Source organism: Haplochromis burtoni, unplaced genomic scaffold (genome assembly GCF_018398535.1).
Source record: "Haplochromis burtoni strain Fernald_Lab_line unplaced genomic scaffold, NCSU_Asbu1 Contig_133, whole genome shotgun sequence".
NCBI lineage: Eukaryota > Metazoa > Chordata > Actinopteri > Cichliformes > Cichlidae > Haplochromis > Haplochromis burtoni.
This window is the reverse complement of record NW_024582494.1, coordinates 629,551-683,849: the sequence shown is the minus strand read 5'-3', so window position 1 is coordinate 683,849 and position 54,299 is coordinate 629,551. Positions and strand designations below refer to the sequence as shown.

Below are 54,299 nucleotides of genomic sequence, written 5' to 3'. Positions count from 1 at the left end.
TATATCGTGATAAATATTTTTGGTCATATCGCCCTGCTCTATTTAGTACTGTGGTCAATGCTAGGTGATGTTGTTTCGGAGCTAGAGGAGACCATGCTCATAGAAGAGGTTAGTACCCGGCAGAGTTCTTGGACGGGTTGCCATTACAGTTAACTAATCAAGAAGCGGTATTATTTGTGATACAATCCAATTATAAATGCTGCAACAGAGACAAACGCCAAAAAACACAATCGAGAGCTGAAGTTCAGTGATGTGAATTAGCTGACGTGATGGTGGGCAGCAGCTAGCACCTACAGCCACCTTCACACACACTTATTACTCAAAAGGTCCAATTCCTGCTAACTTACAATCCATCCAACCATCCATTGTCTTAACTGCTTATCCTACTCGGGGACATGTTGGGGCTGCAGCCTGTTGCTGTTGTCATCAGGCAAAACACAAGTTTAACAAAACATGCTCCATAGAAAAGTGAGGAAGGGAAAATCATCGATAGAGACCGAGACAGTCTATTCAATTTGATTTATCCAGCGCCACAACAACAGTCGCCTCAAGGTGCTTTATACTGTAAGGTAGACCCTACAATAATACATAGAGAGAAAAACCCAACAATCATATGACCCCCTATGAGCAGCACTTTGGCGACAGTGGGAAGGAAAAACTCCCTTTTAACAGGAAGAAACCTCCGTCAGAACCAGGCTCAGGGAGGGGCGGGGCCATCTGCTGTGATTGGTTGGGGTGAGAGAAGGAAGACAGGATAAAGACATGCTGTGGAAGAGAGACAGAGGTTAATGAGAGGTATGATTCAGCAGAGAGGGCTGTAGTGAGTGACGGAGGCGACTGAAGTCTAATGAGCTACACTGTAAATGTTTTTTATTTTTTCTCTATATGGGATTAACTACAAAATAAAGAAATTCTAGGCCGTGCAAGGCCTTATAAGTTACTTTGTAACACGGGACATACTGTACAGATGGTTTATGTACAATATATATATATAAATACCTTTAATGCATGAGGAAAACACCTTAAAAGTGAACACTTAGTAAATGCCACTGTCTTCAACTACAGTTTCTGAAAGCTGGACATATATACACCACTTTCCAGATTAGTGGGGATAAGCAGCTCTCCTTGTATTTTATGGACCATTTCACTGGAATTAATAAAATTTAAATATTAAAACGCAGCTCAAGAAATGTAAAAGATCAGTCCTACAGGGAAGGAATAAAACAATAGGAAAATCATGAGATTTATTAGCTTAAAAATATATTCCTAACTTTCCGGTGTGTTTTTGTGTGCTAATAGAAAGCGTTACACAGACAGAGTTGAAATATTTGGCCATGATTTCAGAGCATAAAAGACCTTTGTTTGGATATTAAGAGCATTGCATGGTGTGTTCAGTGTTTTATTGCCCTCCTCCACTGCTAAATAAGGTTACTGTAAAATAAATGTCATAGAAAATATTAGCAGCTATAAAAGTATTACTAAAAAAAACCCAGAAAGATTAAATGCACACACTCACAGAGTGAATTTTATTGGACCAAGTCGTGACTCTCTAAACTATAAGTGTCATTTTTTCCTATTTATGAGACCTTTGGGGGTCGACTCAAAGCAAAGAGACTCCTGAGAACACGTCTACCTCACCGATGCAGGTGTGCTGACAGGACGCTCCTGTTCACCACCGCAGCTCTAATCAGGTCGAACCCATCCGTCCCACCAGTCAGTGTGAATAAATGTCAGCCCAATCATATCTGCCTAGATCCTATGTTTAATTCACAAATCACAGACATGAAATATTCACACAATGATGAGAATGAAAGGAGACCAGTTCACAAGTTTGAGCAGATCAGCAGTGGGTGCACAAAGGCTCGTGAGTGGGCTTCTTGAAACATTTTTTTATTAATTTAGAGAACGGATAAGAGGATGAGAGATAAGTCGAAGAACATACAGCAGCTCACCTTGAAAGACCTCAGAGAGAGAGCTGGTGGTGAAGTGAGGAGTGGTCAGACAAATGATGAGGAAAGAAAAGCAGGAAGGTGGCAGCGCTAATATCTGTGACTCAAGTCTGCAAGTTCACACAGAGCAGAGGTGTGTAGCTAACAGGGGGGGGACATCTGCAGGTAAGAAATCTGAAGGAGGTGAAAGAAGGGAGAAGCAAACAGATGAGATGGAAGGTGTGCGAGTGCATGTGAGGAGCAGTATGGAGATGTCAGCACTCTTAAAGCCAGAAGGCAGCACTTTCCTCCCATCACAGTCATTCTGTCAAGCCCACTGGGACAGAACAGAACCTGTGCCAGCCAGTCAGCCGGCCCAGGGTGACGGCCATATATTTTACATGCCCTGCCCACACGACACTTGCTCAGATCCAAGGTGGAAAAGAGCTGAGAGTCAGCATAAAGAAGGAAAAAGGCAAAAACTTTCTCCCGGACGGTAAAAGGAAAGGACCCTGAAAGTCAGAGTCCGGACGTAAAACAATGCTTTTCAGTCAACAGGGGAATAAAAACTAGCGGCCCCCACCCAACGCCGTGAGAGTAGAATATCAGGGTGAAATGTTCAGCAAATCTGGTCTGCCTTTAAAGAATGAGAGGAGTTTTAACTAGTGAGCAAAGTGCTGATTCAAACTGTGAAGCTGAAATAACTTTGCCCAGCAGGGTGCACACGGCTCTGCTCCCCGGAGACAAAAGAAGCCCCGCGCCGGAGTCCTCAGCACAGAAGAAGAGTCGAAGCAAAACCTCGGACATCTGCTGAAGTGACGCTACGCTGTCCTGATCTGACTACCGAGCTAACAGGGAGCTGGGTGTGGGGTCTTAAGCCTCCCAAATACCTGGGGCAGAAGAAAGGACAGCTTCTGTGCACAGCGTGCATCATGAGCCATCGGCAGAGTCACTCCAGTAAGTGAACTGGTCTCCCTTTCTCTTTCCAGAGGAGTTAACAGAATCGTGTGGGGGAGTTTCTGTCAGTGCTTCGAGCTGAAGCAGAGCAAATAAATCCCAGAGTCAGATACAGAAGGCTGATAAGTTATGGGCTTGATGAATATTTGATGGCTGATCTTCAACGAGGAATCGAAGCCAGCCACGTCACTCTTACTTGTTAACGTTGAAGACCTACAGCGACTTTGCTGCATCTCCTCTGACACACAAGTCATTTCTACCTTCCTGCTGCAGAAGGGATGTTTATGCTCACTGGGCTGTGGTGCTACATGAGGTACAGTCCAAATGAATCATGCTTAGTGTAACATACAGGTGATTCAGGTTCACGCGAAGAAGTCGTTTCAGGAGTGAAATTAAAACGATGCAGCAAAGACACGCGAGCGACTTTGTCTCCTTATTCGGCCGATTTTAAACGAGGGCCAAACAACGTAATAAAGCAGCCACCCTGGAGAGCAACAGAGAGTAAATGATGTCAAAGCTAATAACAGTGACACAGTGAGACACTAACGTGCTCCATGCTGTCGATCCTGACAGGCGAGGAAGACGGGCTTAAACCCACCTGGGTTCCCTCTTTTCTTTCCATCTCTCGATGTCATTACTCGAGGACTGTGGCACTCAGCGTTACTACGCTGTGTTTTTATCTGAACGGGTAAGCTGAGAGTAGCCACAGACCATTACTTCACATTAATTTCTTCCTTTTTCTGTAAATTCCTCTTCATCCAAACTGAACGCTGTGTACAAACTCAACTCTTCCAGGTAAAAATCTTACGGTTTGCCTGCATATTTAGTCTGTATACAGGAGGAGAAAGCAATCCATGGCTCTCGATTGTCATGTTTGCCTTGCATGAAGGTGCCTTGGCTCGTCAATGTGCAAGCAAAACCACAGAAGAAGTCTAAAAGCTGCAGTGCAGCGAGATACCAATGGAGTATTTAAGAAAAACAAAACGTTTTTATGAAATATGTAACTATGCATTACAGCACGATGTCTGTCTGTACTTTAGACAGATGAAGCTGTACTTTGCCTCACTGATATGCAGCCGCCAGCACAGTGTAGACACCGGAGCGAGTCTTTTTATTGGTTCTATTTTAAGCCAAGACAATTAAATAGCTCTCTTTTTGGGGTATCACTTACATTTTAATCTGAAAGCTCCAACTGGTCTCCAAAGCACCGAACCTCTCTGCTCAGCAATCACCATCAGATACCCAAACTTGGATTCCTGATTACAGTTAGCGAGGCACGGTAAATTATTCAGCAGTTGTCACTGTAACAGGAGACAATATGGATGGAAGAAGCCAAGGAGGCTGTGGAGCATCCAATGGCTGACACAGATTTATACTTTGATAAGTTAACGATACGGTGCAGGACAGGCCAAAACCCAAACTGCACGATAGCTGCACAGAGCCGACCACAGTGTGCAGATGGATTTCAAATATACGAGCAAATTCAATTCACGATGAAACCAACGTCTATTTTTATTCTGACCAACGTTGAAATGACCCCAGTTCTGCCATTTGTGTAGGACGTATGCACCTGTGCCATCCTATTGTCCTACCTGATGCCCTGCAGGGCACTCAGAGAGCAGCAACAACAACAGCCCATTTCAGCAGGATAATTCAATCCGTAGTTCCTGAAGGTGGCCTGCACAGGGCTATGAGCAGAGAATGAATTCTGTCTTTCAAGAGGACAGTCAGAGTAATTTCATGGTACAGCGGGCCATAGCATGTTTTTTTTTTCAAGCATATCCAGGTGAGCAGGTCACGTGGTTACTGATCTAAGGTTACCTTCTTAAAACTGCAAAAACTACGCTGCCTTGATAAACATTTTTACAACATTTCCAACAGATGAAACAATCAGACGATGATGGGAACGATGCAGCAGCGTCTGTGTTTTCAGTGTGGGTCGTCCGACCCTTCGATCTTCACCCCCATTTATTCCCAAACCTACAGGAGCATTTGCTGCTGCTCTCTGGCAGAAACACTGAATAGTGCTTTGGCAGGCTGGGGCTGAGCTCCAGGAGGACAGAGCAGAGAAAGTTTTGCCACAAATGGCAAACGGATCGTCTGCGGACTTTTGAACTTGGAGCCTGGAGCGACACGACGACACACGGCAGTCTTACGAAGGCGCCCCGCTGAACACTTGAGCTGTGATTACTTAAATGATCGCTGCCTGCCTGCTGTTTTTCAGTCGCAGTCATTACAGAGCTGCGTGCCCGCAGATCTCTGCCCGTCATACGACACCAACCTGATTCAGGTGCGCAGTACGTGCGTCCGCTGCGTCCAGACAGCTGCAGCTACAAACTTTAGGATGTGCTCGGCTCTCCTCCTCCTCCTGCGCCTCCGCTTGTTCCTCCTTCTTCTGCTGCTGCTGAGAGTCGCTTTGCTCCGAGACACGACTGGAGGCAGGCAGCGACTCTTAAAGCTCCCCACCCACTCCGGCCTCCCGCAGGGCGAGCAGCCAATCACAAATGTGGTCTCGGCACAATAATACAAAGACGATTCATACGCGAGACAACTTTGTCGTAAAGAAACACTTGAATGTGTCACGAGGAGAACATGAGAGCAAAGACCTGATCGTTCAAACACAGCTTAGACCGACGCGGGCGGACGTGCAGGTGTGAAGGTCATTCTTTGTATGGAAACTGATAAATATCAGTAATAAGTCGGTGTTTATGTGCGCCTGTCAAATCACAAACCTCTCTGCTGCTTCCGCTGAAGGACCAATAGAAATGCTCAGCTGAGTATGGAAGTTATCAAGTGCCAAACTTTGTTTAAACTACTTGACTGAGATCGAAAGCAAAAATCAATTTATAGCCACATGAGTCCTTTATTTTTTAATTTCATGCTCCAGTACAAAAGTGATTCAGGCTCTTTCTGGTACCTTAAAGTCATCGGCAGCGTCCGGGGAGGATGAACACACAGCACAGTCAGTGCAGTTCACTAAAGACTCGGGATTCCTCCCACAGGAAGACAAATCACGCCTCACTTTTGTTTTCTGAAGCATTTTAACAGCACGATTCAGCCACGATGGTTTCATTTCATTCTGTCACACTAATCCTTCCTCAGGTTCTTATCCTAACCAAAGCCAGTCTGATCCTCGTGCTCTTCCAGTTTCAGGTTTCCAGGTGGGGGAGCCACCTGCTGCCAGGAGCTGCCGATGCCAGGCACCATGCCCACGTCCACAGGAGAGCAGGCCATGGCAGGTGGGAAGTTGGGGCGAAGAGGCAGCATATGTTACTTTACCATCTAGAGATGGATTTCTTTTCTGGTCCTGAGAGTTTATTTCTTTGCATCTTGGCAAACATGTAACCAACAAAAGGGCTAAATGTGAAAATGTGCCAGTTTGTAAAGGAGTGATAAACCAACCAAAGCTGAGGCTTAATGACTTTTTAAAAAATCCTCTGATTAATATCAGCGATTTCTGTGCAGATGCCACCAGAACACAGGAAGGCCGCGTTACGGAAACACGGTTCATCCGTGATGCTGGGAACATGCGGGCTGACACAGAGCAGTGTTCAAGCCTTTCAACAGCTCACCTATTACTGCTGTGCTAATTTTAATTAAAGCAATTTTCTCTTGGAACAAAATGACAGCTTCACATTAGGGGCTGTAAAACGTCCGTGTATGTTCGAGCGCGTGTTTGTCCCCCGTGGAGTGGCTGTGTGGGTGAGAGCGAGCACATTATGAATGTGGAGTGTGTCATTTTCCTAGGTGTGTTTGCTGAAATGTGTGTGTGGGAGTGGGGACCTTTGATTGGCGCTAGAGAGCCCATATGTGTCATCCTAACTAGACTCTGACAGGGAAGCTGAATAAATGTTTCTGTCCCATCTTTTTACATTTCGTGCCCAAAACTTGTTCACTTTTAACGCATGCAAAAAAAAAAATCTGCAGGCTAAGAAGTTATATAGAAGTTTTATATATATATATATATATATATATATATAAATATATATAGCAGGAAATTCTTGATGCTCTCGGTTAAATAAAACATATCCTTGCAGGATTTAAGGGACCCTTGCAGTGCCTCTGTGTGCGAGGGAAGTGCAATCATTTCTACTTCTCTACTTCTGTCTGTGAATGTCATTTAGGGTCCGTGTGGGTGGAGGGGCAGGCGGCCATGACTAATCAATACGCCTGATAATGAGATCTGAGCGGTGTCGTTGCGGCGGCCCCTTGGGCGAGTAACGCCTCCTGTACCGTAAAGAGCATCGTTGTCTCCTTTTCCTCCGACAGAGCACACAGCTCATTAACCTTTGGAGCCGCACACACCGACCAGACGCCGTTTACAACTCCCCGGATGCTGTTCGCATTTATGGTTTGGCAAATAAAGCTTTTTCTTGCGTTGGAGGATATGTTGCTGTTTCTTAAATGGTCTGAAAAAGATGACGTGTCTGCTTTTTTGGGCTGCAGCTCGCAGGTTTTATCAGCTTTGTGCTGTATGGAAAGTTAGTGTTGAGCTGGAGCGTTCGGCTGCATGTGATGCGCAGCATATTCATCAGTTTAGAGTCGAAAAGCCTTTTTTGTAGACGTAGCGTGACGGGTTACAGTGACGTGTTGGGCTGTAGGAGACTGAGGTGTGATCACGACTGGCAGAAATGAAAATTAACGTGATATTTAGGATTTCATCACACTTTGTAGAGACAGGTGTGGCTGCAAACAAACTGAGCAGCTGTGATGACACAGTGTTCTCGTGTGTGTGTGTGTGTTTGGGAAATTTCACCCAAACCGTGAAAGAGTTCTCCTCATCCCTGCAGACAGGTGTCACTCAGGGCTCATGAGTGTAACATGCATGAAAAGCGGCTGCTTTGAAAGTGAAAGTGGGAGAGAGAGCAGGCTGTCTGAAAGTCACAAAAACCTCTGGGAATCAGACTGTTTTGTAGCCACTGACCTTCAGAGCCGTGTCACTTCCCCTGTGGGGTGCTGTTGTGTGTGTGTGTGTGTGTGTGTGTGTGTGTGTGTGTGTGTGTGTGTGTGTGTGTGTGTGTGTGTGTGTGTGTGCGCGTTAGTGTGTGTGTTTGGCTGATTGATCACCGCAGAGGAACCTTGATGACATCACAGATACAGCGGTGCATTTGCAGCCATGTGCCAGTTCCTCCAAAAAAGATATTTAGAAGCAGCGTTACGAGGTGTTGAATGTGGGATTCAACTAAACGCACAAACATTAATTGAAATTCGGTGAAGACTCTTCAGTGGATGAAGAACATTTCTGTATCAGCACATTTTCCCCTTTCTTCACCATCTCTGGACACATATTAGAAAAAAGCTGAGGTTATGCATCGATTTACATCTAGGCATCAGTGTGGACCTTCAAACAGAATCCAGACACTCTGAACTAAATCATATCAAGTTTACTGGGTTTGCTGATATGTGCAAATATTCAACTCTGAGTCAACAAGGCTCAGGAGTTTTTAAATGTGTGTGTGCATACAGTAGGCGTTTGTCTTTGTGTGTCCTCTGCTGAAAGCAGAGACTCTTTCCCCGGTGGTTTCCTTCAAGCTCCAGGGGAGGTGATTGGTGGACGGGGTTTAATCGTCCCCTTTCAGTCCTGGTTAGGGGGCAACATTCATCATACAGCCTCACAACTTCACCCTGGATTGTCCCAGTGCCATGCACTGTGTAAAACACACACACACACACACAACACACACACACACACACACACACAACACACACACACACATACACACACACACACACACACACATCAATCCCCAACCAGCTGAACTACACTTCACGGTCCATTTGATTCTCTATTTTCCTTTAATTACTCAAAGTGTTTAAGGCTGTGCCAGGATTTCAGTGTCTGTGTTGTGACTCGATAATGAAGCAGCTCACATGTAAACATGGCGGCTTCACTGTACAGTTATTTGTATCATTTTATTCACTTCTTCTGTTTTTGATTCAATCAATAATCTGAATTTTGAGCCACAAAATGCTTTAAATTTGTTTTTGGGGTTTTTTCCGTGGCTCAGGGGGTTGGGAAGCGTATCTGTAACCGGAAGGTCGCCGGTTCGATCCCCGGGCTCTCTGTCCTGGTCGTTGTGTCCTTGGGCAAGACACTTTCACCTACCGCCTACTGGTGTTGGCCAGAGGGGCCGATGGCGCGATATGGCAGCCTCGCTTCTGTCAGTCTGCCCCAGGGCAGCTGTGGCTACAACTGTAGCTGCCTCCACCAGTGTGTGAATGTGAGAGTGAATGAATAGTGGAATTGTAAAGCGCTTTGGGTGCCTTGAAAAGCGCTATATAAATCCAATCCATTATTATTACTATTTTCTTCACCTGCTGTCGGTCGTGGCTGTTCCACAGACCTGTGAACATCCAGTGCATCACATACAGTACATACAGCTTTCATGCCAACATATCAGATCTGGATCAATACCTAAGGAAGCCCATCACTCTCCTGTTACCCTGATGGCAAAATGGGATCTTAATGAGACGTTAGCGCAGCCCCTGACCTCGGTAAGAGCATTGTAAGGCCTTATTTTGAGAGAGCTGCGTGGTTAAATGCACGGCCTTAGCTATTCATAAGAGCTTTAATTATGCATGGATGTTCAATAGCAGTAAACAATCCCCGTGCAGAGTGAGAAAGCAAGTCCCCAGTAAAAGACTTTTTAACTGCTTGACGCGATTCGGAGCCCGAGGACATTTATTTCTGCCAGACTTAAATGATTGATGACCATTTGATATCAGCTCTGGAAATTAAGTGTAAAGCTGTAAAGGTCTGATCACGCAGCAGCAGCGCACAGTGACTGGAGGAGTTTGTCAGAGCAGGCTGCCAAAATCATTTTGTACCGTTACTCACGGTGTAATTTTACTTCTCTGAGAACAAGAGAGGGGGAGCAGGAGCGGTGGGAGGGGGACTGAATGAAATTAAAATGAGAGGACACTTGGTTCAGATAACATAGTGTGATGGAGCCAGTTGACTGATGATGCACCGTTTCAAATTCTCTCCACACGATTAACATCACCGGAGGATTCATTCTGGCCACATTTAAAGTGATTGATCATTGCTATAAATTAATGAAACAAATAATAAATATATTAGTAACGAGTGAGGGATAAGCCTTGCCAGAAAGGCAACCAGCCATGTTGCTGCAATGCATCAATTTCAAATTCGCTATTTGCATTTTTTTTACATGCTATGTAAGGATATTGCAAACACACACACACACACACACACACACACACACACACACACACACACACACACACACACACACACACACACACACACGAATCTTGTCAGCACCTAGTTTATTTTCCTGTGGAGACTCATGGAGTTGATGCGTCCTGCTTAACCCTTCACTACTCAACTTAAAAGCCAATGAGTCCAAACCATCAGACAGCAAAGGCCAGGAATCAGCCTCCTCTCATCCATGAGGTAAGATGAAATATTAACGATGGTGCAGAATTTCTCTGATATCAGTAAAGAGATCAGGTTTTGATCAGTGCTGAGCAGGATTCCCTCAGCAGAAGAAAGAGAGCTTGTAGCCTTTAAAAGACGTGCTCAGGTTTTTGCTGCAGTCTCTATGCAGAGCTCTACCGACTGCAAGAAACCTCAACTTCACTCACTGCAATGACATCATCTCAGCAAAAAAAAAGCTATTACTTGAAGTCAGCTAGCTAATGAAAGGGGAAATGTTCATGTAATTACCATTCTTAAAGTTGATGCCGTAGCCGAGGACGTTAATGATCATTTATTAATACATTTTGTTCATTTCGTGGAAAAGGAATTGTCAAATTTCTTTGTGAGTCATACAAACCATTCATACTTTTTTAAACTTACTTACAAATCAAGTTCAGTCCATTTTTGCGACTCTTTGTCAAAAACATTTCCAAGCACTTCTCAGCTGCCCACCTCTGTGACTCATCCGTGACACCAGCGACTCAGGAGGGCGCTCTGCTGTTCACACAGGAAGAGAAAAGCCCACGCGCCGTTTAGAAAGTTCTCTTTCAATGTGACACCTTCAGGTGATTTATAGAGAGCCAGAGAGGAAAGAATGCTGGTATCAATCTCACCCACCTCTGCTACAGGAATGTCGTCAGGATCTTAAAACAGGGAAAAGCCCAGAGGAGAAACCGTTACTGCCTCAGTGAGGTGCATAGGGTGGCTTTTTGGCAGTGTACACATATACTGTATACTGTTGCTATAGAAACAGTTTTCAGCAGCATAAGTAAAAAAAGAAAATGTTTTTTGACACTGATGAAGCAGTCGTATCCCAGACAGGACGGATGTCGCTCTGCCAGGTTTGAAAATCGATCAACCTTGGTTTAGCTCCTGCTCTTTGAACTGTGACAAATGTGAACTGTGACAAAGTCGCTTAGCTCTGCGTCTTATCTATCTAATAATCTCCTCTTCTTCACCCCTCTTGTGTCATCTGTCTGTCGCACTCCTTATCTCTCCTCCTCTCTCCTCCCCATCCTCCTCATGCCTTCAGCAGCGGCAGCCGAAACCTCGTCAAATCTCTCTTCTTTTTAATCTGATGGTGAGATCATAAATGTATAGATTATCAATTATTTGAACACTTGAAATCAGATTAGAATGATTACAAAAAAGCTGGGATAGAATGGAAATAAAAGCAGAATAAATTTATCTGGAAATCTCATAGGTCCACATTTTAATCACAACAGAACACAAAAACATATCAAATGTTTAAGCTTTGGGAACTTTAGGTAAAAGAGTCACTTTTTAAAATAATTGGATGGCACTGTGTGAGCACTGTGTGTTTAGCACTGTGTGTGTAGCACTGTGTGTAGCACTGTGTGTTTAGCACTGTGTGTTTAGCACTGTGTGTGTAGCACTGTGTGTTTAGCACTGTGTGTAGCACTGTGTGTAGCACTGTGTGTTTAGCACTGTGTGTGTAGCACTGTGTGTAGCACTGTGTGTAGCACTGTGTGTGTAGCACTGTGTGTAGCACTGTGTGTTTAGCACTGTGTGTGTAGCACTGCACTGTGTGTAGCACTGTGTGTTTAGCACTGTGTGTGTAGCACTGTGTGTAGCACTGTGTGTTTAGCACTGTGTGTTTAGCACTGTGTGTGTAGCACTGTGTGTAGCACTGTGTGTTTAGCACTGTGTGTGTAGCACTGTGTGTGTAGCACTGTGTGTAGCACTGTGTGTTTAGCACTGTGTGTGTAGCACTGTGTGTGTAGCACTGTGTGTAGCACTGTGTGTTTAGCACTGTGTGTGTAGCACTGTGTGTGTAGCACTGTGTGTAGCACTGTGTGTGTAGCACTGTGTGTTTAGCACTGTGTGTTTAGCACTGTGTGTGTAGCACTGTGTGTAGCACTGTGTGTTTAGCACTGTGTGTTTAGCACTGTGTGTGTAGCACTGTGTGTAGCACTGTGTGTTTAGCACTGTGTGTAGCACTGTGTGTGTAGCACTGTGTGTAGCACTGTGTGTAGCACTGTGTGTAGCACTGTGTGTGTAGCACTGTGTGTAGCACTGTGTGTTTAGCACTGTGTGTAGCACTGTGTGTAGCACTGTGTGTATAGCACTGTGTGTAGCACTATGTGTAGCACTGTGTGGTAGCACTGTGTGTAGCACTGTGTGTAGCACTGTGTGTAGCACTGTGTGTAGCACTGTGTGTTTAGCACTGTGTGTAGCACTGTGTGTAGCACTGTGTGTATGTGTGTAGCACTGTGTGTGTAGCACTGTGTGTAGCACTGTGTGTAGCACTGTGTGTATTAGCACTGTGTGTAGCACTATGTGTGTAGCACTGTGTGTAGCACTGTGTGTAGCACTGTGTGTAGCACTGTGTGTGTAGCACTGTGTGTAGCACTGTGTGTTTAGCACTGTGTGTAGCACTATGTGTGTAGCACTGTGTGTATAGCACTGTGTGTAGCACTCTGTGTGTAGCACTGTGTGTTTAGCACTGTGTGTAGCACTATGTGTGTAGCACTGTGTGTAGCACTGTGTGTTTAGCACTGTGTGTGTAGCACTGTGTGTGTAGCACTGTGTGTGTAGCACTGTGTGTAGCACTGTGTGTGTAGCACTGTGTGTAGCACTGTGTGTTTAGCACTGTGTGTAGCACTATGTGTGTAGCACTGTGTGTAGCACTATGTGTGTAGCACTGTGTGTGTAGCACTATGTGTGTAGCACTGTGTGTTAGCACTGTGTGTAGCACTGTGTGTGTAGCACTGTGTGTTTAGCACTGTGTGTGTAGCACTGTGTGGTAGCACTGTGTGTGTAGCACTGTGTGTGTAGCACTGTGTGTTTAGCACTGTGTGTAGCACTGTGTGTGTAGCACTGTGTGTTTAGCACTGTGTGTTTAGCACTGTGTGTAGCACTGTGTGTAGCACTGTGTGTGTAGCACTGTGTGTATCACTATGTGTGTAGCACTGTGTGTAGCACTGTGTGTGTGTAGCACTGTGTGTGTGTAGCACTGTGTGTAGCACTGTGTGTGTAGCACTGTGTGTGTAGCACTGTGTGTGTAGCACTGTGTGTTTAGCACTGTGTGTGTAGCACTGTGTGTGTAGCACTGTGTGTTTAGCACTGTGTGTGTAGCACTGTGTGTAGCACTGTGTGTAGCACTGTGTGTTTAGCACTGTGTGTGTAGCACTGTGTGTGTAGCACTGTGTGTAGCACTGTGTGTGTAGCACTGTGTGTGTAGCACTGTGTAGCACTGTGTGTGTAGCACTGTGTGTTAGCACTGTGTGTGTAGCACTGTGTGTTTAGCACTGTGTGTGTAGCACTGTGTGTGTAGCACTGTGTGTAGCACTGTGTGTGTAGCACTGTGTGTGTAGCACTGTGTGTGTAGCACTGTGTGTGTAGCACTGTGTGTTTAGCACTGTGTGTGTAGCACTGTGTGTGTAGCACTGTGTGTTTAGCACTGTGTGTGTAGCACTGCGTTTCTTAACAACAGTCCATAAATGTCTGTGAACTGTGGAGACCAGCTGCTGCTGTCCTGGGTCTTTATCGTTGTATTTCTTTAAACTGAACTGCAGGCCGAGACTCTTCTCCTGCGAGGCCATGCTGTTGTAGCACATGCACTATGCGGTTTAACATTGTCTTGCTGAAATATGCAAGGCCTTCCATGAAACAGACGTCATCTGCAAAGGAGCATCCAGACCTGAAACTGATGGTTTCCAGATGTGCGAGCCACCAGTTCCACAGGCAATGCTGCGCTCCCATCAGAGATGCAGGCTTCTGAGCTGAGTGCTCACATTAGGCCCAAAGGTCGTCTTTAGTTTGAAGGATACCGATTTCCACTTTGCCTCAATCCATTTTAAAAAAGCTGCGATGTTCCTGCATCATGTTCATATCTGACAGAGCCTTACACTTTTCACAGTCTTCATAATTTTACATTGGTCACAATTTTTAGAGCCATTTGCTTCCAGCTCACAGTTTTTATACAATGGTCAGTTTACTCACTTTGATCATTTGATATGTTTTCTATATCCCGCTGGGAATAAGATGTAGACTGTATAAAGTGTTATGTAAACCCAACTTTCACTGGGTTTGTATGAGCTGAGAGGAGCACGCGAGTGGATGCTACGTCACCGCTACGCGGTAATAATTCAGCACTGGATTTGTTTAACATTATTCTGATGCTTTTACGTTAAAGTGTCACATTTAAATATGTGAATGAACCTCTTTAAACAAACTGTAGTTAACTGCTGGATCTGATGTAGCCTACAACCTGAGAAAAGACAGTAAAATATACTTGGATTAAAGACCTTCTATGTGCTCGGGAGAATTACTTCACGGGAGAATTAGCCTTTATCTTCAGGCACACAGCACCTGCTCGAGGAGGAGAGTTTGCTCCACTTGTTTTATGAGAAAATTCAGAGATGTGGAGCCACAGAGGAAAGTTACATGCTTGATTAACCTTAAATATTCCTTACAGCTTTTCAGCTGAAGCCTCTTTTTTTAAATGTCCCTGCAGGTATATTTTTAAAGGTCACCAGAGCAGTTGGTAAAAGTATTTAGTAACATAAGTTATTTTGTAAGACAGAGATGCACACAGAGCGACACACGTGTTCAGTGCTTTACCAGATGTATGTGTTCCTACACTTCGTATGATCTTTTCATTTAAAGCTGTTTGCTTGTTGAGAAGCTCTATTCCTGCAGTGCTTTGCAGACCCATGTAAGCCGATACTGAACAAAGTGATAAAAACTCAGTTTTAGAGTTGTTTCTATGCCAAGAATGCTAGAAAAACAGCTCGCTCCAACAGCTACACACTGTCAGCCATAATTCACTACCTCTGAACCTAAGCTCGTTAAAGCACAGCCGCTGAAATAGGGAGAAAAGTAGAACTAATTAGGGCCCCAAAGGCAGACGGGGCTCTTGTATGAATGAACGCTTTGTTTCCATTTTTAAAAATTCTGTTTATTGTTATAATTGATTGAATAAGTCAATTGGGTTAAAGAACCTTGATGCCACAAATACTAGAGCTTCTGTGACGCCACTTTCACCCCTTACAAATGAATCAAATGGTTTGGTCCACCCTGGACAGACAAACCCTGTGATGGTGGCTCAAGAGTTGGGAGTTCGCCTTGTAATCGGAAGGTTGCTGGTTCGAGCGCCGGCTTGGACAGTCTTGGCCGTTGTGTCCTTGGGCAAGACACTTCACCCGTTGCCTACTGGTGGTGGTCAGAGGGCCCGGTGGCGCCAGTGTCCGGCAGCCTCGCCTCTGTCAGTGCGCCCCAGGGTGGCTGTGGCTACAATGTAGCTGCCATCACCAGTGTGTGGATGGGTGGATGACTGGATGTGTAAAGCGCTTTGGGGTCCTTAGGGACTGAGTAAAGCGCTATACAAATACAGGCCATTTACCCTGTATTTTGTAAAGCACAGGTCATTTATTCTAGAGAGAGAGCAGACTGAGAGAAGTCGCCTGTTAATAAATGTCTTTCAAAAGAAAGGTAATTATAGCTCAGCTAACAGGCTAGCAATAGGTTAGCTATCAGCAGTTAGCCAATATCAGCTGTAGCGGTGTAGCTATCAAAATGAGCTAGCTCAGCTAAACAATGTGAAACCTGGTCTTTCATTTCAGAAAGCAGCAGCAGGTCTCACCCAAGCAATCGTATCCAGAACAGTTTCAGCTGAAAGCTTAGCATACGCTTTACTGCATGTTAGCTCAGAGGCTATTGTGAGGAAGCTAGCATGTTTCAGGCCAATGAAATTTGAAAACACCACAGAGACACTGTTTTGTGTCAGGTAAAATGAAATAATCGCAATGCTGCTCCAGAGCTCTGAATGTGCAGCTGCACAGTGTAGGTCGACGCATTACCTCTTCTTCACTTTGAAGCATACAGTCATGGGACCAATTTATGAAATGTGATTATAATAATACTGTTGTTGTCAACCTGTCACAGAGACATACAACCATTTACTCTGTAGAATCAGCAGTTAACCTGACAAACATCGACTGTGTGGCTCAGCTATTTCTTATATTGGCTGAGTAACTAATCCAACTTGATCCTTCAACGAGGCTCCGCGCCGTGAGCCGCCACGAATGAGAATTTTGGGGGTTCGTGGATGAGATTTGGATAACCGGTGGGAAGTGGAAGGGCTCCATCCGCTATGACTGAAACATAGTCTGACTTCTAAGATTAGCTTCTACACTTCTGAACGATTTGACACAACGATCTTTCATAAAGATACGTTTAGTTTACTTTCCCTGAAATAAATTGTTTTCTTGCCTTTGCTGACAACCACGCTGAACATGGCAATCATCTTTCACATGAGGTCAAATGGGGTCAAAAAATTAAAAAGTAGCCATAAAAAGGTAAATGCACACATGAGAGCAGACGGATGAAAGGTGGCCTTCACAAAGTAATGTTTGAAAATTAATGCTGAATGACCATCAAGGAGCACAAGAGATATCATGAACAGCGGTGAGACTGGGTTGCAGACATACTTACATGTGGACTCTAGATCTACAACAGGGGTGTCCAACATACAGCCCGGGGGCCCGAGCCGGGCCAAAGGTTTCAGTCTGACGGACAGGATCGTTTTGAAAAATGTGAAGTTGGGCATAAATAAAAGGGCATAACACTTTTAACTGTATTTTCACGTGTTTTAATGCTTTGGCTACTAATAAAGACCTCCCCCACAGCTCTGCATACTACACTGGAGGAAATAAGTAATAGATAAACGATGACATTACAGAAATAAATGTGTAGTTAAACTCTTTTACACTGATAGAAAGCAGAGTTTTACTGGTCCAGCCAACTTCAGGGGGGATTGCTGGGTTGATTTAACTTGAACATGAGAGACTGGAGTGTGTTTTCTGATTCAAACACAAGTATTTTGTGTAATTATGAATTGAACCATAACTTCAAAGTTCTGTAATTCAACCCAAACTCCAATCAGTCCCTTTACCACGTTCATAAACCTACACGAGGTTAGAAAAAAGAACAGCTGGTGCTAATTTCATCCTATGGATGCAACATGAGCTCAGTCTTTATTTAGGCTAAGGTCGCGAGCTGCCACATAGAAAAGCTCTCTTTTGATCTCACGGTAAGGAAGATTCAAAAAGTCCATTTCTCAAATAGCAAACATATTTTAAGAATGCATTACTGATTTAAAACAGAGTGTACAAGCTATAAACACAAGTTCCTGTGTGAAGGTGAGCTGAGGTACAGGTTAAGAAAGCAAGAAGCAATAATGTGATAAACAGTTCTTCTATCTGACAGAATGATCTCTGTCTTTCTGCTTTCACTTGTAGTTTGAAGAGAACGGAAACATTTTGGTGGCATGTGAGGTTCAGGTATATTCTGCCAGTGGGCAGGTATTGCATGGTTACCTTGGGAAAACTGTGAACAAGGCAATTATTCAGAGATATATGGGTCACGGGCAGAAATGCTTCCTTTGGGAGCTCACCTGAACTGTGCGAAGTAAAGCAAGTGCACAAGAACCTTCCTGCTGAGGCTAGCGGGCATGCACGGACCAGACAGTATGGCAGGGCCTAAAGGGGACTCATGAAATATTCAAAATCGCCTCCACTCTTTTCATCAGTCACTAGAAATGGAAGTTGGGGAGCAAGGGGGCACCAGTTTTGATATTTTTGTCTGGGATTTAATTTCCTCTCTTTGCATATTTTATCCCCCCCCCCCCCATCTCTTCCTCCCCTGCTGTCTTCTCTCTGCTATCCATCATGTGATCTGACTTTAATATGCTTTACAGAGGAATATGAGCCATTCATCACATTGTGGCGAGGCCCAGGACATTGCCATGCTGCACATTTCATAGACCAGTAAGCCCAAGGAGTAGCCTGGGCCAGCTGCAGAGCTGCTAATGCCTCTATTTATTCCGCCAGGCAGGCCTGGCACAATCCGTCACTCCAGCCGTGACTACGCTGACTCTGTGGCACGCCTTTTATGGAGCCACAAGCTGCTCCTTAGTAAACATCTCTCCAGTCACCTGATTGGCCTTTGGGAAGGAAAGATGGATGGGTCGTTAGATCCACAGAGAGGAGGAAAAGTTATGCTTGGGAGGTGGAAGAATGGGAAAGTGGGAAAATGTTTAAGCGAGCAAGCTAGAGAATGAAAACAAGGAAGAGAAGATGGGAGCAAAAACGGATGCCACAAATAGAAATGGCCTGGGTTTAAATGTTCTGCAGTCAGATCCTGTTTCCCTTTCTAACATCGTGACTCTCAGAGACGATGTGCTGGTCTCATGACAAAGAAATATCTATTTGTTAAAGATATGAATTCAACTATGAAGTCGAGATTTTAGTGTTATGTTTATGAGCGATTTGGATTAATATGAATTTGGCAGCTCAGCATGATAACTGTTCTCTGTGATGCCAAAAGCAGGTCACAGTGTTAAATTGGGCCACATTACATGATTAACTTTGCGTGTGTCTCGTGTCTTTGGTCCGGACTTTTGCTTTAACGTGACCATAATGTTGACGTGTGTGATGCTGAGTGAATCGCCTCCTTTCAGGACAAATCATAATAATGTTCTTCCCATTAACAGGGCCAAACTTTAATTAGCTCAGTATCAAACACCTGCAACTCCTCAGCTTGTCTTTATTGTCAGTTTGTAAACACCAGCACTTAAAGCAAAGGGCTAGCCCAGCTGTGATAAGGTGGAAGGCAGGTACACCTGTGAACAGGTTGCCCATCTGTGGCAGGGCTGAAATATAGAGACAGATAACCAGTCACACTCACATTCACACCTATGATCAGTCAAGAATCTGCAGTTAACCTAACATTCATATCTTTGGACTGTGGGAGGAAGCCCGAGGACCCGAGTGTACGCACACACACCCAGGAGCTTCCTGCTGTGAGCCGATACCTCGCTGCGCTGTCGTTCTCCCGGCTTTCTGAAGGTTTTCACTTACTTTGAGTCCAGTTTGTGCTCCTGGCCTTTTTCAGACATTGTTTTCTTCTTGTTTTTTTAATTAGTGTAAAGCCATTTAACACTGACCCGTGAAACATTCAAGCACTGACTCAAGGGACGACCCAGGGTCGTATCTACACATAACAGACACCTCAGTGAAGAACGCGTTTTAAATTCTCTGTAACCAGCAGCCTGTTGCCAAAGGCCATGATTCCTTTGATCTCGTTAGTCAAATCTAACACAGTTTCATGTAATACAATCTCTGGGTTTCCCAAAGAGCCAAAAACTAACCAAAGGTTTGGCCGGTGTGTCCTCAAAGCCTGGACCTAAAAACACCATCTACAGCAGATGAAAAGTAATCATGTCAAACAGGGAAACTGGAGCAAAGACCTGACGCAGGACCTAAAGATGCATCTGGTTCTTCAATCGATCGAGCCGCTGTTCACCGAAGCCTCATCAGAAATGTCTCAGTGGACGATTGGCTGTCAAGAACCGTTCTTAATGCTGAGTTATGCCAAATTACACAAGAACTGGACTGAAAATCAATGACGACGGGTCTCACGGAGTGATGATTCCAAATGTTACATTTTTGCTAATTAAATTAACAAATTATGAAATTATTGATCCACTTGAAGAAATGACCAGAAAGCTTGCCTGAAGGATAAAAGTGATTATACTGAATATTGGCTTTCAAGCTTATTAGAATTGTCCAAACTCATTCAGTTTTTCCGTGTTTCAATAAATCGCTGCACCTATTTCACATTTTCCCAGCAAAATATTTTAAAAGGGCTGGCTCAAGACTTATGCACAGTGCTGTACATTTTATTTTCCACATGACATTGCTTTTGTTTGGAAACCCAGCAGGGATATAACACGGGGACAAAGTCATGCTCTTTATGTTTGCATGAGATCAGAAACCACAGCTTTCTTGCCACAGTCACAGTGGGGGGTGTGGGATCACTGGGAAACAGAAGACTGAGGGGACGATGAAATCATATTATCAAATACCATTCACGCATCACTTTTAAATGACTCCAATTATTCTTTGAAGCACGATTAGCCTGTGGAGGAGTCTCATGAGAACAGTGCGGTGGATTAAATATGCCAGCCTGACACTGAGGCTGCGAGGACAGATTGCAAACTGGGGGACATACAAATGATGGTACACTGTTATTATGATTTATACTGCCAGGTCTCAGACCATAATTATGACTCTTTAATCAATGAGCTGATTGATTAAAGTTCATTTCTGTAGAGAAGGCCACGTGAAAAAGAACAGACTTGGACTAATTAGCCGTGTGAAACCTCGCCGTATCGCAGGTCATCCGATTCCTAAATCCTCACGTAAGCTGACATCACTAATCCTTAATGACTGTTGATAATTTGTGTAAAGGGGACATTCAAATATGTGACCTCTCTGTAAATGACTTGTGTGGCATTGCTTGGAAGAACAACCCACTCTGTGTCCTACATTTCACAGCAGCTGGTGAAATACTGAAAGAAGTCCTGAGCGTGCATCACTGCGCATCACTGCGCATCACTGCGCCGTGCGATGCACAGGTGACTTTTCGTCCTTGGGTCAGTTTGCACTATTTGATCTCTGATGTTCCTCCGTGAAGTTTTCTTCTTGAGTGCGCTTAGCTTTCAGCACTTCCTGTCTTTCTGCCTCCAGTAATAAATAACCTTTTGCGTCTCTCCGACCCTGACCTTGGTAACTATTGATGAGGGGATGGAACGCTATTCACAGCCTCATCTACCTGTCATGCTGATGGAGAGAGAACAGCAAGTCAAGCGTAGTACACAGACACTCGTGCATGCTCTCATCGAGAAGCAGAAGGTAAGAAGAGAAAAACGATTTCATTTTTAGAAAAATGAACAGATTTTATGGGTAAAAGAAAAGCTTTTCATCCTGAAGGCAGTCTGGTGTACACGTGGAGCCAGTTTGTATTAGATTGCTATGAATCAGACACATTTAGCAGCATACAGAATAATGTGAACTTTTTAAATTTGTTGCAGCGCTCTACACCAGAAACCCCCAAAATTTGGCCTCCAGCCTGTGAGATGAATCATATAAACTAGTTCATGGGTTTCTAATGGGTTCGCCTATTATTCCCTACACACTGTGGATTAGGGTGTGTCCTGGATTGACCTTTGATCTCTCTGAGGACATCCACAGAGGTCGCATTTAATGATAAGTAGTCTGTAATTTCCCTTACGCACTGACATTCGTTTCAGCAGCCGCTGGGCTCCATGACTGATAAGACACGGTACCAGTGTGGAAAAGTTAATCTAACCTGGCCTCCATCATCATTAGAGCTATGGGAGAGGGCGGGCAGGCTCGCAGGGCAGTACCTGTAGCCCACAACAGCTGTCCTTTGGCCTCAGCCCTGATCTAATTTACTCGTAATGATTAGCTGTCACTGAAGGTGAGGCGATCTGTCACCGTGTCTGCCCACAGGCAAGCACTGAGCGTGTAAAGAGCATATTAGAGGAAAAACACCAGAGTCCTGCTGTATTAAATATTTTAAATGAGTCATTTTATTATGTTGAACCTCTTTTTATTCTCTGCTCATTGATCTGCTCTGAGCTGCCACACAGTCGTGCCCACATACATCTAAGCCTGATGCACAGGACCATTCCCCTTTTTAAAAAATGTTACATGTCTTTAAGCTGTGCTGCCACTTAAGATTTATGCCGCTTCTTACGTTTGTTTTTTCATTTAAACTCCTCCCCCTTCACATCTACTACTATTTCTACTATGTCAGTATCCACGCCACTAAATCGTATATATCGGACGTCTGAACAGGAAAACTCGGCTCGTTGCAGGGAGGACAGAGACACTGGCTGATCAATAGAAACAGCATTTGCTTCCATTGTTTTCCCTCCTCTCAGCAGAATCGCTGTTCTCATAAGGAGACTGCTGCCTGCAATTAGAGCGGGCTAGCTGACGGTGTCCTGGGTGGACGGGGATTCGATTTAGGAAAAGAGATTGGGAGGTGGAGGTGGTGCTGTGTGTGCATGTGTGTGCATGTATGTGCATGCATGTGTGAGCGTGTATGTGTGTGCATGTGTGAGCGTGTATGTGTGTGCATGTGTGAGCGTGTGGAGGATAAACTTAACCGGGTTATGGTCAGATGTGCTGGTTACTGTTTACTTGGAGTTTTAATAGATGGAAGTACAGCAGCAGGTTTAAGTCAAAGACAAATGTGATTCAGAGCACAAACAGGAACCTGTGTGCAAACATAATACATTTAAATGTTTGCAGAATATAGAGAATTATACTTGTCTTAATGCGGTGTCAGTCCCAGAAAGAAAAAATGACAGAGGACGGACTGAACATTCACAGAAAGTGCTTCATGACCCGGGGTGGCCTCGCTCCCACGCAGAGAGCGATCCAGCCTGAGTGAGAATTTATCAGCAGCAGCGCATGCAGTCACACAAAGCTCCGCCTGACAGCGTCCGTCCTGTAAGAGCCATCGTCCCACGCTGATGCTGTAATGTGGGCCCTGCGAGCTCCAGCACGTCCCGCTGGTCTCTGGACGAGCATGTTTGGGTGAGGGGGGGCTGGTTAGAGCTCTCTCATTGCCTGTTACTGCTGAACAGGCACATCTGACCCTCCATAAATTGGCCTGCTTTACCACTCATTTACAATGCTAAACGAATGCTGTCTGTCTAACTGTCAGCACGCTGCTAAACGACGGTTTCAGGGGGAGAAGCCTTGTTTCTTTTTCTTTGTCCTGAAAAGAAAAAGATTCTTGTTGTGTATGTTTTGTATTAATAAAGATATTCTACCCAATACTGAGCTTTTGTTAATGCACTGGTTTGCACGATTGTCCAGCAAAGTTTTTAGGAGTAAAACTAACGGATCCACACAGAAACGTGCAGTCATGCAAACCGCACCTGGAAATCCTTCTTCATCTGGCTTTAAGAACAGCATGCTGTTTAAGATAATTACGACTTGCAGTGTAGTGTGTAAATGCTGAAGTGAACTACAAATGACTCCTGTGTCTTTGAATACAGTCACAATACTTTTCTTACAAGAACTGAAAAAAGAAAGTGAAGGACAAAGTCATCCTCACGGTGATATTTTTTTAAACATATACAGTTTGGTCAGTAATTTGTTAGAAAAAGATGGCGACCAGGGTCTTTCTGGAACAAAGAGGCGTTTCCCCGGCAACTCCTTCAAAAAATGTAAACTTATCCAGTCTTTTTCTGATTGTACTTTCATGAACTCTAATGTGATCCTGAGCCTGATTCTGCTGGAGGTTTCTTCCTGTTCAAAGGGAGTTTTTCCTTCCCACTGCCGCCAAAGTGCTGCTCATAGGGGGTCATATGCAGTGTTGGTCAAGTTACTTGAAAAAAGTAATCAGTAACTAATTACTGATTACTTCCCCCAAAAAGTAATCCCGTTACTTTACTGATTACTTATTTTCAAAAGTAATTAATTACTTAGTTACTTTTTAAAAACAGGATTTACAACCTGAAGAGGTAATAAAGCGATAGATCTTTCAGCCCAATTCTACTTTTTCTGCATAATCATCATACAAAATGTAATCAGATGGAAAAGTCTCTTTTTTAAACTTGTTTTATTAGTTTTAATCTTTTAACTTTATGCATCAAGCAAACATTTAATTATCTGCAACATTCTCTGACTGGAAGAAATTAGTTTAACATTTAAACCTATTTTCTGCACATTCCAGCACATAAAATAAAATATTTTTTGTGTTTACACTCAGTCTTTCAAATAGATGCAAGTAAAACACAGCAGAAAATAAATAAAGTCAAAGACTCAGCGGTCCTGTTGCTCTATTTTCACCTGTAAAGCAGGAGTGGGGTAGGCGGAGGGTTACCCTGGTGCAGGTGTGCCGCGGTCAGTGGAAGAATCCGCGAGTTTCTCTGTGAGTTTCCCATTACGTCGTAGCTACTCGGTGCTTGTTGGAAGTTTAGGGGTTTTTTCGCTGTAAAAAGAAGTTTTTTACGGACCCCCCAGGGGACATGGGAGAAAAAAAAATTGGGGAGGAAAAAAAAAAAATTAGGGAGGAAAAAAAAAATTAAGACGGACTTTTGCGAGATCTCGCAAAAGTATTGCGAGCGTCGCAAAAGTATTGCGAGATCTCGCAATAAGTATTGCGAGCGCTCGCAAAAGTATTGCGAGATCTCGCAAAACTCCAACAATGGCGGCAGCTACTTAGTTGTAATATTACTCTTTCTGGGTCACAAAATACACTTTTAAGATATTTTGAGGCGTGAATGTAGTTGTGTAAACGTCAGATACCTGCTCGGTTTACAAGACATCACATATTTGCAAAAGAGCTCCGAGTTTTTGGAGATCTGACACCCACTAGCTCGAAGCTAACGGGAGGTCGAGACCTACTACAGCCGGGAGGAACACCGCTTTCCCGGCACATCGTGCCTCGACCTCCCGGTCGGCTTCGAGCTGGCGGCCTCCGAAGAATGCGGCTAAAACTTTTGCGAGATCTCGCAATACTTTTGCGAGCGCTCGCAATACTTATTGCGAGATCTCGCAATACTTTTGCGAGCGCTCGCAATACTTTTGCGAGATCTCGCAAAAGTCCGTCTTATTTTTTTTTTCCTCCCTAATTTTTTTTTTTTTCCTCCCTATTTTTTTTTTTCCTCCCTAATTTTTTTTTCTCCCATGTCCCCTGGGGGGCTCCGTAGTTTTCTTCCCACGCACAGCGGACACTAATGTTTTTGTCACTTTTTATGGAATCAAACTCAAAGTAAGGTCAGTACTTCCACGCTTTAAACGCTGCACGCTCATACTCTCTCTGCACTCGATATGTGATCCATTGTTGATCTGCACACAGCTGTTGTCACGAACGTCGCACTCGCTTACGTCACTGTCGTGAGACATTCTCGCAAAAAAATCACGGTTTTAGTAACGCAGTAACGCAGCGTTCCTACGGGAAAGTAACGGTAATCTAATTACCGTTTTTGCAATAGTAATCCCTTACTTTACTCGTTACTTGAAAAAAGTAATTGGATTACAGTAACACGTTACTGCCCATCTCTGGTCATATGATTGTTGGGTTTTTCTCTGTATTATTGTACCTTACAGAGCAAAGCGCCTTGAGGCGACTGTTGCTGAGATTTGTTGCTGTATAAATCAAACTGAATTGTGTTAACAGACCTGTGAGTCTCACATGTAGTTCTTGGGGCCAAAACAAAATGCATTTATGTAGCCGCTGATGGCTGCTACTTAACCGCTTAATTCCTATAGAAACGGTATGCACTTAGTTTTTCACAGACAGGCACAGAGCCCTGATGTTGTTTTCTTCACAGGACTGTAGGTAGGAAGCGTTTAACGACTCAGTGAAGACACTGAATGTCTCCTGGGACCTGAGCGTTTGCTTGGATGCATCTTATTTTTCTATTTAAAACAACAAGTCTGTCCTCATATGGAGACAATAAGTTTACTTCAAAGCACAATACATATACAATGATTGGTGTGAAATGTTAGCTTAAGAGGTCAAACATGCTATTTGATAGCCGTGAGCTATTTTGTGGTTGCTTGAAGAAATGTAGCCAGAACAAAGAAGCTTCTCACAGCAGCTGAATGTTGTGCTAAACCATGGCAGCGAGGATTATATTTACCAGTCTCTGCAGTGCTCCTCCATGTCTCGATCTTCTCCCCTCTCCTTGTTATTAAAGGTAAAGCGATTCTCATAACACGTGTCCACATGTGGTTCTCTTTCTCTGTGTGATATCTCTGTTCGATCTCAGGGGTGTGGAGCGTTATATGAATATGAGATAAGGATATATTGACCGCTGACTTTCATGAGAAGGACAGCTTCTCGATATTAGATCGCGAACACAGCAGCAATAACAGCAGCAATAACGAGGCCAGCTTTATGAAAAGATGAAGCAGATAACCTTTGAAAGAAAAATGTAATTTTAATGTGTGCCAATATCCTCAAACAAAAGTCTCAACAATCTATTGTTGAACTGTCCTCACCCGTAGTTGCATCAGACACTGAAACAAATCGTTACCGTGACAGAAACATTTCTATTAAAATTGTTGGTTTTTGGGGAAGTCATCACATCACACGTGATTCAGCAGATAATAAATGAGAAAATCCATTAATGAGAAAGTTTACATATTTTTCCCTTGACTGTAATGGCAGCGCTATGTTTTGGTTTTATTTTTCATTCAGACATTTCTGCCTCCGTCTCATTACTGCAGCAAATTGGGATTTAATTCCATGTTTGCGGAAATGAAGGAAAACCAGTTAAACGGCTCAGCGTAGATGTGTTTCACTGGGCTAATGTTCAGATGTATCCATAGACGAGGAAGTCATCAGTTCATATAAGACGTAAAAAACTGCTGACAGAGCTTTTTCCCCCATTTCTGATTTCTTTTTTTCAGACATGCGTGTTTCTGATCCTCAAACACATTTTAATATTAGACAACCCGAGTGAATACAAGATGCAGTTTTTAAATAAATATTACAAATAAAATAATGACATTTTCCAAACCTACCTGAATTTCATGGATTTAAAGATCAGCTGAACTATCTTAGGGGGGAAATTACCTCGTGAAAAGAAAATAAAGAAGATAATTGTGAGTTTCTATTGTTAAAATGATTTAACCTTGTTGTAACCTGCTGAGATTTCTTTTTGCCAGTCAGCTAATTAGAAGGCAACAAACATGTGAGTGTGAAGGACCTACATGCACAGACAAGAATATGTCTCTGCTGAAATCCTCCAGCGGGTCGCATGTTCCCGTCTGATTTTGCGCCTGGCTTTGGGCGCAAAAACGATGAACGTGGCTCACCAAGCCGACTAAACCTTTTTTAAATCTTTCTTTCTTTTATCTTTTCTTATGTTTTACAGTTATTAAACCTACATATCCTCAGTTTTAGTCTCTTTACCAGAGAAGAAAGGCTCTGACCTGGCGTCCAAACACGTCGCCGCCCCTGCATATTCCCTCTCACACCGGTGCACCTTTCTGGCCTTTCCGCCTGGACTGCTGTGTGACCACCTGTGTGAATGAGCATGTGTGCGTGTGTGTGTGATTATGAGTCAACACGTTGGCCCAGTGTCCCACTGCACCGGAGAATCTGGGTCAAAGTGAGCACCTGAACAGCACACGCCTGCACAGACAGAAGCCTCCTCTTTCCAGCACACTGCTGAGCCCAGCTGAAATCACCTGGTGGATAAAAATGCTGTTTTTCTTTCAAGCTGTACAATCAGCTACAGAAAAACGCTCGACGGGGTTAACCTAGTTTAGCTTTTGTGGCAAATCTGTTAAAATGGATAATTAGATGAAAGTAGAGAAGTGCAGATGCTAAAGGAAACGGGGCTGTCAGGGGAGCTCAAGGACGGCATAGTTAATGGGGCATCACGCAGATGACACAGAAGAAAGGAAACAGGGTGGGTGTTGAATGAAGGGATGGCTGGCAGGCTCGGAGCACTTAGCATGTGTGATATAAAGATGAACAGGAAGTGTAACACCGCAGAACAAGAAAACAGCAAAACGTGTTCGGGAAATTAAAGCCAGCCTGTTATCTAAATGACATCAAGCTTCACAGTCGAGACTTCAGGCTTCATAATGTAAGATTTGGATTTACTGCTATCTTTAAATTACAGAGTACAGTGTCGTTGATGTCTTTACACACTAAAGATATTGGCTGAATTATGACTCATCGTGTTGTCTTTTGAAAGTCCCTTTTCTTCCTGTTGTTGTCACTCGGCTTGTTAGTCCTGCTGCAGCTGCCAGCCTGGATCCCAGGCAGGATGTCAGCACTCACCCATCAAGCGAGCGAGTCTATGTGACACTTGCGTCCTACTTTGTTGACTTTCTTCACCTGGCACCACTTCTCTCCGTGCGTGGACAGACGTATGCATGAGTAGCCCCTTTTTATAATTTTATAATTCACAGATTCATTACATAAGTCATCTTTTCAGGATTAATAAATATGAAAATATATGTATTTACATAAAGTGATGTTACGTCACTGTTTGGGACTGGAACCTAAAAAGGGGGTACCTCTCAGTTTAAGTATGTAAGTGCAATAGTAGCACGAAACCCTGCGTGAGGGGGAAGGGGCGGAGCATTAGGAGTCTCACGGTTTTCCGACCGTGTGCACAGGTACTTCTGGATAACTGCTTTGTTTTGGAACGTCCATGCTTATTTAGGAAGGAGTTCATTGTTACATCCTCAGTTTGTAATAAATAAACAGTCTTCAAGTCATAAGAAATTTCCCACCTGTGGGACTAATAAAGGTCATCTGATCTTATCTTATAATGCAACTGGAAGCATTTCTTTCGGAACCCAGGAACACGCGTCAGCCATAGACTCCTGTTGTGAACTTGGTTTATTGGAAATTACCCTACGACGCTCTTTCCACCCATTCAAATACTGTTAGCTCGTTTAAGGCTGGGAATAAGAATTCTTGTTCTTATTATATGCACCTGAAGTAGTAGCATCAAAGCATAGTGCTGTAAACACAACTGATGACTATTTGATGCTGCACACTGTGTGTGAGCTCATCATCAACGTGATAGCATATGGAACAAACACAAATGAGTCGGGTCTTCTCTCGGTCGGCAGGATCCGTCTGACCAGTTGTGGATTCTCCGAGGATGCTCCTCTGGACCCTGAGTGGGGAGTGGTGTGTGCGAGACCACAGAGGTGCACTGTGAGCGATGAGCACAGCAACAGGGAGCTGCAGCCTCAGCACAGCTTAGCAATAGTCAGGATTCATCATCCAGGACAGCGCTTGAACAGTGGAGGTGCCGGTCTGCATGTGCAGACATGCAAGCCTGTGTATGAGCAACCACCAGCCGCTCTGTCAGCTTCTGTGAGCGACGCAGGACCAAATGAATGCAACACTGCATTCTGCTCAGCATCTGTCCCGAGCTGCCTCGTTACTGCTGCACACAACGAACATCTGCTGCGATCAGCATTTCATCTGGACTGAAAACATTTACTCAACTTTACTGGGTTCAACTGCACATTAATGCAAATATGTAATCAGCTAATTCAGCACATTTATGCAGGCAGACATGGTCACGGTGACCGTGAAGGTCACACCGAGTGTCACAATGTTCAGCGACTCTGAACATGGCGGCTTGTTGGCTCCAGACCGGCTGATCTGAATGAAACTGATGATCTACTGGGATTTCCCCACATAAACATCTCTAGAGTTTACAGAGAGCAAGAAACTAACTAAATTATTACTAGCACTACTACTAATAAATACATAAATAGAAACATATGATTGAATACGCTGAACACACTGAGCTAGCCCCAGCCCAAACTGACCCTGAACTTCAAACTGATGAGTCCAGCTACAGCTTCGGTTTCTACCCGTTTGTTTTCTGAAGTAGGATCACTGTGGCGATCACAAGTGTCTTTGTGCTGGTTTCCTCTTTGCTCCTGTCAGCTGTGAGTTCATACCTGAATACTGAGAGAAAGCTCGCTTGCGCCTTCATTGCGACAGGAACTTGCGTTGGTGTGCGGGACCGTAGCCTCAGCTGTGATTCAGCTGAAGCAGCAAAGTAATGTAATGAAATACTTTCTCCTGGGAGTAATTAAGTAACGTACGCTGCTTAGCAATGGCGGTGACTGTCACAGCGAGCCAGTGAGAACCCAACAGACTCAATAACAGAATCAAAGGATCGAATCAATAATTGATGCCAGTAATAGAATCAGAATCCAACTCCCATTCCAGGTCGGATCACATTTGGTGATGAAACATGAAAGTATGGATCCATCCTGCTTGTATCAGCAGTTCAGGTGTAATCCTGTGGATCTGACACTGTGGGCCCCTTAGCACCAACTGAGCATCGTTTAAATGTCACAGCCAACCTGAGTATTGTTGCTGACCAAGTCCATCATTTTATGAAAACAGTTACCATCTTCAGATGGAGCTCACTGCAGACCTCAGTCCAACAGAGCACCTTTGGCGTGTGCAGCTGACACACTGACTGTGTAACGCTGTCATGTATGAAGCAAAACCTCTGAGGAACGTTTCCAACACCTCCAGTCTGTGCTGTGACATAAAGAGGGTCCAATACAGTCCCAGCAAAGTGTACCTAAAAATATGTCCAGTCAGTGTACATCAGAAAAGCATACTGATAAAGGTTTTGTTGTTCTTCCATGAAACTGTCTGAAGGTGTTACAAAAGTTATTGAGCAGACACAACAGAAATAAAACCGTAGAGATGAACTCTTTCTGTCCCCAGACTGGAGATGCTTCAGGTCCCACGTGGCCTTTCTAACCTCCACGTTTCTGAGACGAGCTCCTGGGATGCTGACTGCACAACAAGGCACAGTGAGGCTGGCACATCACAGCACTGAAGGCCGAGCAGTCGCACCAGAAGTCACCGAGGAGAACCACGAACGGCACGAATCGCCGATGAAACAATCCAGGTCACCCTACATCGTGACATCATCACACTGACAAACAAATGAGTGCTCAGCCTCCGCTCAGCCCCGGAGATGCTCCCAAAGGAAAGATGACATAAACAGTGAAATCCCACACGAGGATTTAATTAAAAAAATAATTAGCAACTGCCCTCGAAGGAATCACATGATCTCGTCCCAAAACGAGCCGTTAAAAAAACCAAAAAGGTGGATTGAAATTGTTTCCAAAGGTGACTGTTCATTTTATTTCTTATAATAAATATAGACTCTTACAGGTCAACAATCACACTGAAGCATTATCATACATACAAGGACGACAATCCTCAGTAAAGATGGGAGCGCACTGATTGGCACTGGCGAAAGCAGCCACTGTCACCTCTTCCACCAATCAGGTGCTGGCGTGCTGCGACTTCAGGACCAGCGTTTGCCTTAGTCCTGAAACGGCCATCCCACATGCTTGAAAACCAGATATTCCATAGTGTTGTGCAACAAAGTTAATTTTTGGAAATAAAATCACGGCAGTGGTTTGTTTTTTGCAGTAGCACCTCCCACAGCCACTGGGATCAATGGTTCCAACTCTGGGCCCAGTAAGTTTATGGTGTGTGTCTCTTTTTGATGGGGAAAGATGTTGGAAAAAAGGTATACGGTGACTTCACGGTGACATCACGGTGACAGGATATGAAGGAGTCTGTTTGACGACATAAGTTTTAGTTACAAATCTATCGGGCTGATTCCCACATGATTGTTTCCCATATTGATAAAATGGCATCATTTAAAGCCAACAATGGCAGAGCTGCATCAAACAGCAAAGCTCAGCCCACAGGCTGCAAGAAGGACTTTGGATGAATGTTGTTGGTGGTCTACTGCCCCCAAGTGTGAGCCTGAGGAACGGTCAGGAATAACTGACGGAGCAAAGCCAATAGATGGAGAAGCAGCTCGAGCTTTCAGCAACACTACTCCACAGTGTTTTCGTAGCAAAGTCCGGCCCCCACACGTCCACCTGTGTGTGTCCCCTCCTCCCTGACTGTGAGTGTTTAGTGCACATCAAAGAGTCTTAGAGGATCTGCTCCGTGCTCGAGGCGGAGATATCCAATAGTCTCCAGGCAGCGTACGGGTTGAGCTCTTCCTGGTCTCGGCAGAGAGCCCACACGTACATCATCCGGAGGACTTTTTCCTGGAGGAAAGATGGCAGATGAGCGCACTTCACTTTAAATTCAAACAAAACAAATAACATGATGATACATCTGTAAGCGACTGATTGAACCACGACACAAACATCTGTTTTGCTGCTGGCTTGATCGAACACACAGTCTCCTGTGGTTCAAAGGGAGGGGCTCAGCCTGTGCAGAAAGCTTCTTGGCATTTTCAGTTTCAGTCAACATCCAGACGTCGCATTAAAAAGTTTGAAAGATGAAAGACATGGAAACAGAGACGCTGAGTCCAGGAGCCATAAATGGTCGAGTGTGTCATTTAATGCTCAGACATTACAGCTCAGCTTATAAACTCCAGAGGAACAGTACATCCACCATTTATCCTTTGGCAGACGCCTTGTATCCTGAGCACTGGGCATCTGCCAGCTGCACGGTGCTGAATGGATACTTTGACCTCGCTTCCAACCACACGCGTCCCCGAGCTGTCCTCGGCGGCTGATTCACAGCCCATAAAGCTTTCTGGGTCTGAATAAACAAAGGCCAAACGGCTGAATATGACTCCACCCTCTCGTTGCATTCACTTAATGATCAATTTAAAAGATCTCACACACGTGTGAGTGTGACAACATGCCAGCTAAAGCTCTGTAATAGTTCACGATCAACCAACAACTCTGTGTGTGTGTGTGAGACTTACAGGATCTCCTTCCACCACTTCTCCTTTGGTGTTTCGGATCACCATGACTAACTGAGCCTGGAAAGTGATAATCAGCACTGGACCCTGGTCCATCATCTTTCCCATGGCCAGCTGGAGAACAACATGCATGAATATTTACTGACCAGAATTCAAGGATTTCCCTTCATCAGGTGAAACATTTACAAATATAAAAGTCGAATCAGTGATCAGAGTCGTTACAGCTCCTGTCAGCACACGTATGAACTGCAAACTGATGAAGTGTTGCTACTTTTAAACCTGAGATTGCAAAGAAGAGCCAGTAGTCTGAGTATCAGCCCGCAGAGTCTCGTCTTACGCAACTTACATCAATACTGTCGATGTCCAGAATCTTGGAGTGGAACTGAAGCCCCATGGCCTTGGCTTGCTGGATTGGATGAGCCAGCTGGCTGTATGTCTGCAAACCCAGTGAAGGAGAAAATGGAGATCACATAATGACAAAGACACTTCATGAAAAACTGGCCACCTGCAGAGAATCGAGGCACAGCAGAGCCATGGAGCTGTCAGTCCACTTATTTAAACACGCAGAGCCAGCGTGTGCAAAAGGACGTACCGCTTCATAGCACCAGTCCTTCAGAACCTCCAGCTCCCCTCGAATCATCGCCTGTGTGGAAAAAAGGCTTAAATGGTCGTCCTGACTTGTTTTATGAAGGCAGTGCACAGTCGTACTGAGTATTCTCCTTTGCAGAGGCACACTCTAAATGACAGTTTAAAGATTTAGAAAAACTTGAGTGATATCTGCTGAGATTGGTGTTACCTCCAGTATGTTGGGGATGATGTCTCGCTCACACTGCTTGAGAAAGGAGTCTTTGTCAAAGGACGGGTCCACCTTCAAAATCTCTGTCAGCACTTCAGACATCTCAGTCTTTGAAAACAGTCCACCTTTATGCACACGGACGAGCAGGACAAAGATTTGTAAAAGATTCATCAAGTATATGATAAACAGCGATATAACCTCCAATAATATAAAGACTTTCATCTTTACTAAGTCAATCCTTTTCTGCTTATCCGATCAGATGTCTGAATCACCCCAACCGGGTCCTTTGGATGTGGAGGTCGGGCTGTTTGATACAACGATATGAAAATGTCTATCGTTTCATATCGTTTACTTCCTGCTGTCGCAAAATAAACTGTTCACGCCAATATTTTTTCACCGTTTTGATGGTCACTGCAGAATTAGCTTCTTAAAGTTCTCTCTTACATTTAATATCACCACACTGCGGACGGACAAGCGACTGTTTTTATGCGTTGTCGTTAGCAACAACGATGGCAAAATCACCGTCCGCTTGTTTATTTTCCACATAAACCTTTCACAATAAAGCTGAAGATCCTGTTGACATTTTTCAAAATAAATTGAATCACGTGAAAGATGCAGAGTGTTTAGAGACGAGAAGCTAAAAAGAGCCGTCAGGTGCTAAAAAGTAAACCTTAGAACACACCGTGTAATAAATACTCAAAGAAAACAGCGGCCTTTCAACTTATATCTAAAAATGTATCGTTTCATGCATCGGTCAAAACACTCGACTCCAGCTACACGACGCACAGCTGGAAACACTTCATGCAAGTCGAGCTGCCCGAGATTCACAGAATGGACAGAAAATGCAAAATGTTTGTGAAATATATCGCTGTCGGGCGATGGATGTCTTATATCGCGATATCAGATTATAGTCATATCGCACAGCCCTGTGTGGAGGAGCTGTGCTCCTTATGAACGACTCCACTTCCCCCCCGAGGAGTGGGCACTCCACCCTGTCCTGGCTGAGGACCAGGTACTGATCCTCTATTGGTGGATCAGTACCGCATATGTTACTAAAAACATCTTGACTAGACATCATATCAAGGTCCACAAATACAAATTAAGTCTTTCAAGCATAAAAAGAGATGCATGTAACATTTCTGTTTCAAAGCACCGACAGTTCCCACAGCTGCTCACCTATGATGTCAGTCATCTTGTCAGTGACGGCACGGGACGCTCTGATAAACGCGTTGTCACTCTCATCATATTTCATCTTCATCTCAAAGAACCCTGTGATTATTAAAAAAATCAGTTTGTCAGAGGTTTGGATACAAATGTAATCAGATTTCCAGGCCTGGATAAGTTTAGGAAAGCAGTACGAATATTTGTCTTTCTAACAATAAGCACATTATACAAGCAGCATGTTTGTTTATAGCATTTTGAGTCAAAACAGTCACAAATGTGTCAGAACGTGGGCGGCGGAGAGCTTCACCTCACAGAAAGCAGGGCAAGAAAAGCGTGAAACCAATCAAAGACTCATCCTGCATCCCAAACTGGAATGAAAGACTTTCATGGCAGCAGTTTGCCAGCAATGTTATTTTATCAAACACAGAAGTGAGTGATCAGCATTTTCAGCTTAGAAACGCTGATGGGGCCCAAATAGCTGTGGAAAAAACTACATGATTACTTTGTGCAACGTCCCACCTGAAAGGCCATCTTTCACACGTCCAAACATTATTAATGGTAAATGGTAAATGGCCTGTATTTGTATAGCGCTTTTCTAGTCCCTAAGGACCCCAAAGCGCTTTACAGAACCTGTCATCCACCCATTCACACACACATTCACACACTGGTGATGGCAAGCTACAATGTAGCCACAGCCACCCTGGGGCGCACTGATTAATCATTAACAGCGTTTCCATAACTAATGCACATAAAATTAACCGAGTGTAGCTACATCTTCCATCACCCTGCTCTTTCAGAAAATGCTTATTAAGAGATGCTAATAAACTGGAGGGTCAGTAACGCCATCGCCGGCCAAACACAAAAGTACGCCAGCTTTATTACTTGGGGTCAACAGTGAAGATGCAGCAGCATCACATTTAAGACAACAGACATATCATTGGTCCTCTCCTATAATTACACTGGGACAGTTAACCAGGTAACGTCTGAGCGACTAAAACAAAGAGTCAGTATGTGTAACATGAAGGGGGGGGGGGGTTATTGCTTACTGTTAAAGACCACGTTGTTGTCTTTGAAGTCCTTCCACTGCTGGTACCATTTTGAGTCTTTGTGGAGCACCACGCCCATAGCTTCCCTAAAGTGATGATATAAATATATGCAGTGATATAAAATGTGATAAATAAGCACTTTACAGCCAGATCAACAAGGCAAATAGAAATGAAACACTTGAAATGACAATGAGGTGGAGGAAATGGCACACAGCTGTTACAGTCCTCCAAACATCAGGCAACAGTTAGTGTGAAAACCGTCATTTGATGGTGTTAAGCTGACGATACCAAAACCTGCTGAAGAAATAATATTAATGTCAGTTTCTTGGTATCGGATCAGACGTGAGTCCCAGCTCTCGCTGCTTTTAGCTTTGGGTGAGTTTCAATTCTTATATCTTTAGTAATATTGGCCCGATCGATCCAAATATTGATCGTGAAGCTGAGGGGCATGTCCCCTCTTAGCATCAGGCAAACAGAGGGCCCTCACGTACTCGTTGGCCTCAAAGACCCTGCTTTCATCCGCTGCCCCCTTGGAGGAGAACTCCGTCCTCTTTCTGAGTCTGGTGGGAGGCCGATAAGGGCCAGTGTGACCCAAGTCACCGATCTCTTTCTTCACACTCTCCATTCCCTAAAAACAGAAAATCTGTCAGTGACACAAATTATTTCTAATAGTTAGTAAATAATGACCTCGTCTTTAATGAAAGCTCTGAGAATAATGGTAACACGTTTATGCGTCATACATGCTGTATAGGAGAAATAAAAGGTGAATCATATTTAACTTGCACTGTGACTGCATACCTGCGATATTGCTTTAAATGCGCCCGTCTTCCCCAGCATCTCTCCACTCTTGGAGACAGTCTCAGCAGATGTCTTTGCTGTTTTGGCAGCTTCTTCCATGCCTTCTTTGATTTTCTTCCCAAATTCTGTCCGGCTGACCTCTTCCAGTCCCTTACAAACATACAGAATCGTACCAGCTTCAGCAGCATGACTACAACAATCAGAGTTTATACGTGTACCTGTCATATTTACCTCTTTGACCGTCTCCGAAATGTTTCCCAACTTCTTCCTGAGAACCTCGGACGTCTTCACTGTTTCAGACTCTATATTTTTCTGGGAAAAGACAAGAAGAGCATTTCCCAGCGTTTTCAGACCTGCTACTAGTTTAAGTGACAGAAGTTCAGCGTGTGGCCAGATACTTACATATTTCCTCCGAGCTTGCTTCAGTGCCTCTGACTCCTCGAGTTTTTTGGCCTCTTCCCGAAACTTTTTGATGTTTTCTTTCATTTCCTTGTTCTTGTTTAGCTCCTGTTTGAGGTTATCCAAAAACTCTCCCAGGAAACCTCTTCGTCCACCACCCCGCTCTCCTGACAAATACCTTACTTGAAGAAGGGCTGACTGAGGCACCTTGAAGACACACAAAAACCCCACCAAGGTTAGGATGAATGCAAATATAGAGTTTGTATTTCTCAAATGTATTTCTTGTGCCAGAGTTCTAAAAATGTAAACCTGACCAACAGTTGATTTTTAGAGAGAAAAGAAATCCCACCATCTATATCTATCTAGATACAGTGTGCTAGACTTGGGCTAAAAGAGGAAAATTACCAAGCATTTGTATTAAAGTTTCAGCAAAGCCTTTCAGAAACTATACAAACGCAGGTTAACTCTAAACTACAAGCTGCAGTACGACTTCCCTGAATAAACTGTGACATTTTAGCATTTTAAAGCACCCCAAGTATCTTTCTGTGTTAATACTAATGATTATATATGCCAATATAAACCAACAGTATATAGACTATATGGCAAAGGCAGACATAATCAGGGTCAAGTAGGACTTCTTATTCCAGGTGTTGTTACCTGTGGAGAGTGTGTGAGGAGCCCACGTATCGTGTAGACATTGGGTCTGTTGGGAAGCAGCAGGTAGGAGGAAGGGAAAGCCACCAAACCACGTCTTACACATATCTGGACAAAGAAAAACTTCAGCAGACACTCGAGGCTGAAATAAACTCTTGAACTGAACGTGACGGTAAATCGCGAAGCTTTGGCGTTTTTACAGGAAACGCTTCAAGTGAAGCAGCAGCAAACAAGCTAACGATAGAAATAAACAGTTTTCCAGAAACAATGTTTGGAGCTTTTGGACTTTTCACTGATAAATTCCAACATTTTATATGCTCCCAACTCCAAGAGCTCAGACACCGGCTGCTTACCCCTCTGTTCAAACGGCTAACTCGGCTAGCTTACAGCGCGTTTAGCAGAGAAGTTAAACGAAATTGAGATTTTCGCCGTTTCGGCTAAAAGAGGCCGTTGAATAAATGTCGTTTCAGTTCGTTCCCTTATAGTTTTGTGGCGTTTTTACGTGGATATTTTACACACATGGCCAAAACACTCACCTGATAACACCGACATAAGGGGGTCGCCATCTTGAATGTCGTGCTTGTGACCTTCTTCCGGTGGCGACCTTCCTCGTCCACGAGGGGGCTGGACTACAGCGCATTGTAATAGCCAACCAGAGCTCAACAGGACCGTCCCACCGCCCCGGTGTTTGTGCCTCATATTTACGAGATCAACTTTGACCTGCAGTCGCTGCTCACTATTTGGCTCATTTAGCTCACATGTTATGAAACGTACGATCAGTGCACGAGCACCACAAACAGTGAACGCGTTTCAAATATTGAGGTTTATTTTATCAAAACACCTTACAGAACAAAAGCAATGACAGGAAGCATGATAGGACAAAAATAAAAAAATTAAAAGTTGGTCTCTAAAAAATTTAAACAGAAGGAAAAACAAACACTTTGACTATCGACATGTCACTAAAGCCCATTTCAGACATGCATTTAGTTTTACTTTTGTAACAGCATCTGAACGTGCTGGCTTCATGTCTGAATAATGACTTCTTAAAACTCAAGAAAGCAATAACAGCACGAGCTAATGTTTGAGTTATGTCTCCTGAGCTCACTGTAGAACCCCAAAGGAGAATAACGTGAACATTAACAGCCTCACATCTCAAATTCATTTCTGAGCTGCAGTAAGATCTCTCAGACTGAGTGGTACTCTGACACATGGTGATCAGTCTAATAGTCCTCATAGCTTCAAAGTCAAGCTTACCCATGTCTGAGTGATTTTAACATGTGACACATCCAATGTCTGAAAAGGGCAAAAATAAAGCGTTTCACTGTTACATTTATCTAACATGGTACACTGGGTGATGGGGCAGTTCAGGAGTACAGAGTGAGATCACAAACTAAAATAATGTCAGATGCAACACGGACACACAGGTTATGCATTCCTGTCAATCCTAACATCAATTTCTCTTCCATTCAGGCGATAGCCGTTCATGGTCCGGCAGGCGCGCTCGGCAGTTTCGGGATTGTCAAAGCGAACCACACCGCAGCCCTTGGACTTCCCGTTCTCCATCTTAATATCAGCATACTGGACCATTCCTAAAGGAGGATGAACACAGATGTCCAAAATGACTGAAAATGCGGATTAACAGTGCTGATTTCATTTGATTTGATTTGAGTCTTACCGCATGCGTTGAAGGTATCCTTCAGCATCTTCCAGGTGAAGTCAAAAGGCAGCTGAAAGACAAAAATATCCCCAAATTAATTTAAAGTATAGACATACTTCTCCAGTGAACACGCCAAGCTAAACTGTGGATTAACACTTACATTCCTGACAAAGATCTGACATCCCTTCCTGACATTGCTTCCCCCGGCTCCAGGACCTCCAGCCCCAGCTCCTCCAAAGGAATTGCCGCCAAATCCACGCTCCAAGTCACCAGAACGGTCGAACTGACCACCAACACCTCCAGATCCCATCCGGTCAATTCCAGAGCTCATGCGGTCAAGGCCGCCAGATGGAAAACGGTCAAGTCCTCCGGCAGAGCCCATGCGGTCGAAGTTGCTCGCCATTCTGTCAATCCCGGTGTTGCCCATGCGATCCATTCCCATCGGAGAGCCAAAGTCCATGCCACCGCCACCGCCGCCACCCCCCATGCGGTCCAAGTTAGATGGGCCCAAGCGGTCAAATCCAGATGGGCCGAGGCGATCCATACCTGAACTCATACGATCCAGACCAGGTCCGACCCTGTCCATACTGGGTCCCAGCCGATCCATCCCAGAGCCCATTCGGTCAAACCCGGAACCCATCCTATCTAGATCAGACACGCGGTCCATCCTGTCCATTCCCATCCGATCCATTCCTCCCATGCGGTCCATGTTGGTTCCCATGCGGTCCATTCCAGAGCCCATGCGGTCCATTCCCAGCGAGCTTCCTATAAAAGTGAGCAAACAGAAGAGAGAGAAAAATGCATGAGTGGAAGTAAGCACCAGTGTGGCTTTCAAACAGAATCCTGTAAATACTAACCCATTCCTCTTTCAAAGGAGTCTCCAAAATTATTGCGAGACATTCCCATTTCATTTCGCCCAAATTCCCTGTCAAAAGCACCACCAATCCCACGGTCCATCTCTGACAATGCAAGAGATGAAACCATTAGACATCCAGCAAAACGTGAAACTGTTCCACGCTTGCTCTGGAGTGCTGAGTGGGTTTTCAACACTTGCTTACCGTTCATCCTGCCCATCCCTGAAGAGCCAAAGCGGTCCATGTTCATTCCTCCAAAGTTGTCCATCCCTATAAACAAAGAAGACATTAATATTACAGAAGGCACTTTTTTTGGAAAGACCAAATGTAGGTAGACTCAAAGTTTTACTACATACCTCCTCCTCCCATCCGGCCTCCCATGTTGGCGAAGCCCATTCCTTCCATACCTACAGGGACAGAGTGACAATGAGCCTCTCACTCCACTGCTGTCTTTCAGTCAGTGGATTAAAAATAAATTAATGTGTTTTAAGAAGCTGCAGTTGTGTACCTCCAGGACCCATGTTGCCCATCCCTGCACCACCACCTCTGTTGAGCTGAGTAGCATCAATAGGTTGGCCCCCAGGTCCCAGTCCCAAACCAATACCACTCAGGCCACCTGGTTCAGAGACAACAGGTTAAGTTTGAAGATTGTGTGTGCACGCACGCACGCACTAGCATAAATACAGCTGACACTTTCAGGGGAAGCAGTAAACCAATGTCGACCTCCATGAAACAAAGATCACATGACCCCAGGGGCTGCTGGGAAACCACAGACATGAAGCATGAGCAGACAGAGTAGAGGAGATGGGCGACGTCAAGTAGTTTTGGAATATCATTTAAACGCAGTTACTGGGTTTCTCTCTCCCCAGTTTAACAAAAACTATGGTAGCATGGATCATGGTCTTTAATGCAGCAACTCGAGTGAGACAAAACTAAATATTTCATCCAATTTAACAAAATTAATAAAAAATCAGGACTTTAATCGACATGAATATTTTAAACTCTCAAAACCTTCAGTTATACTAGAACAAGGCTCGATGTATACTCACGGGGAAGGGCAGCTGCTCTGTCCGGTGGTCCAAAATCTTTAGGAAGAGATTTCTCATCCTGTAAAAAAGGCAAAGGCATTGTAACCATACTCATCGTCAGGCCATAGAGCTCTAATGTACAGCAAAGGCAACATACCAGTTTGACGTGCATCGTCCTGTTAAACAGGAGCTGTCCATTGAACATTGCTTTGAAATCGTTAAGGAGAACATGTGCGCACACACACACACACACACACACACGAGAGATTCAAAACGATTCAATGGCTACCATAGAAATGCTGAATTTTTCCAAAGGATACAGACAGCCTGCACTGCTTCGATGGGCATATCAAATGTGACGGTGCCCATGCCTCGACTTTTCCCGTCCTTGTCCTCCAGAATGTCCGCCCTCACCACCATGCCCGCCATGCTGAACACCTCCTTCAGCTTCTTCCAGCCCACTTTGTAGTCAAGCTGTAGGTAGTTTCAGACAGTTAATTAGACAAGACTAAAGTTACAATAAGAGACAGTTCCATATATTCAGTATTCGTATGCAGACTGAAAAACAGACAAATCACTAAGGCTTACATTAGCCACAAAGACAGTGCTGCCAATCCTGCCAGCCTGGAGACCATGGATGATCTCATTGGGGATGTTCGGGTTATTCAGGAGGCTCGGAGGAATGTTGACCATGGGACCATTTGGTCCAGGACCCATACGATCCATTCCACCCATTCCACCCATTCCTCCCATGCCTCCCATTCCCCCCATGCCACCCATTCCGCCGTGACCTCCTGGAGGGCCTCCACCTTGGGCCTTGTTGATCTCCCGCTGGCAAATCACACCATCAGGGTCCTTACAAAGAAGCACAAAATAATGAGTCGGCCAAATCCACAAGTACAGCTTTTGTCTGTGCGTCGGACAGCTTCCCCCTCTGGGACCTACCTCTTTCACTTTGAGGGGCCGACCATTGAGGTTGTGCTTGTTGACCTTCTCCACTGCTTTCTTCATCAACTCTTCCGTCCTGAACTCAACAACACTGACAAAAACACATTTCCAGTGAGAAATGTGTGTAAAACACTGGTGCATGTCTCACGTGCAGTTTGCACTATTTGCTTTTGACGATAAGTTAAAGTCTACTTACGCACAACCCTTTGTTGATTGAAGTCATTGGAACAGGTCAAATCAAAGGGAAGAGAAAATATTTTAAATTAGTTAAAGTGATTGTAACACTGGACATATTTTGACAGGTCAAAATAAACAATCTCATGCAATTAAAAGTTCATCACCATACACAAGCCTACAGCCTTGGTCACATCTGTGCTTCCAAAATAACACTACATTGTTAAGATCTTTTTAAGCCAAGCCAGTAACACAATACAGGCAAATGTATTCAATAGAGTTTTCCCCCAGCATCCTAAAGGCAGACAGAGGATTCCCAACTACTGAGATATTAGAGTTTTCCAGCAGTTCTATGAAATGAGTTTTATTTATCAACCATCTAGCAGCCTTGCTACGACCTCTTGCAGACTACGACCCATTAGATCATAAGGAGCAAATCCCACAACCACAGGGACATTATCAGCTACTGCAATCCCACAGGATTGGCTACAAAGGAGCTGAAGTCCTGTTATAAGATCATCAACCCTTCGATGGCCTCGAGTCAATGCCACAGACAACTTCAAATGAAACATGCCTCCGGCACGTCACCGTGTCACACACACTCCACCAGGTTTGTATCTGAACAATTCCCAACATAGTAAATAAGAAAACCAAAGCTGACAAACACAGGTTTGTCTAGGCTTATTCGTGTGTTTTATTTGTATGTATTTGCACTTACCCTGGATTTGCCTTCTGCGTCCATTAAGTGTTCCACGTACGTTACCTCACCCACTACAAATCAGATTCCAGAGACGACACACACCAAGGGGAGAGAAGCCGAGAGAACAATGGGGGTTTAGAGCAGAAACAAGTAGGGCGGCCGGTGACAGTGAGCTCAGAGAGCCAGTCCTGAGCCTTCCCCCAGCACCTCATTCAGCACAATCTGGTACAGGTCTACAAAAAGCAAGCTTGGACTTTTTTCCCCTCTTTCTTTAATTAATTGAGACTTCTTAGCCCGTCCTTGTTAGAATTCTCCCGAAACACCAAACGCAGTAGACTGAGGACAACAACTTTTGGACTGGCCAACAGCCTTTCAAGTTGGATATGATGCCGCAAACACCACCTCTTCTACCTGAAGATAATTGACCAAATAATTTCAAGTTGGCAAAGCCTCCTTAATACCTCAGCCGCTTTCCTGTCAAACCTCAGCAAACTTTGTCAACGGTTTTAACCCTCAGTCCATCAGCTGAGCCTAGCTGAGCTAGAAACCTACCCATAATCGTAATGAAGAAAAACTTTTGGATGAGAAGCTTCTCTAACGGCCAACCTGATCATGGACTGGACCTGGTCCTGAAATGCACGATCGTAATTTGGATTCAGCGTCGACCACAGCCACGCCTTTGTTCCAGGTCATGTCTGCTCAACAGATGGACATTGATGACCAAACCTCTAGAGACAAGGACGATGCATAAGAAGCTGCTTCATTTTGTAGACCTGTACCCCAAATAAATCCGCAGCACAAAGCTGTGCTTGGTACAACATGAAGATCTGCCGAGAAAAACATTTGCTTGTCAAGGTCACACCTAAAAAAGAAAATGCAATTTAACTCCACAGTCAGTTGTCATGAAACAAATACTACTTGGACCTTCTGAAAAAGCATTGTACCCTTCTTAACACATGCTCAAATAGGTGCCAGTTAAATGCATTACTCCATAGCTACACAACATGTTTAACACTTTAATTGACTTTTAAATAATCCTTACTCACATCCACATTTACTGCATCACAAATTAAATATTACATTTCTCCGAAGGTTTGACCACAAGTTAATAAATCTTAAGTGTGTAAGTTTTACTGTTAATTACAAATTTCAACTGAAAGCAACCTTTTCCATGTTTCTGGACCAAAAAAAAAATCACTATACTGTAACAAAGAACTGTATTTTTAATGCATTTCTTGGGGGAGGAACCACATCATTATCCCATTCATGATCACAAGCCATTGGACTTTCGAGTTAGTGGACTTCCTTTGCACATTTACGACCGCCACTTCACAAAAACTCAAGATTTTAGTAATCTTAAGGGAGACTGAAAATTCAAACATCCAGGTTCACCACGTTTGTACACGTCTGCAGCGACTCCTTAGCTGACAGACAGATTAAAAAAAAAAAAAAGGGGACCTTGTCCACAACCTTTGTTCCAAGTGACTCCAGCATGGACTCAGACAACACTGTACAACTCCCCAGAGCTCTTCAAAACTGCAGTGGTCAAACAAAATGACCCTGCATCCTGATTTGATCTTTTATCATGTCAAAAATGTGACACGAGTCAACCCCTAATCCTGATACCTTACCTTTCTCTTTCATCAGATCTTTCAGGGCTTGCCACTTCACATCATATGGGATGTTGCTGACGAAAACGCGGTATCTCTTGTTTGCGTTTCCATAGGGCTCATAGCGACCACCTCCACCTCTCTTCTGAGGCCTTTCCTTCCTGCTGGCATTGGCCTCATTCTTGCCTTTTCCATTCATTTCCCTGCAAAATGTAAAGTTCACAAAACTTTCTAAACCATACTTTAAAAAGCTTTTAAAAGACTTGCCAAACTCACATCTCCCATTTTTGCTTCATTACAATCCATCCATCTTACTTTAAAATGTTTCGTTATATTGTGTTTTTTTGTACTTTAATTAGCTATAGTTGTGTTTAACTCATTATAACTACTGTAACATAACATTTTCCAAAATCTGGGGGAACAGAAAGATACCTCATGTCAGTGGTTCCCAAGGTTGTGGGGGTCTGTTGTTTATTTATTTGGTAGGTGGTAGTTTATTTTATTGCCGTTTACTTTTGTTTGTTTATTTGTTTACAGAAGGTTTCCTTGTAAAGCAAAGGAGGGCCTAGCAAATAAAGTTTGGAAACCGCTGCCTCGGGAAAAGTGAATTTCAATGCTAAATGCTAATACTAACTGCAGACACGGGCATCATTTACACATAGACACACAATGGTTAACTAGCAGCCTGCTATCTGCAATCCAGCCGCATGGCTAGGCCTCTCCTTGGATAAAGCGGGCCTGTGCTATATTAAACTGCTTTAAGTAATGCCAAAAAGCAGCAACAGCGACCGGACATAAAGTTAAATATGTCCACTTTCTGTTGCAACAAAGCAATAGCTACGTGTACTTCTAATCCTATCATACATCCAGTAATATAAAACGCAAGGTTGCATTCGGTAAATAGACGGGCCCCAAATGCCGCTTAAGCTAGAAAAACACGTACAGAACGTATTTAAAGCACACCGGGGCTGCTAGTCTACCATTAATTGCATTTTTTTAAAAATATAATTAAACAGATGCCGCTGTATACAAATTTATCGCTGTGTAAGAAAATAAATTAAGCTAACTAGCTAATAAGCCGCAACAAAGGAACCTCGATGAATGGCCTTACCCCTGCTGCGAAGTCGGCTGCTGCTGCGGCGGCGTCGACAGCTGCTGCTGGCCTGCTTGCTCTGTGGTAGTTTCTACCTGCTCGTTGGACATTTTCTTACGCAAATGAATGCTTATGAAAGGAAACTGTACTAGAAAATGTGATATTGGTGATTCTTGCGCTTCTAAAGAGAAACTCAAAAGCACATATACTGAATTCGTACAACACCTCTCACTGCTACGCCAACGGAGGAAAATGGCGGAAAGAAGGAGGAAGCATGAGTTTAAACGAGAGGTTCTTCTTCTTCTTTATATTATTTATCGGCGGTTGGCAAACAGCAAAATGCTACATTACCGCCACCATCCGGTGAGGAGTGTGGACTGAAATTTAAAAAAAATATAATAAAATCGTCCCAGACAAATTAGTCTACCTTAAAAAACAAAACAAAATATGGCCTGATAACTTTCACTTATCGAGTTCTTACGAAATAAATCAACCAAGTCCAGTTTCAGTTTCATATCACCAAGCTGTCTTCATTCAATGAAAGGGTCTGCTTCCGGTATTTTCTTTTAAAACTAAGGACATCGCGGCACGTACATTGATTTTCAGAATAATGTGCAAGCGTACATAAAGTTTGATGAACGGTAAAATAAGTAGCAAAGGTTTATATGTTTTCAAAGAAACCTGACAAACAGGTCCTTCATGTTTGAAGCGTTACTATTTTTATAATGGCATCACAGTTTTATGCTCTGCAATTATTTTACAAATGTGCTGGGCATGGTTTGAAAAAATTGTATTCTATTGCAATGATTTTATTGGTATTTTTAACCTCTACTGTCGTTTACATTATTTAATAATGTAAACATAATAAAGCTGAATTCAAGTTGTTATGCCCGCCAAACCTCACGGGGGCGATAATTAATAGGCAATCCGTCTAGTCACAACGACGTGAGCGGGGACGGAAGGAGTGTCGGTTTTGTGCTAATTGCTCTCTTTGCCTTAACAGCTATCTCGTGAATGTTCATTATAAATGGCCCTGTAATGTTCACATATTGTAGTCAAGTACGCAGTAATATTAGGAATATAAACTCTTACGAGCTCTTTATATTGCTGTTTGCGGTTCTGAGACCTAAGCGTTGCTACCGAAATGCTAATATTAGCATTAGCGCTTAGCTAGGAGTGTGTACGACGAGTCTTTCGTTACCACATACACAGAATGAATGAGTGCGCGTGAATTAATTCGTGTTATTTAGCTTTGATAGATTTTTCAAAACGTTAAATAGCTAAACAGTTAATCTCATACAGCCATGGCTACCGGTGCTGATGTCAGAGATATTCTTGAGTTGACCGGAGGGGATAACGATGGTCCCATCACCAAGAAAGACCTCATCAACTCAGACAAGGTGAGACTGTGTTATTCATGTTTGTCTTATAGTGAGATGGACGTTTGTGTTTTGTGTTGTATACGATAATTCTAACGATGTCTGTCCCTGGATTTAAGTAACACTGGTTTAAATTACACTTTCAATGAATTTCACTAGCTGTTGGGTTCGTAACATGCAGGTATAATAATGTACTTATGTACTTACAGCTCAACGCTTTTGCCAGGGAGAGAAACTGAAGAGATGTGTATTACAATTGTTTGAGCACAAATATTTTTGCAGTTGAATAACGAATGTCTGCATCTTCCACCTCAGAAAAAAACCAAGAAAGCAACAGAGACACTTACCTTCAAGAGACCAGAGGGAATGCACAGAGAGGTCTACGCTCTGCTTTATTCTGATAAGAAGTATGCTTTTCTTTTTTAATATTAGTCAGTTAATCTGAAATGCGTAAAGACCTTTTTAATGTTTCCTGTTCGGGAATTTCAAAAGGATTTATTTGCATTTGGAAGGAATCTAAAGTGTTTTGTAAATAACTTTGCATTTCTGTGTTTCTTTATTTTATGATAACAATTATAATATTGATAATAAAAAATTGTTTTTTCTGTTTGTCCATAGGGATGCACCCCCCCTGCTGCCTAGTGACACCACTCAAGGTTATAGGACAGTCAAAGCCAAGTTAGGCTGTAAAAAGGTTCGTCCCTGGAAGTGGATGCCCTTCACAAATCCAGCACGCAGAGACGGGGCCATATTCCACCACTGGAGACGTGTTGCAGAAGAGGGCAAGGACTACCCTTTTGCTCGCTTTAACAAGGTAGGGAAAACCCTCTTCTGCTTATGTAGTACAGGCAAGAAGGACATGTGGTTGCAGCTACCCGTCCTTTCGCATTATTCATCCTTTTTCACTGTTTCTCTGTTTTACCTCTATAGACAGTGCAGGTGCCAGTGTACTCAGAGCAAGAGTACCAAATGCATCTCCACGATGATGGCTGGACTAAAGCAGAGACAGACCACCTGTTTGACCTTTGCAAGCGGTTTGACTTACGCTTCATCGTTGTCCATGACCGATATGATCACCAGCAATACAGAGTAAGTGTTTAGTGCCTCATCTATAATGGATTTGAAAAATACAGTAAGGTGAATTTAAAGAACAAACGTTTTAATTTTAAAAACTGTTTTGTTTGTTTTTTGTCAGAAACGCTCTGTGGAGGACCTGAAAGAACGATATTATAGCATTTGTGGTAAGCTGACCAAAGTGCGCGCAGCATCAGGGACAGAACCCAAAATCTACATCTTTGACGCTGGCCATGAAAGGCGCCGCAAAGAGCAACTGGAAAAGCTGTTCAATCGCACACCTGAACAGGTTTGTGATTTTGCATTTTCACCTGTATCTATGTGCAGGTGTATAGACACGTCTTTTTGTGGGAAAAAAAAAAGAAAAAGATTTTTCACAGCCTTTTAAATGTGAAAGACTGCATTTCTCCGTTTTTCCCTGCAGGTGGCGGAAGAGGAGTATCTTGTTCAGGAGCTAAGGAAAATTGAGACTAGGAAGAAAGAGCGTGAGAAGAAAGCCCAGGATCTGCAAAAACTCATTAAGGCAGCTGACACAACGACAGAGTTGAGACGAGCTGAAAAGAGAGTTTCCAAGAAGAAGCTTCCACAAAAAAGAGAAACAGAAAAACCGGTATGATAGGATTTCACTCAAGAAGAGCAAAGTAAAGCACATGACTGCTGGTAACAGAGGAAGTCAAACAAAAGCAACAATGGGGAGAATTTTAATAATAATAATGGTCACGGTGCAGCTGTTGTTCTCATTTTGCACTAAATTAATTGTTACTTGCTTTTGTCTCAGTGGTGTTTTGGTCATTTCTTTATTTTGATGGGACAAGTGTGTCTCTAATTACCCGCACCGATCTTCTCTCAGTGTTCTAAGTAACATTTAAACCCAGTTTGATCCATAATAATGCCTCTATGGTGACGTTTCAGACGTATCCAAACAGTTTGTGTCTCGCATTTATAGTTTTTCTTGTTTAGGCTGTTCCAGAGACGGCAGGCATCAAATTCCCTGACTTCAAATCAGCTGGCGTCACACTGCGCAGTCAGAGGGTGAGTATAGCTCCGTCCTGTTCAATATTATTAAATAGTCCTATAAAATCACTCTTAGGGAATTGATGTAAAAATAAAAAGTAAAAATGTGAAATTCTTTAAAATAGCAAGTTTTTGTTTGTCCAACTCTTAATTTCAAGATACTGATTTGTGAGAAACTAGAGTTTCTGACTTTAGTAGCTATTCCTCTTATCACTGTGATAATTAATTCTATTACTGACTAGCTAATATCTGTAAAACCTAGCCTAGCACGGGGACTCTTATTCATCTTCAAGACTGATGAGGAGCTGCCGCTCTCTATGGAAAATACATTTGCACAGCTAAAGGAGTGGAGTGGCCCCACAGCTAATCAGTCAGATAGAGTTCAGTGGATAAAGACATTTTGATCTGGCCCGCTGAAGTGCATTTCATACGAATTAAAAGCCCCGAGGTGGAGCTGTTTATCCTAATGTCCCGGTACCTTAAATCACGCTCGTGTGTGTGTGTGTGTGCGCATTTCTCTCTGTGTGTTATTAAGATGAAACTGCCAAGCTCCGTAGGCCAGAAGAAGATCAAGGCCATTGAGCAGATCCTGATAGAGCAAGGAGTGGGTGAGGATGACTAAACTTTAGCAATTTGTTAACATTCCCCAGTTTCACAGTCTTAACTCTTCTTTGCGACAGAGTTTAGTTTCAGTACAGAAGGAAATAAAAGGATTATGTAACCTTTTAACCATTGCAGGGATGCTACAAATAAGTTTGAGTTTAGTTGAACACACAGGACGTTTTTCACTTGACTTTATATTTGTTTGCAGCGTCTCAGGCGCTCACTTCACGTTACAGTTGACAGTAATGCAACAACACTTTGTAACATGTAACCACTTTAGCTAAACAGACTGTGCATGCGTAGACTGTACACACCATCAACTAAATAAATGTGTTAAAGTGCTTAAATCACACTTTAGTCTTTCCTCTTTGTGCCCTTCTGTAGATCTTAACCCCATGCCCACTGAGGAGATTGTGCAGATGTTCAATGAGCTTCGTAGTGACTTGGTGCTGCTGTATGAATTGAAGCAGGCCCACAGCAACTGTGAATACGAGCAGCAGATGCTGCGTCATCGCTACGAGGCCCTGCTGAAGGCCGGCGGGTGCGTGGGAACTGTAGGAGCCGGTCCAGTCATTGCATCACAGGGTGGGGACATCAACGCCACCAACAGCACTACAGCATCCACCCCAGGGGCTGAATCGCAGTCCTGGCTCAACGCAGATGACATTAAGGTGGAAGCCAAGGAGCAGATCATCGACGTTGTGGGAGCACCGCTTACCCCCAACTCGGTATGTTTGTGAAACTCGGAAACAAACTTTTCCAAACCGCTATCATTGTGTAATAATTTTTGTTTTATACTATTATTAGTAGTATTAATGGGCGAGAAACCAATGAAGAATCCAGCGCTCGTTATTGCAGCAGTCACTCGTCGTGGTTGCTTTTTTGTATCTGTGTTGAAAAGGGTCGAACCTGCTCACAGCCTCATAATAAAGCTCTGCAGCAGTAGAAAAGAACAGTAGAGACTAATGACTGTCTTCACCCTCCTGAGGCAAACAGCAGGTGTTAGCAGGGGAGAGCGCAGCATGAGTGGGTCATGCAGAGAAATCATTGGACTTTTCTCCGTTGTAGGCATTTTGGATTGTTATTCATTAAGTGGCAGTAGCAAACCCCAGCGTGACTGTCGTGTATTTGTGCATTGCAGCGCAAGCGGAGAGAATCGGCGTCCAGCTCGTCTTCGGTGAAAAAGGTGAAGAAGCCTTGATGGGAGCGGCAGCTTTTACACGTGGAAGCGAAGCGGCAGTGTTACTCATTCAGATCACAGTGGCGACGGCCACGAGTGAACCAGAGAGACACAGCAGAGCTGGACACCATGTTGTTGTCTATTTACGTACACTCATTGCTCACAACACACACACACACCTTTTCACCTACTAACGAGGCCTTTCGAACCCCTCCCATCAAGCCTGCTCAGCATCGCTGTGACAAAGGCAGCGACTGAGTGACATTTCATTCCATTACTGCTCGTCTCCCTGCCTCCACCGCTGCTCGGCCTTAGATGAGGCAAGATCAACTGTAAATTGCCCGGCTGAGCTAATCGGGACACGGGGAAGAAGGTGGGAACGACTGCGTAATTGAAATGAATTGGAATGAAAGAACGGGGTTGGGGAATGGGAGGATGGCGAGCCGCAGTGCTCATTTGACCCGTGTGAGGGTTGTTGTTTCGTGCCGTAGTGTTTACTGGAAACGTGTTTTGTGTTAACCTGTAGCGCCGGCGCCGGCCCAACCTCGCTTCCATCTGCTGCCCAGTTTTTTTCATGTTGGACTAGCGGGACTGATTTGTGTTCTCAGGTGACCTTGGAGATGCTTTAGTCAACGTTTCAATAAATGTCTGTTTCTTTTCTTACATGGAGGTGTGCGTGTCTATGTGAAGTTTGCCTTTCACATTTCAAAGGGCCGTCACTCTACAGATTTCAGAGATCTGCACTTGGGGGTAATTAGTGTTGAATACACATTTGTTGGGGAAATCGTAGGGTCACGACATTCTTACCTTACCTGTCATCCAAGTTAAGTGACAACTAATGACTTCATTAATATGATAATTAAGCAGTGATCATTCTTAGGTTGGCATAGCCACTAAAACTTCATTAGGTTTCCTCCTCATAATATTGCTAATTGCATGTCAATTATGTCGTTTAGCCCACTTAGACATTAATTTCTATGCAAATTTTGAATACGTTTGCCAAGAATAGGGGGGGGGGGGCGCTTTGATATGGGTGTACATGGGTGCACATCACTTTTATAGCCTTTATATTCTTTAAATTGAATCTCTGCAGCCTGCACACAAAACTTACATGTCAGATGTTTGTCTGCCTTTTGGGTTCCAACCTGCAAAACAAAGCACATCATGCATGTATAGTTTTTGAGTTATTATTAAAGTATTCAAATATGAATTTATCTGCAGGAGAAACTGACCCCGAAGCAAAGAAAGCGTTTGATCTTTTTAAAGTCTTGATCTGCTGCAGCTTCCCACAATTTCCCAACAGTCAGATGTGGAAACATTCGATATCACATGAAATGATCAAAATGCTGCAAATGATCGAATCTTTACTTCCAGCTCTAATTAGCATTGCTGCAGTTTCCAGAGTCGAACCATTCACAAACTGCAGCGCATTTGATTGAGAGGAAAGAGCGAGAGAAGCCAAGTAAACATGGCTAAAATGGATTCTGTGTGTCTATATTTCATGTTGAAAATTGGCTCATAAATCCAGCGGTTTGATCTATGGAGCCCGTTGTTGCTTGAAAAAACCTCCGTAAATGTGTAATTTCTCCCTTGACAGAACACAGCCGAAAGGCTATCTTTCTTTCGCCTCCTCCTCCCCTCTCTCCCCTTCTTCTGTCTTTCATTCTCACTCCCTGCTGTTGGATTAATGCTCTGCTCCCTTCCCTCTCCTTTCATGCTCCTCTGATATCTTCTTTTCATCGCTGCTCTTGCATTTATCAAAACTCGGGCCTCTCGCTACCTCTCGATGTCTGAGGCCACCTTCAGTTATACAGCAGGCATCGTGTAAGACTGGCGCGGAGAACGCGAAGGTTAGAAATAAATGCTATTCTAAATTGAAAATAGGCGAGCACTGAGGCGTCGGCGACCACGTGTGCAGCCCCCCATCCAACTCTGACCAGCGTGGACTCCATCCGTGCGACAGTATACGTTCTGCAACGCTGATGTGAAAAGCATGAGGCAGACCCGCGCTGGAGAGCGTCTTATAATGTGGTCGTGATGGCGCTGAGATGGGATCTCTTTATCAAGGCCCGGCTGAGGCTTTAATCACGGCCTAAGAGGTGTGCCGGCTTTTTATCATAATTGAACTGCATCCGGGCTAATCGCCGACATACGTCACTGTCGAAGGGGAGCTCGGCTCCAGCGGCAGGCGAAGGTGGAGGTGATTGAACGCACAGTTAAGAGAGAAGATGTGTACTGAGGGACGTGTGGCAGGAAGAGGCAGGTAATAGCACAAGTGATAGAACGCTGCTCAAATGCATCACGCCTGGAGGTAACCGTTGATGTGACAATGATTAGATTGTGGATGCGTCCTGTCTGTGGCACAGTGCTTTATACCCATCATGTCACATGCAATCACTGATTACTACATGTGTGCATCAGTAGTGTGAGGACAAGCTCTGAATTATTCCCTAAACTCTGGATTTTGGCTCATCTACATCATTAACACGTCCACAGCAGACTTTCACCTCCGTGCCCCTCACTCATGTTTCTCACTTTCACCTTCTCCACTATTTAGGTCACCTTGAGGGAGAAAACTTTTAATCATTGTTCCACATCAAATTCACCTGTGCCCTCTGGGACACTGAGCCGCAACAGAGGGGGGACGTTGAAACTGCTAGTTGGGAAATAAAGTGCCCACAGGGCTGGACAGTAGAAGTCATTTCCACTGGATTTTTTTGCTAGTGGGGGGAAGGCCCGCTGCAACACAAACCCAATCACTTGTGCTAAGCAGTGCTTACAGCTAGGCATTAACCCCACTGTCCACTCTCCACATTAAAGCCCCGGGGAGGCAGAATAAAGAAGAGTGGAGTGGAGCAGAGCAGGGAGTGGGACTGCTCCCCGGCACCGTGATCCTTCTGGGAACATCTCGAGTCAGGTGGTGCCGTCTGTCAAGGTGTCCTACCTTGAAATAAAAGAACGGGGCTGTGTACTGATGGGCTTGGAAATGTCATTTCTTGTCATGATATAAAGACAAATGTGAAAGAGGTTGTGCTTCAGCAGTAAGTTGTGCTGCTCCCCAAATGTGAGAAATGTAACATCACAAACTTCAATCTGCAAAGACAAAGTACTCGATTCGATTCAGTCATAGGTTGGTGCCGAGCTGAGGCTGGAACCCAGTTTTCTTCTCCCTGAAGCTTTGTCACAGGGACTAATCACAAGAGTTTGATCCTTTTTTGTTCAAATGAACAGCAAGGTTAGAAAGACCCCATAAGGAACATCACCTCTGTGTGTGTAGTGATAGCAACCATGTGGGCCACGTTAGAAATGTCACCATCACAAAAGCTCTGACTCCTTTTCTTTGTAGTTGTCACGTGACCTCAAATATTAAGTGAAATGTTTCCAATTTACCTTTTCAACACTTGAAAAAATGGACGAGGGGGGAACGGGTGCATAATTGCACAACACTGTTTATAAAACACAAAGATGTCTGGTGTGGAAATAACTTTGGGCTTCAGCTTCCATGTGGTTGCTTTGCTGTTTGTTATAGTCAGTGTTGGTCAAGTTACTTGAAAAAAGTAATTAGTAACTAATTACTGATTACTTCCCCAAAAAAGTAATCCTGTTACTTTACTGATTACTTATTTTCAAAAGTAATTAATTACTTAGTTACTTTTTAAAAACACGATTTACAACCTGAAGAGGT

General features: G+C 43.8%; 4 protein-coding genes across 7 annotated transcripts in view; 1 reads left to right on the top strand and 3 right to left on the bottom strand.

Moving 5' to 3' along the window:
- Positions 1–5,390, bottom strand: part of LOC106633380 (cortexin-1) — a 14,721-nt gene extending 9,331 nt beyond the window's left edge. Inside the window, exon 1 of the mRNA XM_014336397.2 lies at positions 5,167–5,390. The gene's annotated coding sequence lies outside the window, so the exon portion shown is untranslated. The remainder of the gene's footprint in view (positions 1–5,166) is intronic.
- Positions 5,391–30,822: 25,432 nt separating this feature from the next.
- timm44 (translocase of inner mitochondrial membrane 44 homolog (yeast)) lies at positions 30,823–37,981 on the bottom strand. 2 transcript variants are annotated; one of them, XM_005930955.3, is made up of 13 exons: positions 37,837–37,981; positions 37,304–37,408; positions 36,650–36,853; positions 36,479–36,559; positions 36,248–36,397; positions 35,941–36,077; positions 35,450–35,535; positions 34,416–34,508; positions 33,240–33,364; positions 33,036–33,086; positions 32,790–32,879; positions 32,447–32,557; positions 30,823–31,775 (listed from the first exon to the last, which is right to left on the bottom strand). In XM_005930955.3, the coding sequence occupies exons 1-13, from the start codon at positions 37,864–37,866 to the stop codon at positions 31,656–31,658; spliced, it is 1,383 nt and encodes a 460-aa protein (XP_005931017.1). In that variant the 5' UTR covers positions 37,867–37,981; the 3' UTR covers positions 30,823–31,655. The 2 variants fall into 2 exon arrangements, with proteins under 2 accessions (XP_005931017.1, XP_005931016.1); XM_005930954.3 differs by lacking the exon at positions 30,823–31,775 and adding an exon at positions 31,782–32,277.
- A 127-nt stretch (positions 37,982–38,108) lies between these two features.
- hnrnpm (heterogeneous nuclear ribonucleoprotein M) lies at positions 38,109–45,878 on the bottom strand. 3 transcript variants are annotated; one of them, XM_005930956.3, is made up of 16 exons: positions 45,383–45,878; positions 44,293–44,474; positions 42,680–42,732; positions 41,984–41,991; positions 41,785–41,878; positions 41,428–41,694; positions 41,160–41,313; positions 40,997–41,046; positions 40,861–40,918; positions 40,320–40,427; positions 40,168–40,218; positions 40,016–40,081; positions 39,815–39,916; positions 39,118–39,722; positions 38,976–39,027; positions 38,109–38,889 (listed from the first exon to the last, which is right to left on the bottom strand). In XM_005930956.3, the coding sequence occupies exons 1-16, from the start codon at positions 45,472–45,474 to the stop codon at positions 38,726–38,728; spliced, it is 2,106 nt and encodes a 701-aa protein (XP_005931018.1). In that variant the 5' UTR covers positions 45,475–45,878; the 3' UTR covers positions 38,109–38,725. The 3 variants fall into 3 exon arrangements, with proteins under 3 accessions (XP_005931018.1, XP_005931019.1, XP_005931020.1); XM_005930957.3 differs by lacking the exon at positions 39,815–39,916; XM_005930958.2 differs by lacking the exons at positions 42,680–42,732; positions 45,383–45,878 and having other exon boundaries at positions 44,293–44,421.
- Positions 45,879–46,282: 404 nt separating this feature from the next.
- dmap1 (DNA methyltransferase 1 associated protein 1) lies at positions 46,283–51,277 on the top strand. The gene is made up of 10 exons (XM_005930959.3): positions 46,283–46,764; positions 47,059–47,150; positions 47,362–47,557; positions 47,674–47,832; positions 47,939–48,106; positions 48,242–48,427; positions 48,778–48,849; positions 49,367–49,439; positions 49,819–50,162; positions 50,576–51,277. Exons 1-10 carry the CDS (start codon positions 46,669–46,671, stop codon positions 50,633–50,635), a joined length of 1,446 nt encoding a protein of 481 aa, XP_005931021.1. The 5' UTR covers positions 46,283–46,668; the 3' UTR covers positions 50,636–51,277.
- Positions 51,278–54,299: the final 3,022 nt, after the last annotated feature.

Excerpts from the sequence above, each read along its gene's own strand:
- dmap1 (XM_005930959.3), top strand. The coding sequence starts at position 46,669 with ATGGCTACCGGTGCTGATGTCAGAGATATTCTTGAGTTGACCGGAGGG. Across the intron at positions 46,765-47,058 it reads ACCTCATCAACTCAGACAAG|AAAAAAACCAAGAAAGCAAC; the intron begins GTGAGACTGTGT and ends CTTCCACCTCAG. Across the intron at positions 48,428-48,777 it reads AAAGAGAAACAGAAAAACCG|GCTGTTCCAGAGACGGCAGG; the intron begins GTATGATAGGAT and ends TTTCTTGTTTAG.
- hnrnpm (XM_005930956.3), bottom strand. The coding sequence starts at position 45,474 with ATGTCCAACGAGCAGGTAGAAACTACCACAGAGCAAGCAGGCCAGCAG. Across the intron at positions 41,047-41,159 it reads CGAAGCAGTGCAGGCTGTCT|CAATGTTCAATGGACAGCTC; the intron begins GTATCCTTTGGA and ends ACGATTTCAAAG. Across the intron at positions 40,428-40,860 it reads CAGAGCAGCTGCCCTTCCCC|GTGGCCTGAGTGGTATTGGT; the intron begins GTGAGTATACAT and ends TCTCTGAACCAG.
- timm44 (XM_005930954.3), bottom strand. The coding sequence starts at position 37,866 with ATGGCGACCCCCTTATGTCGGTGTTATCAG. Across the intron at positions 36,854-37,303 it reads TCCTCACACACTCTCCACAG|GTGCCTCAGTCAGCCCTTCT; the intron begins GTAACAACACCT and ends TGTGTCTTCAAG. Across the intron at positions 36,078-36,247 it reads CATTTAAAGCAATATCGCAG|GGAATGGAGAGTGTGAAGAA; the intron begins GTATGCAGTCAC and ends TTCTGTTTTTAG.